The sequence below is a fragment of the Leptosomus discolor genome, chromosome 17, assembly GCF_034619465.1.
Source record: "Leptosomus discolor isolate bLepDis1 chromosome 17, bLepDis1.hap2, whole genome shotgun sequence".
Taxonomy (NCBI): Eukaryota; Metazoa; Chordata; class Aves; order Leptosomiformes; family Leptosomidae; genus Leptosomus; species Leptosomus discolor.
The window spans coordinates 12,853,522-12,925,442 of record NC_141407.1 but is presented as its reverse complement, the minus strand read 5'-3'; the positions used below and the strand labels follow the sequence as shown (position 1 = coordinate 12,925,442).

The window sequence follows — 71,921 nt, the reverse complement described above, 5'->3', positions numbered from 1 at the left end:
AAGCTTTAAAAATATTCATTGGTAATTTGTGGTGATCCCTCCAACAAAGTTATGTTACTGCAGTCCTTGTTATGGCCATGTAACTTTGGTATCAGAAGGTTTTTTGTTCTATTATTATCTTAGTGCAGAACTAATTTGTTTTACAAGCTTCCTCTCCTGTATTTTTATTTATTTTACTATTTTTTTTCTGGTTTTATACTGAAAGTAAAAAGATCAATGTCTGTTCAGTCTCCAGTAACCTAATAAAATATCTATTGATGCAAACAAAGAAGTAAGTTTATGATTTTTTTCATCTTTGCAGTAGGGAGTTTTGTTGGTTTTTTGATTGTTCTGTGTTTTTTTTCATTTAAACCAGCCAACACAAAAGTCATTCTTAGGTAATACTTAAGGAGATATTTCACTCAAGTTCTGAATACTCTTGGAATGTTTTCAAAGGAGAAAATGAAGGAAAGTCCACCATTAACAGGCAGTTAGAGAAATTTTCAGATTACTTTCAGTTTCTTACTTATCTTGGCACTCCATTAAAATAATTACATTTGCTGCAGTAACAGAGAGATTGATTAGACTGAAAACTTTATTGTTAGCATGTTTAACGTTATATTTACCCCACTTAGCAGCTTTTGATTCACAGTGAGGCACAAACAATAAAAAATGGAAGTGATTTCTATGAGGACACTTCAATTTTAGTAGCTTTAGTCTAATCACTATAAAGGGGAACTCTGGTTTAATCTAATTTTTCTTGGGATTAGAAGACTTAATTATTGCTTGGAATCAAGCTTTCTAGACTTGCATGAAGCAACACATTAAAGATGGGATTTTAAAAGAGCCTAAGGAATACATCTATCATTAAAATTCAATGACACTGGCAGCTTAGCTCCCTTCTTCCTTTGAACATCTCAGGGTTTCCTATTAATAAAACAACATCTGTGAAATTTAGAAAAAAACATTAATTTTGACCCCCTCTGGATTTTAAATGGGCATATTGACCCGATGCAAACCACTTTCCACTCCGGCAAGCCCTTCCTGCACATTTCACTTTCCTGTGAGCAGTTTAATCCTAGGGGGGTTTTATTGCAATCCAATGTTTCTTCAAAGTAGGAAACTTTCAGGATCACAGTGGCTGGATTCTCTAATCATTTCCAGAGACAGAGAGAAATGAGCATCAGCTTTGGTCATGGACCACATGACTGAGTGGCTGCAGAACATCACCGAAATGTTTGGTCCAGAACGTGGCCAAGATGGCAGCACCAAGTGTGTGTGCGCGTGCATGTGTGTGTGTGTGAGAGAGAGTGAGTGAGTCTGGAGGACCTGAACTTACGTTTGTGCTGAAGTCTTAACTGATAATGACAATTTTACACACTGGCTGTGTCACCCTTGTACTCTGGCAGACACTCCCAAAAGCAAACCAGCACACTCCTTAGGCAATACTACTGATCTGAGACCAGTCCCTAAGACTGTGCTCTGCTAGCCCCTGCGAAATTTGCTTAGACAAAGCTTCTGGGCTAAAAGTGGCATTTATCTTTAATTCTTTCTCCCCCAGAGTTTCCACTGGATTCCCATTACAGACAGAAAACTGGCAACTGTTCAGATTAAACACCAGAGTGAATTTGCTTGGCTCCAAGGAAGACATTTCTGTGTCAAAAGCTAAATTATGTTGCTGTTTTTCCACCTGTTAATGTGTAGACTATATAATAGAGACATTTTTCAATTTATTTTTTTTCTTCTTGTGATCGCAATGATGTGATCTTCACAGCTCCTTCTTTGCTTCATAGAATAATGCCAATGCTTTTGTCAAAAAGATCAAAAAGTAGTATTTGGAACTGTGAGGATTTTGCTTGGTGCTTACAGAGATGTTTTTAGTGGTAAATCTTACAAAAAATTTTAGTCCAAAGCCATTTTTTAGGTTTAAATCTTTGGCAATATAAGAGCTTGATCCTAAAATTTGGATGGTTGTGGGTAGCGCTGTTGGAAATCCAGATGTGTGGGTTGCAATTTGCGTGTGTTTTGGGACGCCTTGATTTCAGGGTAGCCAGCCTGTAACAACTTTTGAAACTCCCAGCTTCCTGGGATGGTGTAGTCAGAACATTTGAAGACCAGTTCCAATCCATAATGAAAGGGCAAGTACAAGTGGTGAGAGCCCTAAATCAATGGTCTTGACTTGCAAGTTGATGATAGTCTGTGCTATACCCAGTGTCTGATTATTCCCTCAATGGACTCCAGCTACACACACTGCAGCAGCATGGATGTCACATACGAGTCCACTAATGTAGCTGGGCTTTATATTTTCAGACTGCTCTTGAATATGCAACGGCAATTTCTTGTTGCTTTTAAATCTCTCCTTAAACAAAGTCATAGTTCTTACACAGTCACCTCTGAGACAGGGAGAGAAATATTTTCCTAACAATTACTGCAGTCAGCTTAGCTGGGCATTTGAAAGGAACAGACATTAAAAAATATACAATAACAGTAATCTTTAAAAATACTTTATTTTAAAAATATTATTTGGGAAAAAAAGTCCTCGCTCCCTTTATTCAGCAGGAAATGCCAAACAATTATCTTTGTTTTCTTACTGTTTGTGGGATGAATTGAAAATTGCTGTTTTAGATGAATTTACCTAGCAGCAATTAACATTTAATTTCCTTTAAAAATACAGAAACAAGATTAAAATGCCCATTGGGGGATCATTTCTCCTTGATTAAACTTTAGAAGTGACCAAAAAAGTTGGTATTCAATACATTAATCAAGAAATAAAAGAATGAAAACTTATGTTTGATATTCCAGAAGCGAACTCAGGAGTGGCTCAGAAACTGTTTTAGTTTATTTTTATTATCCGAGAAATAAGTGTCTTGCAGGCGAACAGGAGCCCACTGAAGCAAGCAGCAGACTTTCCACTGAACTCAGTGGGCCTTGGATGAGGCACAGTCAGAAAGATGGACTAATATTTGTACATTCAGCATTTTGTGTTTCTTTAGATGTTAAAGAAAGAATTCAAATCTGAGACTCAAATTCTAATATTACTTATGATGATCTGTATTAATATATTAGTTATTACTACGATTATCTGACGCTAACCTCCTTGTGACCCTGCAAGTCCTCGTCCTGGAGTTGCCTAGAAAAGGTAAATATTTCTGTGCATACTAGAAACCTTTTATCTCAGAGGCTCAGTGGGGAGATTTATGAAGGCCATTATATTCTGTTGTCCTTTATTTAGAAGCCTTACAAAGACAAATAATAAGAAACAATCCTGTAAAAATTCCAGAAGGAAATACATCACTACTGAGCATAATTATGCATTAAGTAAGGTGGCACTGCCAGGGTAAAGGATGGTATTTTTCGAGGGAGTGTATGGCTACATACCCAGCAATGTTTATTTATTTAATGAGAAATATGAATTTTACACCTTCCTGGTGACCTAGCTAAAAGGATTAAGCAGCATTTACATTCTCCAAGCTTAAAAAGTTCTGAAAGGGTAGCTATGTCCTTACAGTTGCATTGTGCGTGGCACAAATGCTAATCTCTGCGCCTACTTATTACCAATAACCGTGTTTGGCTGATCGGGGTATTTTGAGTCAATCTGGGTCAAGCCCACCCATGAACACTCATTGCTGGCAGCAGGCGGTTTGCTGGGGCCAGTCCTCCCCAAGTGTAGTTGCAGGGACAAAAGCCAGAGCTCAGGCTCAGAGGCCATGCAGAGAAGATTCCTCTCACCTAAGAGAGCTGGGATCAGCTCACAGAGACAGCCAAACACTCCGTGGTACTGTCCCCATCTTGATGCATTTTCGACTGAATGTGACCCCAGTTTAGACCAAGGAGGACCAGCTTTCACTTTCAGGCCATGCCTTTAGATCATACACTGTAAGGCACTGAGATTTTTACTAACTGAAGCAGAAAAAGAGCTTTTTCCATCACCCCTGTTCTTGCACTGTCTTTCATAAACAAAGATGCTTCTGCTGATCATATTATACCTTGGACATACGGACAGAAAGCACTGTGGTCGAACCCTGGTCTTTTCTGTACTGGTAGCACACTGGTATGCAGTAAACACACGCAGGCCATTCTGATTTCTTTACTGAACAGTGACTGGATCTATCTTTTAGACCTGCCCATCTCCTCAGAAACCTAGAGGTACGCAAATAGTCTCTGTTTCTCCTCTGTAGGGATCCTGTGCAGCTCTCTGCATGTAGGACTGGGACCTCTGTGTACACAGCGATTATGGAGTGGACACATAAACACGCAGGAGAATAAAGATGGAGACAGAATCATGACGTTTTTATTGTATTTTGACTCTTTGCAGATTGTCTGAATAATCTGGAGTCTGGTCCATAAAAAATAATGTTCCAGATTGTTCAAAATGCACACGCAGTTGAATAATCAGTTCATATGTCCAATTATTTGACTTGTGAGTAGATTGGGTAAAACTTGGCATATTTTTTCCAGCATATGGTTGTACTACTAACTTGTTTGAAAGAAAAAAATGACCCAAAATTCACATAAATAACTATCCCACAGTTTTTCCTATCTGCCTAATTTTATCTTTTTTCCCCACTAGCAACCAGAGATCCAATAAACTTTTGAAGGCTAAAGGCTGATGTAACTCCTTTTTTAAGGCAGTGATTTCAACAACAGCGACTGTGTATGAAGAGCTTTTTTTAAACTCGGGAAGAAGAGCAAACAGCTAGAAAAACAAAAATGTAAAGTGCTTATGCAAAAATCTGTCATGGACATCTGGACCACCCTTGTCCAGCTCAGGAAACGTAACACCAGGCGTGCTTCTAAGTGAAAAGAATCAATTGCACTTTCTGTTTTCAGAGGCTCAAAGGTCTCCCTGTCAGCTTTGCATTTCAGGCTGGGCAGCTACTCGCAGACCTGGGGTCTTGGTGCAGGTCTCTGTCTCCCCTCTGTCCTGCAGCACATCTGCGGCTGCAGGCTCCTGCCGCCAGCATCGCGAGGTGGTTCCGGTATTTGTGTAGCTGGGACTTCGTAGCACCCATGCGACCGGGCAGCTGCGTGCCACGATGCTGCAGTGGTGATGCAGAAAAAAGGAAAGGATGGCACTGGAAGTCACAGAAGTCAGCACTTTCTGTGAAAGCTTGACTCTTGAGGATGACCATGTCATTCTTTACAGCACACATGCAACTCACCGAGATACTAAGGTTTAAATCTTGCTTCTGTAAATGCAGAGTAACTCTGCTTTATCCCTAAGATTTTGGGACATACAGGTACGGAGTTCAGATTCATAATCATCTTATTTTTGGAATACTTAAAACTGTCGCTGATGTGATACACCGTATTGGTTCCAATGGACTGGTATAACTCAACAGAGACACAGTTTGATTTAAGATTAGGTACTTTTGTGAAAACAAGGCTTTACAAAATATGAGTGGAAATTTGCCATATTTATAGTTCAAATACCAAAGAAATCTCTCTCCCCGACACTACTGGGTCTAGACATCTGTTTTTCATGCTTAAAATACAAATGCTGTAACAGCAAACTAGCTCACAACTGCAGGAATTGAAGCTGTCTAAAAACAAGAATAAAAATGACTTGTCCTCCACAGTGAGCAAAAAGCAGGGGGAAAAAGCCTCTTGCAATTAGTGGTGGAAAACAAAATTAGGTTTTCAAAACTATTACAGCCATATGTAAGATGGACTCCGTCACTGCTGAAGCCACAGGCAAAGCACATACACTGATCCCTAAATACCTGGGAGTGATTGGGACTTTTTGAGTCATAAGGCTCACAGCTACCCCATACAACCACATCAGAAACTACCAAGAGAGGTTTTGTTCCCCCCACACCTCATTCCCCCAGTAGAAGGCTGTACATCCAGTCAAAAAGCAGTCACAATCCATCATCACCTGTCTGAGGCTACATCCATCTTCTCTCAGGTCTATGCTTTTTATAATGAAATATGCTCTCTGCTAACTTAATCCTCATGAGAGTCATTGATTCACGGTTTCAAATGTAACACGGATAACATGAAAAGAATCATCTATAAAAAAATACATATGGCCAAATTCGCTGGCTAACCTCAACAACGTTCCTTTAAGTTTAAAGCCTCTTTTGTGCTAAATACCCAGATGTTAACAATCTCTTCTAGAGGCTATTGAATGCAGGAAGGACATGTTTTTAGCAATTAGAAAAATAGTAGTACATTTACACATGGCAATATTTAGCAGAGTTTGTTTGGTTAATAGGTCAGCAGTTTGGGACAGTTGGTGGTTGTTACGGGGCAGCAAGGAGCGTTTGTGCAACGAGACGTACTGGAAGCATGCTGAACAGCCAGGTACCCACGGGGCACTCACAGATGAAAGTGGGCTATATAATCCAAGGCACTCAAAAGACATCCCTTATTCCAACGTTTCCTTCTACCTTCAAAAAAGAAGCTTTGAAAACGTCCTGCAATAGGTTCCAACAGTGTCAGGGAAAGCGTACATATATAAACCAGAAAAAAATGCACACGGTGGAATAATGTTTTGGACATATAAGGACACTACTCATGTAAGGCTTGAACTAAAGTTCATATCTGAACTAAAGTTCATAACCTTAAATACTTTTTGGGCAGAGCAAGAATTAAATAAGTGATTAAGTGCTTTCCTGAATAGGGCACCAGTCTTGGCTGCCACTTGCAGACTCCTGTAAAGATTATTCTCAGCTTCGCAGAAATATAACATGCAAGGGGCTGGTCTCAAGCCGTGAGCAGGTGCATACTAACACTGCTTTTAGACTAGACGTGTCTGCTGCCACGATTTATGATGCGTTCCTCACAGTAGCATGAATTTGGCTGGTGGCCTTTGTAATTTATCTTTGCTGATATCATTATGTGCCTTGAGAACATTTATCTTCCTAAACGTAAAAAGTAAATGATTGTTTTAACGAGGAGAAAACAAGCCTTATTATAACAGCCCTGGACTAGGGACCACAGAAAGGCTTGGATTTTTAACACACTCCAATCTGTTTTAACAGCTGCTTATGGTTACTATAGTCATTGAACAAAGATACGGTTATTTTACCTTTCTTTATGGATGGCCCAAGTTCCCTCTTATTTTCTGTCTTTGCAGAATGGCAGAGGCCATACTTGGAGCACAGACCTTTGGAGTCAGCCAGATCTGTGCATTTTTCTGCATGCAGTGATGCAACTGGCACTTCTTAAACTGAAACCTTACACTGAAAATTGGATAACATACAAGGATGCAAAAAAGGGGCCGTATCCAATCTAAATAATCCATCCATTCATCTCAGTGGTGGTTTCCAGTCTTTTAAGCTTCGTGGACCCCCATGGAGCCACTGACAATAGACCTGATTTTCTTGGTTATTTTTTGCAGAATGTTAGAATTAGTTCACAGTCACCACAAGGTCCACGGAAAACATACATAAAATCACACATCTAAGGTATTTATAAGATGTTAGCACCTAAATTCCTACAATCCTAATGGATGAACACTAAGAAACCTTCAAGAAGTTTTATTACTTGCCCAGCAATCAGACTAGGTGTATGATTGTGATTGCTTGTTGTTTCTAAGCCACATGCTGCCCTAAAGAATCCAGTCTCAGTACAGACGAGGTCTGCATCTATAGTAGCTTCTCCTCTAGCGGAAGTCAGAGCTAGTGGTGATTTTGCAATTCATAAGAATAAAAGCAATTTCTTTCCAGAATGTTATTTTTCTTCCTTTCTGGGTATGGGCAGAAACAGAAGAGAACAGGACCTCCCACTAATCTGAAAAAGCTAAACCCTAAAGAGGAGTAAAATGAAATTTTAATGAGGAATCAGGGCTTTGGAGGTGTCAAGTGTTGGAGTATGACAGTCCCAGCCCTCACGCCACTAGAAGGGAGAATGAAAATTAATGCTGGGCTGCAGAGATTGTGAAGGAAGCTGCATAACCACAGAATCAGCACCTATTTTTTTGAATACAGGCCCAGTTTTTGCTTTGGAACAAGAACTTGGACTCACATGAGTTGTGCGAGGGCTTGGCCTTGAAAAATCAATGGGTGCTCAGTATCTGGCAGGATCAAGTCCATGGTGAACAAGAAACTTGGCCCAGATGTGAAACTGCACTTCTTCTGCTTTCCAACCCCATGGTATAACCACCAGACCACAAACGTCTTTCCCACTTCTTGCTGTTAAGAAGGAAGCGTCAGTTTTCAGGCTTGGAGAAATGTGGTGGACTAAGGGCAGGAAGGATCTGTCATTCATAAGAAAATGTGGGCTTGAGTTTCAAGATCTATTTAAATTTTAAATTTCCTTAATGCCGATAGAGTCCGGGGGCAGAAGAAGGTTCCGTCGCCTGTGGCTCTCACTGCAGCATGCAGCAGGAGCTCTCCTCTAGCTGCCTTTTAAAGTCTCTGTAAAAACTATCGATACGCTTAATTCCTTCACACTTTGGAAAGCAGCGGCACCTTGCATGAGATAGAAAGCTGGCTCATTTTTGATTCTTTCTTCTTCCCTTAGCCCCAAAAGGGACCTCGAATTAATATGCATTCCTGATTAGCATGATGATGATATAAATCACAGCAAGCCGCTTTCATGTTGAGATGAGAAACCAGCGCTCCACAGTGCCCTACAGTCCACATATTCTCAACAACTTGTGGTGCAATGAAACCAAAGTTGCTTCTGGTGTAATGTGCTACACAAACTGTTGCAATTATCTCCAAGGATGCGGGAGCTTTATCTGCTTCAAACCTTTGCTCTCAGACGTTATAAAGTTAATGATAAAATGTGCCAAGGGGGAGGCAAGGAGAAACCTTGTTAACCTTCTCTTTCTGTGGTTTTCCCCCCTCAGTGCATTTACATTGGCCTTGAAGAACTGGGACATTTTGCAGATGGTTTAGGGTCTATAAATTCTTATTTAAATCATCACGAGCCAAGTACAACAGGTAGCAGTCCAGACTTCTCTAGAAAGGACAAACCCCAGCTAAGCATGTAAATAATACTCCAGTGCTTTTTAGCATATAAATACACACACTGAGCCAGGTACCCTGGAAGGTTTATTCACATTTTCCTATTGTTACTCTGTAAAGTGCACTGGGTATGCACCGTATGACTCTGCAATATTTTTTTTAAATGCTACTTCTCAGTGAATAGTGCAAAGTAACAGGCTAAAGGAAGGTGGTATTTCCTTCTCTGCTCCACTGTCAGAAGGTGATCATCTGAGGTGGCTGATAAAGACAAGCAAAGCGCCAGCGATCTGTCCATATCCACCAGCAGCTGCAAATGGCAGAGTCCACACAGGCTGTTGCCAACCACGAAAAAGCAAGAGGAAATGACCTGCCTGAGATCAGGTTGGCGTAAGCAACGAGAGGTGATCGAGGAGAACAACGTTACATTTTCTTTACTAACAGTGAAGTGTGGCAATAATACAGTACGTGGCACAGGAGGGAAGCATTTTTCTGTGCCCAGTGGAGGGAAACGGGGTACTCACTACTGCACATCATAGCTGGGAGGTGGCCTGAGACACGCACTGATGACCCCATTTACTTGTTTGAGCAAAAGGTACCATCCCCGGCCCCAGTGTCCCTGTGGGGAAGATAGCGCTATCTTCCTTTGGCCATGTTATGAGAGTTAATGAATAAAGGATCTGTACATTGCATTTTTGATGAAGAATCCTCTGCATATATTAACTGATTTTATTTAAGAGTGAAAGAAACAGAATCTGTACCTTATTTTTTTTTTTTTTTCCTCAGAAATTCAATAATCCTTTTCAGGTTTATTTTTTATAGCTTTTTTGTATCTTTTTTCTGTCCCCACCTGCCAACTCTGCATCATGGTCCATCTGTTGGTGAGTCAAAGAGTGTTAAATGTATATAGCTCCCTCCAGAGTTTCCCAGTGAGATTCAATGAAGTTCTTGCCATGAGGGATGCCTAACTCTTCTCCCACAAGCACCCCAAAACAGGGATTTACTGTTAATTCCATCTATTCTTGGCTGAGACTTAACAAAAGAAGCTGCAAATTGGAAGTCATTCACAGGCACTGAGAAAGGTGTTGGCTGTGCCTTTATCCTGATACAGAACAACATTTTACAGGTGACCATCCATAGCAGTTGAAATTATCCGGGTGAAAACAGAGTCTCAATGTTAAGAAAGATCTTTTTTAATATTGTATTTTCACCAATGTTTTTGCAGTAGTCTTGTGCCTAAACATATAGGCTATCCTAGAAAGCTGTTAGGGCATACTAAAACCCATAGCCCCATAAAATACACCCCTGAAACTGAAATACGGTGCAAGTGCTTCCACAGGGTAAATGTTAGTTTTAAATGCACATCCTCAGCACTTTCAGGTCCCCCAGTATTTTCAGCTCTGCAAACATTATATCCCTTGGTGTTACCTCTTAGAGACCAAACTTCAGAAGAAAAGTTGCTATGGCTGATGGCTTTCTGGGGACCCAAGTACCTACTCAGAGGATCCCTTTCTTCAGACAAACAGTATTTTCAGAGCTGTTGGGTTATTAATCTTCGCTTTCCTGGCCTGCTGCCTTCATGTGTGGTTGCCTACCCTTGCTAGTCTGGCAAGGCGAAGAGAAAATATTTGGCCTTTGGGGGCTAGGCAACTCATTGCCCTGTATTGCTGACAAGAGCGCATGATTCCGAGTTCAAATATTCTGTACCTGTTTTGCACAGGAATGAATATTACACAAGGTGCCAGGCAAGTGAAGCATAGCTAATGTGAAAACACCTTGGTCTGGTTCCCAGTTCCCCCGCAGCTGTGTTAGTATTTACAGCACCGTGAGTAAACTGCTCCCGAATCAGAACAGGAACAACTTATATTCACTTTGAATGTGTAAATCAGGCCACATAGTTCTGCTGGAATTACAGGCTATTTGCAATCATTTGTCTCCCTCCACGTGCTTTGCCCAGCAGTAGTCTGTAATTAGTTGATAAAAAAATAATAAAAATTATAGGCATTTTTACATTGCTGGTCCTCTGCAGGAGCTGAAGATTACCCAGCAATTTTTACACGAGTTGAGAATTTAAGCCTGATGTCCTGGCAGACTTCCAGGTTGGATGACTCGATCGCCTGTCTAAATCCCCCCGGTATTTCTAACAGGCTGTGGCACTCTTCTCATCCTCCCGGGGCGGCGCACTGCGAAACAGCTGCATTGCTGTGCTCAGACAGCTCTGCACCACAATGGTGGCAGGGGGAATTCTTCCAAAGAAAAAGTGCTTATGACTTGGTTACTTTGATAAGGTCCCTTGGGAGCTGCAGGGATGAAAGAGGCCATATGAATGAAATCTGTTGCTATGCCCTGTTAGTTCGATATATGGCAAAAGCTCGTGCTAGTTTACACACAATTACTAAAATTTTCAAACACCTGTGTAAAAACTACTCAGCTTTGGGTTTATTCCCTCCCTCAAACCAATGCTCTTAAAATACTCCAGAAGAAATGAAGGAAATTAGCATTAGAGGTTGGAAGTGTCATATGAGAGGTGCAGAGCCAAAATCAAAGTTTGTTACCGGTAGATTACCTGTACCGTCATTTTTCTGGGTGTCAGTTGACTATGTCTGAAAAGAATATGTCCTGCTTTGTAAAGGCAACTTCTTACAAAATTATTTCTTTCTCTCTAGCATCATTATAAAAGACAACTTCTTTGACTATGCATTTGATAATTTATGTATTTGTAAATGCAATAAAACCACAGTGGTTTGGACATTTACCGAGAATGACTAGTTTGGGGAATTTGAGAAACAAAAAGAGACAAAAACATCAGCTAGAAAAAGGAGTGCCTGCATTACAAATGGACTTTGTTATTTTTATCTTGGCAAGTATCATTAAACTTTAATTTTTTATGCACCCATAACAGACAAGTTTGTCCCACTTCGCATTAAAGATCTTACACGTTATTTTTTACAAATAAACTCACTGCACTGAGACCTTACCCCAGCGTTCTGAAGCCTCTGCCCAGCAAACATGTGACTGCAGAATCAGGCCTCGACTTCTCCTCATTGCAACCAACGGGATGACTGCTGTGAACTTGGAGATTAGCTTTTTTCTCCCTAAAGTTTCCCTTTATGCAGTGAAACAGTCAGTGTCACTAGGAAAAGTAGGTTTGCAGGGTCTTGGGGTTCTGCTGGGGACGTAGTTGTATTTTGATCTTTTTGCCTCATTTGCAAAAACCGAACCCAGTTTTTCAGTCTGGAAAAGTGCATCTAACTTCAACTTTTAGTGCCAGCACAGGCGTGAGTGTTAGACTATCAGAGTCATCATCCCCTCGTCGCTTCCAAAGACAACTGAGCCCGCACAGGATCGCACCCGTGTCATTTCACTGTGTCTGAAGGGCAGTGAACTGACTGGTTCATTGCTGATCATCAATATAGACAAGGAGAGGCAGCGTTGTTTTGTCCTAGACACATCTTGGTTCAGATTTGTGCTTAGCTTCGTGCCAAGGGCTGGTTGTAAGCCCTTTATCAGTCATGGCTCTGTCCTGCAGGTCTCGTCTGGGTGATGGAAAGGGAATTGGCTGCCATGAGTGGAAGGGTGCTGGGCAAGCGCTGCCTGAGGTAGGAACTTCAGTCACTGTCAGAGGCCCCTGATCTTTTTTCAACATCCCTCTCTGGGATGTTGAGAGAATTTTTAAGGGCTTTAGGCTCTTCATGGGACACACTGGTGTCTCCCGATGGCCCCAGCAGCCAAGGGTGAAGATAACGGAGGGATGATGGGTCTGAGGGAGCCATGGCCCACAGCAGGCAGGAGGGCCAGGCCGTGGGGACGTGGAGATGATCCCCTCGCAGCACCCCACTGAGGAGAGCTGGCCTGAGCCCCCAAAGCGGCCTCCAAGTCCTCGGGGGAGCTGGGGGAGCTCCACCGCCCCGGGTGGGGGTGAGGCGGGGTTGACACCCGACTTGAGGCACAGAGCAGCCCGCCACAGCCATGGCGGCCCATGGCCAGGGCGGCCGTCGGGGCCGGTTCCTGAGGGAGAAGTGCCGGTCCCTGAGGGGAAAGTGCCGGTCCCCGAGGCGGCGGTGCCAGTCCCGTGGCTGGGGGGGGGGGGGGCCGGTCCCGGTCGGGGGTGCCGGTCCCGGTCGGCCGGCGGCGGCGCGGCGGGGCAGCCCTCCTCCTCCCCCGCGTGTGCGATGCGCGGCCGCATGTGGGGCGCAGGCGGCGGAGTCTCCACCTCTTCTGGCAACTTGAACCTGTGGCTGCCAAGCTCCATTAAAGCTATCAGCAGTCGGGGGGGGGGGGGGACGCGCTCCACAGCGAAGGCGGGGTGGGTTGTGGTGTTTTATTTTAAAGTATATATTTTATTTTATTTTTTCTTCTCCCTTCGCAAGGCGTGGGGCTGAGCAGGACGACTGCTCCGCAGCCTGCCCCGCCGCGGTCAGCCTCCCCCCGGAGGGCTGTAGCCGGGGTCCCGCCGCCGCGGGCACCGGAGCGCCGGAGGCGGCCCATGGCTGCACCGCCGGGCGCCGCGCCCCGCTGAGCTCCGCGGGCACCGGCGGCGATCGCGACTCTCCTGCCGCCAGCTCGGCGAGGAAACAGAGCGGCCACCATGGTCCGGTGCTGGTGGCTCGCCGGGCTGCTCGTAGGTAGGTGGCACCGGCGGTCGCGGGTGGAGGGGAGGGGGTGCCGGAGTCGGGGTCGTGCCTGCCACCTCTCTCTCCGCCCGGGCGCTGTGAAGGGGCAGGAGGGGGCAGGGGATTGCTAGGACGGTGCAAGGAATTAGGGTGCAAGGGGATTGTAGGGGGAGTGCAAAGAAATTGCAAGGAGAGCGCAACGAAACGGCAAGGAGGATGCAGGAAAGCTGTGAGGGGAGCGCAAGGAGTTTGCAAAGAAGGTGCAAGAGGTCTGCAAGGAGTGCGGGCAGAGGGGGCGAGAAGGTGGCAAGGAGGGCGCAAGGAAGTCGCAAGGCGGGTCTCCGCGGGGCCGGCTCTGGGACGGGGGTCTCCCGCGGTGTCCCTGCCGTCCCGGGCCGTGCTGCCGGCGGGGCAGGAGGCACCTGGCGCCCGCAGCTCCGCTCGCTCGCTCCCCGCCCGGCTCTCCCCGCAGGGGCCGCCCGGGCCGGGGCGGGTGTCCGGACGGAGCGTCCCCGGAGGAGCCCGGCCAACGTGCTCCGCGCTGCCCTGCCCCGTCTGCCGCCGTGTCTCTGGGGAGGGGGCGGGCGGGGAGAGCCCCGGAGGGAGCCCGGAGCCCCGGGGATGCTGCCGAGCTGTGGGGCCGGGGAGGGGGGCCAGCACCTCCAGCCGAGGGGCTTCCCTGAAGCCTTTCCCGTTCCCCGCTCGGAGCGGCGTGTGGAGATGCCCAGAAGGGCTGGAGGTCCGGTGCTGAGCTGCTCAGGGCGGTGCTGGGCTGGGGCTCAGCCTCTGACTCCCAGCCGAGGCTCTCAGAGTGGTGGGGGTCGCTGTCCGGCCCCCGCAACCCTGTCGGGCTTCCCTCTGTGCCATTGCAGCTTGCTCCTGTCCGGAGCGCAGAGCACGGTGAGCGCTGGAGCTGAGTTTAGATCCAGGCAGGGCTCAGAGGTGATTCTCAGTGGTGTTTCACTGGGAATTGGGAATTATCCCTGGGAGGATCCAGCACCTGCCCCAGCAAGGGTCAATTAACAAGTAGTCTCCTGCTCCAGGGACGTGCCACCGAGCCCCAGCTGTGCAGAGCAGCACAGGCTGCATCTTTGTGGCTCCCTTTCAGAAAGGCATCTTTCAACCCCACAGTTCTTGGAGCAGTTTCAGAAGAAAAGGTTCTGGCGTAAGAGACCATATGGGAGAACAAAGGCAACTGTGCTGTGAAAAAAAGGCAAAATAATTTCTGTTTACAACAACGAGCAGTGCCCGAGGGAGGCTGCTTCATCCTTGGACAGAGTATTTTCCTAGGAATGCAAGGGAGACCCTTAGTTGAGACTCAGCACCCCTGAACAGAAGGGGTAGGTGAAAGGAGGGGTGGGAGGGTGCCCCTGAGGCCCCTGTGCAGTCTGGACACTGGAAATCCAGACACCTGGGTTTCCTGCTGCTGGCTTCCTTTTTACCACTCAGTTTACTTATCTGAGGTTTTGGGCAGCAAAGTATCACACTGCCTGCCTCTCCAGCTCAGGGCTTAGTTTAGTGATCATTGCAAAAGAATCGTGTAGTGACAGCTATTGGACATTATTTGCATTAAGTGTAAAGGACCAGACTACAGAAAGAAATCTCTCAGCAAGATACTTCTAGGATTACTTTTCTGTTCTCCTTGTGTGGGGTCTTTGTCCTATGTTGTTCCCCAAAGATAAGGATTAAAGGTTAAGAAATATGTATTTTCCTTCCCCATATATTTTATTAGCTCAAATTGCTCTGTTTGGAAATCTGTTATACTGCATTATGTAAGATGACTCATTTAAGTCTAATTAGAATACTTCTTTCTTAAATGTTCATACAGTTTATTTTAGTCCAATCCTGTGGTTCTTCCATCTGATGTCAGTGAGAGAATTTCCATTGGTTTCAGTAAGAACAGAACCTGGACCTTAAAACATGTCTCTAAATATCTAAGTCTGGTCCAGGACTCACTAAAGTCAAAGCAAAGTTTGCCAGTGGCTTCACTGTCAGCAAGACGGGCATTCTGTGTTTTGCATAAAACTGACCATCAGCATGAGCATGACACCAGTGCATAATTAGCTGAAGAAGCACTTTAGTTAGGTAACTGAATCTGATTTAGGAGTCTCCTCCAGCAAGGAATAACTCATTCCTGGAAATGTCCCCAGAGACTTGCTGAGTTTTACCTAAGCTTTCGTTAAAGTCTTTACATTCCAGTAACACCATGCTGATATTTTTCATGTGTAGCTTCTCCTACATGCCTTTAACTTAAAAGATCTATTGCTTTAATGTGTATTTCTAAGTTGGAAAAGTACAATGTTGGGGTTAAGATAAGATCAGCAGTTGCATTCAATTGTGAGATGAGGAAGAGAATCCCATAAATGATAGCAGTACATTCAGTATAGAGATGTGTCTGTGTATTTACTCATGCATATATAACTTACTGTTAAATTAACATTATTGTCTTTGGTTCAAATATGTGTTTGGGCAATGTTTACTTAGCTAATTTATTTTTACTGAGTTGGTGATGTTTATTCTTCATTTCTCAAGCTGGCCAAAAAATCAACAACTAATGTATTATGCCGGATCGTGTGATATGACTCTGTTTGTTCTTTCCATAATTATAGGTTAGGCATGTTTCAAAGTATATGGATATAGATAAAAACAGGGCTGAGATGTAAAAAAAAGCACAAGTGAAAAAAATATCGTGTGGTTTCTATATTTTCCCCACAAGCACAAATTGTTGAGTAAGGAGATTTTCAAAAGCCAGAAATTGCTATGAAGAAAACCAAGGCTGGAATTCAATGCTAGGGGAGGCTGCATCTGGCAGAACAAAGTTTGGAAAGAGATTTTGCTTTCAATGGGATCCTGTGTTTCCCCACAACATAGCATATGTCATCTATAAAGACAACGCTTTCATGGGTGAGATACAATCACTGCTAAAATCAACCTCGAAATTAGGAAGCACCTATGCAATGCTGTTATGCAATTCTTTTGGTTTTCTTATTTATTTGCCAAGGAAGACAAAGGTATGAAAAAAGAGAATTCCTAACTTCATGATTTTAAGATGGTGCATCTCAGGTAAAATAATACCAAGTGAGAACGTGAGAATTTTAATGTGTAACCCTTCTTGTGTAGGCTGAGTGCTTCCAGAAACTGAAAATATGATTCATAGAACAGCTCCTTCTTTACCTAGTTTAAATTGTGTAAGATCTGTGGGGTTAGTAATCTGCAATCTGTGGGTTTTTTTTCTGTAAGGAGATAAAAGGTCTCATGCAATTGCAAAATTAGGAAAGTTCTGTGTATTAGGAAAGAAACTGATGTCTATTTGAAATGCTAAAGCTCCAGAGTGTTAAGTGATGAGAGGGCTGAAATCCATCATTATTTTTGAGTTTTAGCAGGGTGATGGTGTGATAATCATGTCTTTCATACTGATGTTTTCTCATTTTCAGTGAATAGCTTATTAAATCATCACAGTTTGAATTCAGCTGAAACTGAGAATGCTGCAATGAAGCTTAGCTTCTGTGGCACTGTTAGATAGACATTTGGATCAGTGCAACAACAGCTCTCAACTTACAATGGGTGTGATGGTACATAAATCAACAGGAGAAGTCTCACCACTGAGTGTTTGAAGAGATTTGCTTGAGTTTAGTTTTTAAAATAATGTTTTAAGCTTGAGCGTATCCCTTTGGTCGATCACTGAAAAAGTCCCCTATGGTTTCTACTGGGTTAATAAGAAACACTGACAAATGTGTGACATTTTGGCCTTGTCTAAGTTGAAGACAGAGATCCTTGGAAGTAGGCTTTCACCTCATCCTCTGAGATCAATGTATACACCAAGCTCCCCACTGAGACAATTGGATTCACCTTGTTCACACTCTGACCAAATCCACGAGTGCTGGACACTGGCAGGTTATGGCTTTTAAGTGTCTCTCCTCCCCTGCTGATACAAAAACACAATGACATGTTATTTTTAAAGCTTTTCAGAGAAGCTTTTTCAGAGAAAATACCGTTTTTCCCAGTTAGACTCCCTGGAAGAGAAGAATGAAAATATGGATGACAGCAAAGTTTTGCTACAGAAAAGCGCCTAAGTTTTGTTAGTTTTGAGTAGCACGAGTCCCGTTATTAGATTACGCAGTGCATAGGTTGAATGTCAACTTTGATTTTAGCATCTGTCGGCAGTGTTTAAGAGAACTGGAACACATCAAAACTTGGCTAATGTTGACAGGCAAAACAGTAGACTGAAATTTCAGGCTATCTAGAAACCACACCCAGACCCTAAAACACATGTTAGAAGTAACTTTAATTCTGTGCTTCAGCTGAACAAGTAACCTTTTTCTGCGGTCACTTGTGATTCTAAGTTAAACACGTGTGCGTATTTCTAGTGTGGGCTGTGTATCAGTTTTCCACCTTTCTGTGGAGCTTTTTTCCTGAGGATACCTTCCGCTATGACTGCTTTTGAATGCCCTTCTCATCCGTGGCTTTGCGGGAGCCAAGTAGCCTTAGACTATTAGATCCTATTAGATCCTATTTTTATTACTATAAACAGTGTCTTTGCAGCAGCTCCAAGAAACCTGTTGTGTTAGGTGCTAAATAAGGAGAGAACAAAAGGATCGTTCTTGCTTTAGTGGGTTTATAATCTAATTTCCCGGACTTACATTTTCAACAGGGAGTACTTGACATTGCAGGGACCTGCTGGGTTCCCAGCTGTGTCCCGCCGGTTAGTACCTACTGCAGTCGCCTGCGTCTTCACGCACCTAAACGCCTTTGTGCAGCCGGCCCATCCTTCTAGTCCCATGGAGGCCAGGCAGGGATTTCGATGAGCAGGGCAGTGAACAATGTGCTTACACAGGAAAGCAGCTGTCCCTCGTGGGAGCAGGGAGCTGGGACAGCCCCATGGCAGTGGGAGACTGAAAGGCCACTCAGAGTATCCCACCACTCCCTGCCAAGAGCGGGTTATTCCCTGCTGTACTAATGCTTTGTTCAGTCCCTCAAAATCCTGCCAAGCAAGTGGACTTGCGCTGCCTACTAGATTGTGCCTCAAGAAGTTCACGCTGATATACAAGCCACATTTTTTCCTCTCTTCATTCACTCCCAACAGAACCTCTTTATTCACTGCAAGGAATTCCTTCCCTTCCTTGGTGTTTATGCTTTGTGAATATTTATAGGCTGTTATCATGTCCATCTTGCCCCAGCCATCACTCAGCCAGGCTACATGTACTCCGCTCTCTTAATCTTGCTTCGTAACTCAATCCCTCCCACCCTCTAATCATTTTTCGTTGTTCTGCTCTCAACTCCCACCAGTTCCAGGTGCTCATTTTGCTTTGGGTAAACTCTGTATTTATGTTAATATGTGGTGGGTGGTCCTCTCTCTGCTCATGGTCCACGTGAGTGATTTAGATGTTTGAAATGAGGTTGGCATGTTAAAGCCAAGCCATGGTCTGATTACTGGTTCTGCTCTTCAAAGCACTCCAGGAAAAAATATGCTTAGCCATCACTATTAAAAATGGCCACAACAGCTACTAATAAAGTGTCTGGGCAGGGATTTGAGGGAGTGGCCCAAAACGGCAGGGGTGCTCTACACGTTTGAAATGACAGTGCGGCATTAATTCCAAAACCATGTGTTGTATTTTCTAATGAGTTTCCAGCTCATCTAAATTAAGGAAGATAGGTATAGTATTTCCCATTTGGTAGGAATGTGAATTCCAGTTACGATTTCACTGAGTCACGATAGTACCCCTGGGGTATTGTTCAGCCTTGGACTGAGTTGATTTGCTTTCACTTTTGAGAAAAAAAATGCTTTCCCCCTTGTGTTCTCACCAATCTCTCAGCGTCTAGCTACCCAGGGGATTAGAGGTCATCTCACTATGGTCTCACTTATCTCACCAAATTAAAATTTGAACTTTCACTAGTGTTCAAGGAAAAAAGCTCGAGCATTGCCCTTCTTTCCTTCAGTTTCTTTTAATTTTTTAGTTATATATTTCTCTGTGCCAAACTTATGTGGCAATACCAATCAGTTTAACACAAGTCAGGATGTGTTAGCCTGAACCCGTTTGCTTTTGTCAGTGCTTGCTGATGCCAAAAGAGATGGCACCTAGCAATTATCCCGTTAGTTCTTACCTCTCCTGATTAACCATCCCTCTCCCTCCAGACTCTGTCCTGTAGGTTCGTGTGGAGGTAGTGAATTGTTGCAGGGGAGCCCTGTGGTTTCTCTGCTTTTGGCTCGCAGCAGGACCCCATTCTCAGCACTCTTGGCCACTCTCCTGGACCCCCTGGCTGGGCTGCCTGGCGCACGCCAGGGCTCTGCGCTAAGGGCCGGTTACTGCTGAGCTGACCACAATGGCTGGGCCAACTGGGGCCGCTGGGCCATACGGAATTGCTCAGCTGTTCTCCAGTAAATCTTTTGACGTTGACCAAGTTAGCTGTGGAAAAAGTATACAAGTCCTCTTTCTGAGTCTGCGCAGTATCTTCTGGGGGGTGGGAGTGAGAAGCATAATGTGAAATGGCTCCTGTGGCTGTCAGGACAGCAAGTATGTGGTGAGTAAAGCTCTGTGGTGTAACTGGAAAGCGTGGCGTTTTGATTAACGTTAACTGTAGGACATCTCTTGGGAAGATGTACTCACACCCGCCTCTAGTGCTTTTATTTGTCATCGCAAGTCCTCTATGCCAACTCGTACGTGCCTTGCTTAGTTCACTCCATTTGAGAGTGTCCCATATCCCGTTTCTCCTTTGTGTCCCTTCGTTCTCCTGATGGAGTGTTTACTGTCAGTTTATGGGGATGGGTGTTCTCTGAAGAAGGTGCTGATGCTGTGTTGGTGCATTCATGGGACCTTTCCTGTTTATGGACTTCAGTGAAACTGAGATCGAGCCCTGCAATCCTGTTTACAGTGTTAGGCCCGGGTTTCTTCTTTGCAGTAAACAGCCAGAGAGGGCATTTTATTTAAATGTAGTTTGTACTGAAGAAGATCTTTGAGGTGCAGGAGAGAATACCTTCTCCCTTTCCCTACCACAAATCCCATCTGTCTTGTCATCTATCATTGGACATGACACTTAGAGGAGAAATAAATGATTCCATGATTCCAAGAGCAAAATATTTACTTCTCTAGTGCCTCAAAAACCTGCAGTCATCTCACCACAAGTGCTTCACCATTTTAATTGTGGACATGAGACAAATTGGACAACGATCACAGCCTCAGAATAAAGCTAGGCTAAAGCCATAGCATGCAGTCTCTGAACCTGTTTGCCAGTGTGTTGAAAGTATGTGGCTTAAGTATGCTTTGAAATTTTTTTCTAAAATCCGGAGCTGCTTGGGAATTTTGAGTCAGCCACGTTCCCTCTTAGGATCTCCAGCATTTCATATATGGTTGTGTTATGTGCAGGAAGCTCAGGATGATGCTCTGCAATGATGATGGCCACCATGTAATACATTTATTGTGCCATTCTTAAAAGAGTAACTGAGAAGCATCTAGTGAATTTGAAGCATTTTACAAATAGCATGAACTGAGCATCAGACTGGTGAAACAGCTATATGTAATTATACCCATTTTACAGACAAATAAGAGAAGGGATGAATAATAGAAATACTTCTCCAGAAGCCAAACAGTACTCCAGTGGAAGTGCTGGCATCCTCCCTCAACCACTTGACCACATTCTCGCTTCAGTTCAGGGAGGCATTACTAATCAGGAAAAATGCTCATGCGCTGGCTTAATTTCAAGCACATGCTTAAGTTTCACTGAAACCAATTAGACTTAAGCATGTGCTTAAGTCCTGTCATGAACTAGGTTTAGTTTGCAGATAGGCAAAATACAAAGTTCTGCTGTGATACAGTTTTCCACCCCCAGTGGGTTATATTTAAGTTTTATAATTTTATAATATTATAATATAAAATGTATCTCTTCCCACAGAATTGTTCTCTTGGGAATGCCTTATTCTGAGTGAATTAAAAGCACCACTAACTTAATCTCCACACAAATGCAAGAAAAATTGATTTGCTAAATACAACCTTCTTCTTTGATTCTAAAAGAATGCTTATTCCTTTAGTGGCTAACCCAAAATCCATTCTGCGTGCTCTCAGGAGAGAAAAGTGCTAAAGAAAAACTGTTTTGCTCTGTTAATGAAGTGTGTGGATAAGTATAATTCACTTATGCAGAATATATTGATATGCTTCTTAGCATCCATTTCATTCCAGTCTGAACATTCCTCAGAAAATATCAAAGGTTTTATGTCATCTCTAAATGAAGAAATGTGTAATGCTCCATGACTTCAGGCACTGATCTTATCCGTGTGAATGGGTGACTAACTGAAACATTAGAATTATAAATGGGAACAATAAATTCTGGCCATAGGAGGCAACAACATGTAACAAATTAAGCAACCTAGCTCTGGAGAAGAGTTGATCTACAGTAACTAATTTGGTGCAAACTGTAATGTGTGCGTTTTCTCCTCCTTTTGTAAAGAAGCAGATGTGTGACTCAACTTTGGTTTTTTCCAAAGTCAGTTGGCTTGGAGGGACACAAACAAGATTTGTTTCCAACAAGGAATATTATGGTATTTCTCTCCTGGTTGGTATTTTTTTCCTTTAAAAGTGAGAAGTGGGTCTGAATCTGGAGCATACAGCTGCTGTGTGTTACGTAGCACAGCGCCACTGGAAGGCTCTCACTTGCAGGCTTGGCCATTGCTTAGGAATCTTTTGTCTTAATTTTACCAACAATTTACTTTGCAGAGGATTTCCAGTTCTGCCTTTCTATCATTTGATGCCGTGGGTCTGATTTTTCTGGAAGTCTCTTACGCAAACGAGCGTAGGGAATGGTTGGTCAGTATTCGCTCCTGCTGTAGTCTCAAGGCTTGACCCAGTTTCTGCTGATTGCAGTGACCAGCCGCCATTGGCATTCCTGATTGCCCGAGTGCTTGTGTAGCCCCGTGGCTCGGCGACTTTGGGCCAGTACTTTGGATGCAGCACGCCCCAGAAAGCTGGAAAAAAATCCTGTTTTGTCTCGCTGCTTTACTGAGGAGCTCTCTGGAAACGCTTGTGGTTGATCAATATAGACAGACGGGATAACGAGTGAGTGGAAGAGATCACAGTTAGGGATTTTTTTAGATTTTCCTATGAATGAGTATTTTTGTCTTGAAGATGAATTGTGAATAATTCCTTCCTCCTGCCCAAGAGCTCTATAAGTAGTTAGTTTGTGTCTCTCAAGACGGAGAGAGGAGCTGCTCTGATGTGCTTCACCAGGGGCTAAGTAACAGAGTGACATATGAGTGACAGCCATTTTACGCTGCTCTTGGAATAGAGGTGTGCCCTAACTACAAATTTTACGTCTGGAACGGAACTTTTCCATCTTGAAAGGGTGTTTGGATCTGGTGGGGCTGGGCTGGAGCATTTGAGAAAGAAAAGCAGCCACAAAATTTGGACACAAGCCAATAGCTTTTGGTTTGAGGATGCATCCAGCTTGGAGTCTTGTGTACACTTAAGTAAGACAAAATCCCTAGGAATTCCCATCATGTCAAATATTTACATTTTGGAGGCTTTTTATTTTTTTTTTTCCCATGGAGTTTGGTCCTGATTATAAAAATTCCCTTTTCTATTGAATGTGTCAAAATACAGCGATTGCGTTGCCAAAGTGTCTGTGCTCTCAAACAATGTAGACTTGTCGTGTTTCTGCCAAAAGTATCACTAAGGATTCAGTCAAATTTTGAAGCTTCTGCTGCAATAAACACACAGCGCAGTTAGCGAGCTGAGAATGGGGCTATGTTCTGTGCTCGTTATTTTGGTATAGCTATAGACGGCACCGGTACTTCTGGAGTCTTTCTGTGGTTATGAGCAAGAGCAAATCTGACCCTTAGAATCCGTTTCCTCTAATACAAATACAATTATTTTTTAGTTTAACATATTCTCTACGATAATGACTTCATGTTTGTTTTAAGTGTAATTCGGTTGAGGCTGTCCTTGTACTGATGCCTCTCCGAAAGCTTTGCCAGTAATTACTTGGTAGCGCAGTTGGATGAAAGTTGCCACGCTCTGCAGGTGAGTAAACAAAGACCCGGGAGTAAGGAGCACACAGGAGTAAACTTGCCCAGGGCCACAGAGCAGCAGAGTCATGGCAGAACTGGGATGAGGACATGCAGCCCCAACTCCTAATGGGCTCTGCTAAGTGGGCACCCCTGGGGCAGCCTGCATGCGTGCTGCAGCTGCCGAACGAAAGGTTTAACTAACAGCAACGGGTTTGTCATCCAGGAGTTTCCCGTTTTCATACGAAGACTGGCAGGAACGGCTTTTTAGGAAGCACTGGTGCAAGCCATTGTGAAGGAGTGGGCTGTGCCTGCTTGCCACGTCCAGGCCTTAAAGATAATAAAACCAGTGCAGTTGTGGGCCTGCTCCAGAAAGAGCCCTTGACTCTAATAATGCGTCTTTCCAGCTCTTTCATGCACCCCAGTGCATAGTGAGGTAACAGAAAATCCAAGGCTGGTTTCACTGGCCTTTGGGTAAGCAGGCTGCTTCTGTTACTGCTCTCCTGCTTCGGTGGGGGCTGCACTTTCCATGTGTTTATTCCCTTTGTGGTAGTTTCAGGGTTTCTGTGCTTAATTCTACACAAATACATTTCAAGGACCTTGTTACTGTGAGGTGTAAAACGTTTGCAAATGGCAGCGCCATAGCTAAGCAACTGCATTTGTCCATCAGGCGTAAGTTTTACGTTATCCATTACTAGATTAGTAATAAAGTACTATTTGAGTGGAAATCTCTCTGCTTTGCCATGTGTCCAGGAGCCTCTGACTTGCACAGCAGACGTTTAATTACCGAGTTCCCATTTGACTTGGTCTAGGGCTTATATTTGCGGCAACCTTGGATGTGGAAGATTTGTAACAGGGATTTAACCCTGTGTGTGTGAGTAGGATGTGTGATGCCAGGGTTGAGAGGCTCCTGTCTTGGAATAAATTGGTTGTGGGAATCGGGGGAGCCCCCCGGTAGATCCCAGCTGTGAATCTCCCCCCCGAGTTCTGTGTTGTATCCGGAGCTTGTGAGCGGAGAGTTTTGCTGACGTTGCTGAGCAGCTCGTAGTCTTGCCCGTGGTTTGCAGCAGATCCGTACGCGCTTGCTTCATCTGCAAACACCTCTTGTCGGGAGGGGGGTGGCACTCCTCGGGCTGGGCTCGGGCCCTTCACGATCTCACCGTCACTGCTCTCAGTGCAGCCAGCTGGTTTGGGTTCCTCTGCTCAGCGAAGGCTCTGCTTTAGGCAGATCTCCCCGTAAAGATCACAGGATGGTGCGGGATATATAGAAGTACGTATGTGGCACCCAGGGACTAAGATGAGCAGATGTGACTCTGTATCTTGATCTCCTTGGCTGTGTTCAGGTGTGCAAGTGTTCAGCATCCTCACGCTGTGGGAAGGTAGTACATATACGTTAGCTCCTTGTTTCCAGCTGATAGGCTGCAAAGCAACCTGTGTCCTAACCGTTGGTATGAATAAAAGTTGGCTTGAAAATTTCCGGCACGCGACTAGGTAAATTGCAAAGTACAGCTAGAGCGAGCGAATGCCGGCGGGGCTCCTAACCACCCCAGGCAGCCCTGGCCCGGGCTGAACACCACCAGGCCGAGGGACTGGGGCTCTGCCAGACGGGACAGTTGTACGATAGCAGGCAAGTGGTGGGGTTTCAGGAGGAGCTCCACTGAGAGCTCATTTCGTGCTGTGATAAAGAGGTAAATCCCAAGTTTCTTACTGACGCAAACTCACGATGACCGCAACAGAAGTTTGCTTAAGTAAAGAGTGAATAATATATGAGAATATATGTACATATATATGTGTGCATGCAAAGGTCTTCAGGATTTAGCTGAGTGTTCACACATTCCCTAAGCCAATAACATCCGTTGTTATGGGAAATGAGGTAAGTGACAGAATTACTGTCCTTATGGCGGGCGACAGGCGAGTCTAATGTTCCCATGCTGTAATTCCCTGTTTCATTTACTGCTTCAACAATAGCTTGAGAGAGAGAGAACATGAACAAAGAGCGCTCAGTTTTATTTGAAGATTTCATCTAAAAAATAGTTGGATTCGGATGAAACCCGAGTTGGAGAGCAGTAAAATAAAAACCCCTGCATCCTTAACGAAGAGCTTGCTGCTCAGCGAACCCGTTTGGGGGTTCCCGCTCTAGCTCGCTCTGCTGGTTAACGCAGCCCAAGGAGATTTTCGAGGCAATGGTGGCGTTTGCGATGTTTTCTGTGGCAGCGGAGCCGGCAAGAAGCGCAAGTGCGGAGCCCTCGGCAGGACCGCGCTGTACCTGTCGGTCCCCGGCAGGCTCCGCGCTCCTGCCAGCCTGGGGCCGCGGCTCTCCGCAGCCCCGCGGATCTGTTGGGGCGCGTAACCCCCGCGCAGGCGGTGCCGGCCGCGGGAGGAGCCGCCAGCGGGACGCCCCGGCCCCCCCCCCCCCCGCGGGGCCGCCGTGCCCCAGAGCCGCGCCGGGAGGAGCCGCGCCCCGCGGAGCGCCCCGCTGCTTTGGGGGGGCGGGGTGGAGCGGGCGCACCCTCCGCGCTGCCCCGCGGTGCTGACGGCCTCTCTCTCCCCCCTCCCCCGCTTTCTTCCCCCCCCCCCGCGCAGCCTGCGCGGCCGCGGAGCCGCCGCTGCGCTGGGAGCCGCGGTGCCGGCAGCAGCTCCGCCACCTGCAGGACGGCGCTGGGATCGCGGCGCGGCTGCCGCCCCGCCTGGAGGGGCGCTGGGTCTCCACCGGGTAAGGACACCCCCCCCCCCCCCCAATCCCCTGGGAATCTCCCCCCCCCAAACCCCCGGGCCGCCCCCGCTCCCGGCCCAGCGCAGCCCCTCTTGCACTGATCCTGCCCCCCCTCCGCCCGGTGCTGCCGGGCTGGGCTTGGCGGCACGGAGAGAGCAGATAGCCGAGCGGCAGAAGGCGAGCCTGCTCCCTGCCCCCCTCCCCAGGCACCCACCCCGGCTGCAGGCCCCCCTACCCCCCGGTGCCCTTAAAGCTTTTCTTCCCCTTTAGGGTGCAGCTGATGCGCACACCCGGCTCAAATGCGCAGAGCAGCCTTGATCCCCCTCGCCCCGGCACTCCTCCCCGGGCATGTGGCACAGAGCGTAACATCCTCTGGCTGGCACTGTCACCTTTTGGTAGCCGGTTCCCAGACCTTCAGGTTACCCAAGGGTGGCCACCGGCTGCGGGAGGCTCTTGCCCACGATGCTGCTCCCACTCGTGCTCGCCCCTCTCCTCCCGCACCCCGGGTGCCCCTGGGGAGGGATCCCGCCCTGCGCGCCCCTGGCTGCGCCTGGTGGGTGGCTCAGGACTGCCTTCCTCCCCAGGTGCGAGGTGCGGCCGGGACCTGAGTTCCTCACCCGATCCTACCTCTTCTACGCCAACCGCCTCTTCAAGGCTTACCAGTTCTACTACTGGGACCCCTCCTGCCGCGACCCCTCCTACTCGCTGGTCATCAAGGGCAAGCTCCGGCTGCGCCAGGCCTCCTGGATCACCCGTGGCGCCACCGAGGCCGACTACCACCTCCACAAAGTCGGCATCGTTTTCCACAGCCAGAAAGCCATGCGGGAGGTGGCCTCCTGGATCAACCAGACCTCTGGCGAGGGCTGCAGGGGGTTCGTGCCCCCGGGGCGCACCTGGGCGCCTGGAGCCCTCTACGAACTGCTGAGCGCCAAGACCGAGCGCGACTGCACGGCTGCCTTGGGCTTCGCCATGCACGAGCTCAGCCTGGTGCGGGTGGAGAAGCATTACCAGCCCCTGCTGCAGCCGCAGCAGAGCGGGAGCCGGCTGGTGGAGGAGCTGTACCTGGGGGACATTCACACGGAGTGGGTGGAGAGGCTCCACTACCGACCGACCGGTTATCAGCGACCCATGCAGAGCGCCATGGTAAGGAGGATGCCTTTCCGTGTTCCCTTCATGGGCTTTGCCAAGCGTGTGCGATTTCCTCACTGTTAAAATGCCGTGTGCCTCCACTTAGCCCCCTCCTGCCCTAAGGACGCGTGGATGAGGAGGTGCGGGGGTGTACGTGTGGGTCCCCGGGGTGCTGCCTGGGTGCTCTGCAGCAGGCGGCGTTCACCCCCTCCCTTGCCAAGACAGCGGGATGGGGGTGGGTGAAAGCTCAGCAAAGCCAACAGCAGAAACAAGCCTGCATTGGCCTGGGCCTGGAGTTCACGGCTTTTCTGTGGCTCTGTGTTTTCCTAGGAAATGCTGTTTCCTAGTTTCCCCCACCAAAGTCAGTGAAAGCTTCAGGCTGCACATCACCAGAGCCTGCCTGCTCTGTCGTTTGTCTTCCTCACCCTCGCTTTTGCTCTTTGTCGTGTCCTCCAGGTTGAGAGAGGAGCAAGGAAGCAACATCTGCCATTAAATCGTTAGTCCTTGGCGTAACGCCATTAGCAGAGGAAGTTGCCCTGAATACAACTATGTTATTACACAGAAATCAAACTTTGACATAAATAAAACTGAGCAGGAGACTTGGTTGCCTTTTATTTTATTTTATATTTTATTTTCTATTGCAGCAGGTTAGTTTATTTCCAGGAAAGCACAATTCTATCTGAATCCTAGCTAATCAATTCAGAAATGACTGAGTTGTGAGGTAGGGTGAAAAATCTTCTCTGAACTTTACCAGGTAGAACTGAATTAACTGAAAAAAGAATTCTTTTGGGGCAACATTGCCCCACACCCCAAACTACACCAACTGAACTCCAAAAAACACAGAGCAACACCCCTCTCCCCCTTGAAAGTGACATTCTCAAACTGGTTAAACTTGTGTTATATTGGGCCAAAACCATACATATGAGCAAAACCAGATGGTAAACATAAACACTTCGAAGTTAATTTAAACCCCAACCTAAAGATACTGAAATTCACTCTCTGAATATAGCACTGTAATTAATCAGCTAACAGCTCTCCAGTGGACCAGCACATGATGTCACCACTTGGCGGTAATTAGAAGCTGCCACACATCAGAAATAACTTCACACGGCTGGTCTAGGCAAGTAAGATTTTTGGCTTCGTGTCTATAGTGATAATTTCATTTGGCACAGGAATTTTTTTTTTTTTTTTTCCTTTCATCTGAACTGAAATCCATTTGCCTGTGCTGGTGAGTTACACAGCTATGTTAGGAATTATTTTTTAACCTTCTTTATGAAAATGCCACGCTTTCCCCCTTAAATTTATATCTGTTTTAAAGAAACCCATTCTCCCCAAATTACCTTTCATTATCAAAGAATTTCCTGTCTAAGGAGAGCATTTATATTTGCCAACTTCTGGGATTATTTAGCCATAATGTACTGTGTACTGTCAGCACTCATTAAGGTGACAGTAGCAGTAAAGCAAGCTGAAAATGACTAAATTACTGTAGACTCCAATCAACTTGCATGTAAATTACGCAGCCTACAGTTAACTACCGAGTTATTTAACCTCGTTGCATACAACAGTTCAGTAAAGATTAGCTCGTGTTCTAGAAACGATATAATGGTCAAACCCTGGTTACTGCAAAATAAATCAGTTGTGATGTATGAAGTATAACAGAAAGTTCCAAGCTACACAAAAACCCCTCCTGGCCCCGGGTCAGCTCAGGACTGGTCTGACTCCGAGCTCTGCACGAAGCGCAGGCGGAGAAGCAAAGGTCAGGTCCTGGTTTTGCAGCAGGTCCTTTTCTTCTCCCTCTCCGGTGCGGTGCCTGTTCCGGCTGCTCGGCAAAGCCCCTGCCTGCCCCCGACCCCCCTCACCTGCCGCCCGGCCGGGGGCCTGCGAAGGCAGCTGCGGATGCGGGGCGCGGGCAGGGGTTCTGTGCGGCGGCGGGAGGAAGGGGGCAAGGGGGAAGCAGAAGGCGCCGAGCTTTTGGCTGCCCAGGAGAGGCTGCCATCGGCGTGGTGCAGCACAGCCACCCACGGCTCCCCACGGTGAGGTTTCACGGCCTTTTCGTTGTTTCTTCTGAATTGGTGCAGAAACGCGGGGCTGTAGCTGACACCTCCCAGCACCCTCGTCCTCCCCCCTGGGCAAGCGCAGCAGCTTGCAGTGGAGAACTCGTGGGTGAAGAACCTGGCTGGCCCGAGGCAGCGTTCCCTGCCCTTACAGCAGCTCTGCCCTTGCCGGCCCTCCTCTGCAGCCTGTCCTGAGCGGCCCTGGCAGAGGGCAGAGCGCAGCCTCAGGGCACAGACCTCTCTGTCCTTCCCGGCGGGTACCAGAATAGCAAAGAGCCAGGGCAGCGCTTTATCTCACTTAATCTGCTTGCATGTCTTGGGCCAAGTTCATGACAGTTGAACACCCTGGTGCAGCAGAGGGGAGTTTGAGCTTTCTAAATATTCTAAAAGGGTTTTTTTGCTTAACCAGTTTACAAAAACGTTATGTTTTGCCTTCTGCAGCACCATGTGCATCCTTGCCCAGCCTGTGGGATTATATACAGAGCCGATGAGCACCACCCGCCCATACTGCCCGTCAGAGCTCAGCTCCCGATGCAGCTCAGCGGCAGCTGGGTCAGCACCCACTGCGAGGTCCGACCTGCCGTGCTTTTCCTCACCAGGTACTTCATATTCCACGGTAACAACCACACCTGGGAAGGTTATTACTACCACTACTCCGACCCACTCTGCAAACAGCCGACTTTCACCATCTACGCATCCGGGCATTACACCCAAGGCATCCCCTCCTCCAAAGTGAGAGGTGGCACAGAGCTGGCTTTTAAAGTCACCCAGGCTCGGGTGACGCCAATGGACCAGGTGACGGTGATGATGCTGAACTCCTCAGAACCTGGAAGCTGTGGGCTGACGAGCTCCTGGAGTGCTGGGGTGGAGCAGGATATAACACCCACAAATGGATGTTTGGCTTTGGGCATCAAGCTGCCCCACACGGAGTACGAACTTTTCAAAACGGAGCAAGACACGGAAGACCGCAGCCTGCTGTACATTGGCGAAAGGCCCACGGACGGATCTAGTCCCGACAGCCCAGACAAGCGGCCCACGTCGTATCAGGCACCTCTGATTCAGTGTGCCGGAGCGTCAGAGGAATTGTCTAACTATGTTAGTCTAAAATACTTGGGAAAAAAGGAAGCTAATGGGAGCGAGGCACTAAAACCTTTGCCTGGGGCCTTTGTCTTGTTTATAGCACTTCTGTTTCTAAGATGGGACTAGTTATCTCTTCAGCTACAGCACAGAATCCAGGCTTGGTGCTAGCGTGATTCTTATATCCTTCAAAGGAGCACATCTGGAATCAGTTTTGCTCAGCTTTGGGAACACTTTTTAAGAACACCCAACAACGGAGAACGAAGCCAAGAAGATACGCCTGACTACATGCTGTTTGTCCTGGGGCTTTATTGCCTGATCTCCCCTCCTTGCGTACAAATTTAACGTAGTGACATGGATGTGCTGCACATTGCAATAGGTAATTTAGCAATACGAGGGGGGAAAGAGCGACATCCATTACAGCTGCTGCTTTGAGCTTTTGACATTGCTAAGGTTTCATCAAGAGCTTGATACAGATGTAATTCAAACATCCAGAGTGTCAGCTGCTGAGTTTCTTTAAGTTCCTTCCCGTCACACTCCTTTGCTGTTCTTGCAAATTTAACCTGCAGTCAGTCAGCAGTAGATAGCCAGCAGGGTTCTCGGTAAGGGCACGGTTACTCGCGCCTCTCTCAGTTTACAGACATTTTCTGCCGTTTTTGTGCGTGGTTACGCACGCAGACGCAACGCACAACCTTCCCCTTACCCACGCACAAACAGCCGCCCTCACAGAGCGTTACCTCGACAGACCGTCACGCCTGACCCCGCTCACAGAAGGAGATACAGTAACTGGGCCACGTTTCCATGCACGACCACTGCAGCCTCCAGCACTACCGAGCTGCAGAACGGCATCCTCCCTGCCGCCTTCTGGCTCTTCCCGGGCAGCCCTGCCCTGCCCTGCCCTGCCCTGCCGGACGTCACCAGCTGCCCCACGCTGCTGCCCGCCTCGTCCGGCACTGCCGGGCAGCCGCGACGCCCGCTCACCACGCACCCAGCGAAGCAAAAGATCTCTTACAAGCCTTCTCAGGCCGTGTGTTTCCAGCCTCCTTTTCACCAAGCGTACTGGCACACCAGTTGTTAATCCAGCTCTCCTCTCAATCACACGTTGCTTTCAGCCCCATTCCTGTAAGGATGTTTTATAAATCTGCCTCTAGTGAACAATGGGCTGCGGAGATACTCGCATCAGACAGCACAGTCAGGTCGAACTGATTTCTGCTGACAAGAAGGACAAACTAAGAAATTATGTTCCCTGTCTGCGGCAGCTAAGAAGCCTATACTTCACTTGGAGAAGCCCTCCTCCCAGTAGCTAAATCCTCTCCAAATAAGCCTATGTATCTTACTCACAGAGGATGTTTTGTTAAACGAGCTATACAATAGCTACCTTCTTCATGCTGTATTTACAAACTTGCAGTTGTAGTTCGATAAATTATGGGGTTTATAACATAAAAATACTTTTGAGGGATCTGTATATTAACTAATAATTCAAATGAGGTGCTTATTAAATGCATACAATTGTGACATAAATGTTGTCAGCATGTTCCGGGCATGATCAAATACGGATCGTGTACATAAACAGTTACACTTTTAAGATGATGCACAAAAAGGCCAAGCTTGGCTTCCTCGCCTTCGGTTCCCTCTGCAATCAGTGGAGAAGGAGACTTCTCCAGGGGTTAGTGCAGCAGGGAAAATACCTCCCCGTTTCTAAGGGCTGTTGTGTTTTGTTGCCTGCTGCTGCGTGGAGATCCATGGGCAAACGTTTGAAGAACTGGAAGCGCGTCTTGGAGAACATGGTGTCTCCTTTGGGATGTCCCCGTTGGGATGCTACGAATCAGGGCAAGTCTGGAGTAGCACAGCTGCGTCTCACGTAAACCGTACACGTGGCACCCCTTTTCTCCAGCAGACCAGCTTCCCCTCACCATGGGTTCCCCTGACTCAAGTCAGCAAAGCTACGTCTTTCTGCAGGACCCAAAGATGTCCACAGCGAGAACAGGGAACAGCCTTGTGCTATCCTTGGAGGGTGGGTGGAAGATGGGAAAGGCAATTCCTGCCCTACATTTACCCCCAAGAATGAGGTTTATGTGCAGATGCTTTTTTTTTCTCATTTACAGAGTATGGAAGTGTATTAAACTTAGCAAGTGTTCAGATACCGCACGCTGTAAATCTCCCCCAAGACCACAGATCCTTTCAGGCTGGCGATGGCATTAACGTGATGTAAGAAGCTACGAGACAACATCACATACTTATGCAACGAGCACTTGAGAAAGCTCCCACCTCCTCCCGTAGCAGGCCAGCCACCAGTCGCCGGATGGGCTCTGCTGGCCGAACTTCCCTATGAAAGCCTCATCAGGAGCCTCTTTGTCCTCTGTTTCCCCCCCTTTAAGTATACTTCTGAAAGGAAAAAAAGCCATGAAAAAGCTATTTGCATAAATATCATAACTTTTATTGTTCTGTTCACAGTTTTTGCAGAAACATTCCTAAATTACAGTTATTCTCTCTTAAGAATTTGTGCCTTTTTCCAATTTGAATTTGCCTGGCTTCGACTGCCAGTCAGCGATTCTTGTTGTGTTGCTATTTTTAAGATCAGAGAGCTGCAGCGTTCAGAATTTTCTCCCCATGAAGGTACTTGTGCACTGTAATCAAGACATTCCCAATTTTGGTAGATAAACTCAGCCAACTGAGTTTTCTCTCTCACCCTCTCTAAGGCAAGTAATTTTTGTGCATCCACTCCAATTACTCAGCTTCTCTTTTAAAATGTAAATACCCGAATGGCATCCAAAATTCCCAACTCGCACAGCCGAGATGTACAGAAGCGTAATCACTGACTGCTAACAGCAATTAAAAACAAGATCACATTCTTATTCATTAGTCTTTTACCCTGGGACTGCACTGGGAACCCCTGTGGAGCTCTTGCTCGCTCTGGTCCTGGGTATTTCTGTCACCTTAACATTTTCTCAGTAGTGACTTTGTATGTCTGCACCAGTGATCCAGAACCACTGAGCCGTACCGGGTCCCAGCAGAACCTTTCTCGGAGCACCCCCATTTCATTACGGCTCTCTCTGAACAACCACTTCTGAAACGTGCCGTTGTCAGCACACACCAAGCTTTGCCGGGGCTCAGATACACCCGGTTCACTCTAATCCCGAAGAAAACTCCAAAAGACGGAATGAACTGACTTACGTTACTAACATTCATCTTTTTCGTCCCTTCCCGAGGGTGCCAAGCCCTGCACCCGCCGCCTGGCCCTGTCTGCCCTCCTCCTCCCCAGCAGGTCAGATTGCTCCAGCTGCCTCCCTCAGCAATACCAATACAAGGCTTCTAGACCTACTGAATTAAAAATGTTAAATATCAAGCATGACTCATGAATCACATCACTTGGCCAGTTCTCTTCCATCATCACTAGCACTTTCACCACCTGCATCTAGTAACGGTCCGTATCCTGCTGCAGATTGCCTCTGAGCTTCTGCTCTTTATCAGCCTCTCCAAGCACTCCAGCCCACACGTTCTTCTTTTCCTTTAGCCATTGCTTTCCTTATTTTCCACACTTCATAACTCTCATTTTGGGTTGAATGCTGGCTGCTTCCTTTTTTCTTATGTGTTTTATATTACTTTACATCTAATTTTTCCCTTCATTTCATCACTGAAACAGGATGGGCGGTTAGCCAAAGTTGTCCCCCTTCTCGATTGCAAAATTATTGGGGTTTTGGCCATTTAATAACTTTCACTTAGAAAACTGCCAATTCTAATTCAGTTTTCCATCCAATTTCTTCTTCACTACCAGATTTTACACGAAATTTGCTCAGCTATGCCCTTTTGAAGCACCAATTACATTTATTAGCGGTTTGCATGGCTGTATGCCTGGCTCAAATGTAATCAGGATTCTAACTTCTAGTTCTGCGATTCATTTATCTTTATCTGACCTAAACACGACAAAACCAAATAACTTCATGTTTCATGTCTACCACTGCATTAGAAAAATGGGTCTAGGACACAGATGATGAACATTAGTCCTAACCTTAGCTGGATTCCTTTCAACTGTAAAATAAATACGTACCTTTTTATTGTACCTATGAAGGAAAAACAAGCACGGGCAGCTTTGCACCAGCCGGAAGTCATGGTAACAGGCACATGTCTCTCAAAACTCTTCCCCATTCACTTCTTATATAATACTTCCCAAAAGTTTAATCATTTTTAACCACTCCAAAATGCAGAGAAACAAATAGTTTCCAAACACTCTGAATACATTTACTAGTTTCCTGCACTGAGTCTGGGCATGAAAGTCTTTCCTACCTTCTTTAATATCATAAGCTACTCAGAAGTCGCCTTTGCAATTTTCTGCTTCTCTAGCAGGCACAAAAATTTCAAGCACGAGCTGAGCTTGCTGGACAGAGTCATGGGTCTGATCTGCTCTTCACAGCTCAACTAACAGTAACTTGTTTTTCCAATCAGCCATCTTCACGCTCCCCTGTTTAAAACACCTCAGAAGGTATTTTCTATTCTAGATTTCCCAAACAACTCTTAAACTGAAATAAAACATACAAAAATAGTTTTAAAACGCTTGGATATTTTAACAGCACTGAGCTAGTGCTTCATTTGATAGGCAATCCGCACTGACGGTCAAGGCCTGACATTTACTACAAATACGCTGCATTGGAACAGCAGAAAACAGCTGGAGACAGAAAGGAGAGGGTTGACAAGACCCACTGCCCAAACTGCACCAACAGTGAGGAAGGAACCAATCTGATGGAAGAGGGAGCAGAAGGTGAGTGGCTGCCTGGGACGGGAAAAGGCACCCGGGACCAGGGTCAGACAGGCTGCCTCGGGCAGCCCGGGCGCAGCCGCAGAGCGCTCCCGGGGGCCCAAAGTCTGGGTCAGGCCGTCAGGGAATGGCAAGACTGGAAGGGTGATGGGAAAGAAGAGACTGAGATGGAAAATAAACAGGCAGCAGAGAAGAAAGGCCACTGAAAGACGCTCGGCTGAACGCCGGTTTCTTTGCCAAGGAGCAGTGAGGGAACAAGGATGACTTGGATTGAGCCAAGGGCTGAGAGAGGGAATGGAGTGAGATCTGGCAGCTCAGGCAGAACAGATCAGGCAAGAAACTGGGCAGGAGAGTCTGCAGCCTTCACAGAAACGCTCTTTCGGGCTCAGAACTGAAGCAAAAGTTCCTGACTCCAGTCACTCGGTGCGGCCTCCCAGTGAAACGTGAAAACAAAAGCTGCTGCTTGAGCTCAGAGCCGCTCCCCACCACGTCAGGGGCTCAGGTCAAGGCGGCAGCACGTGAGGGATTCCATCCTGACACACACGTGGGCCACACCTAATGCCGCGATGCCGTTTTTGAAGTTCAGCTTTTAAAAACCTCATTATACGTAGCTTAAGCAAACGTCAGATGACATCAGGTCAGGCAGACAAAGCTGGGCAGTTTCAGGCAACTCCTGGGCAGCCGTAGCTCGCTTTTTGACCCGGTACTGAAGGCTCGGCCAGATACTGCAACGTACTCGCAAAAAGTGGGCAAACTCACAGTGCACAAACTTGGTTTTGCCACTTCCTAACTTTTGAGTGCTTGACTTCGTACAGCCTTAATAAAGGTCTTTTAAAAGTAGTCGTGTGGAGAATTGGGTGTGGGAATTTTGCCAACTCAAACATGAGGGAGTTCAAGAGGCTTTTCTAATCTTGTGAGTTTATCCACTGAAGAAAAAGATTTGATTAAAAAAAAAAAAAAAAAAAGTACAGCTAAACTGGAAACAATACTTTACTACAGGCTGTTCTTCATTTCTTCATAGGCACTTCCAAATCTTGGGGAAAAAAAAAAAATCACGAAATTAGGAACTTATTAAATAAGAATGAAATATACTGACGCAGAAACATAAACAGAAATGCCAGATGTATCATGTCAACTTGTAATATGCAGCTTCAATTAATTCTTCTTAATTCATTTGTTTTCTTAACTTCTTTTGTTTTGCCATCTGGAAAGGGCCATTTTCTAATGACAGATCATAGAAGGAAAGATCCAAAGTTCAACTCTGCTTCAAGAAAAAGCAGCCTCGTTTCTGTGCTCGTACTCTGCATTCCTTTTTGTGGTTTTCACTCACGCAGAAGCTTCAGGACAAACTCAGGCCTGGACTGGGAGGCAAAAAGATCTACATGGAAGTTCAGTAAAGTTTTACTCTTCAAAGTACAAGGTTCTGTAAAGGGAAACGAAGCCACAGGAAAGGGCGGAATAAGCGACAGGCGGGTAGTCGTTCTGGAAGTGTGCAAGTGTGTTCTCACTGGAGCATGACATGGAAGAGATTTCTGGCTGGCTCTTAGTTATTTTAAAAAATAATCTACGTTTATCCAGTAAAAAAAAAATCAACCCGTTAACAAAACAAACACATTTTATAGTTAAGTGGATTGGAGTAGTGAAAACACACAATTACTTTGTCCTCTGAAGCTCATCAAAATAAAAATTAATAACGGCACAGTGAGTCATGTCGCTTTTGCACTGACACCCATTAGACAAAGTGATTCAGAACACATGAAGCTGTTGGCGTAATATAAAGAAACCTTAATTGGATGTGGTCACAGGATCAGCACTGCCCTGCTTGAACAATAAATCCCACTATTTATTTAACTGTAACAGATGATTTATACTAGCGTTGCATCCTATTGTCACCTCTTCATGAAGTGTAGCTAGAGAACTGCTAGGTATCACTGTACGAGCAAGCAGCCTTGCTCAGTAGGGTTTTTTCCTAAAATGCCTAAACATTGGTTTATACAACTACTTTCTACTCAGTAAACTCAATTTGTAGACATGTATCTGATTACAAAGAATAGTAACTTCCACATACGGTACTGAACTAGTCTCACTCCTGTACAGATTCCTTTCTTCTTTTTATATTAGTGTTTCTGACTCAAAAATATCTCAAATATGTACACTGAAATTCACTCACCACCTGTCCCTTCTCAACTTGCTCACTTGAGGATTTGGGTAACGGATGCTAACCCATTTTCAAACAAGGAAAAAGCAGCTCTCCAACCCCAAGCTGCTCTAGTGCTGCCGTGAAGTACTATGGCAGCTGTAACACAGCCACAACAAACATGAAGTTCAGAGTGCTTGTTTTACAGGTTCTTTCATTTCAAACAGAGGGATTTTTGGTTGTGTGTTTTTCTCATTTACTTTACATAGAAAACAGAACTCAGGATACGGCGTTTCAGGACATCACTAGAGCAAGAGAAGTATAGTTTCAAAAACTCAGAATACTACAGTCAAGTCGCTATCGTGCCTGAGAATTAAGGACGCGTTCCAATTAAAAGATGAAAGTGTCACACACATTTCCTGAAGAAAAGAGATGACGTGGTTTTCCTCCATTAGGTAACTGCAACATCAAGTACGTTAAGACAGTAACAATCCATTTGTGTGTGCACCCCACTACGTAAGCAGGCTGACTGCCAAGTCAAGATTACAATAGTAATTGCAAGTTTGCACGTGCAGCAAAGAGAAACCCTTGGTAGTTTATTGGTGAGAAGAAACTGGAGTGATTTGCAAAGTGAGGTTCCAACTTTATCCCAACAACGGCATTTCAGGACAAAAAAGTAACACAGAATACCACCACCAGGCTCTTACAATCCTCTATTTTTAGAAAGTTACAGTATGGTACATCAATCCCCCATCCCTCTCAACATGACACACATGGTATTAACTTGCTCTTCAGTCCCTACGGCTACCCCACAGTAACCCGAACCCGGGTGCCTGGCCTGCACGTGCGATTGTTCCGGTTGTGCGTTCACAGCTGACAACTGTCAGTGCAGAGCAACAGTTATGATTGTTCATGCACGGAACGTTTGTGTTAAGATGGGGACAACGACATGAAAATAGTAGAAGCCATTTTCCATCATTTCCCAGTATGAGGCTTCAAGACACTTTAGATATCTGTTTACACCAAATTTGCCCAAAGAGCGCAGACAGGAGTGTAAAGCTCCACAAAACGAAGACTACCTACAGAGCCTCTACTGGCTCTTACAAAAATTAACAATAAATGTATATGCAAGTGGGCATCTTAAAATAAGGACAATAATTAGATTAAGTGATAACTTGATTTCTACTATCATGTATCAATTACAGTTTTCTAGTATCTGGAGTTGTGTGAGGACACCAGACAATAATCTTATGTAGAAACACTTATGTTTCATGCATAACTTCCTAAGATATACAGTGCCCTCCAGGATAATTCTCTTTCTATGATTACTTCATGAAAACATTTGCTCTGGTGTCATCAAGTAAGGAAGAACTTACAAAAGATCCACGTGGCTTAAGAACATCCATCCAATGTATTTTTGCAATGTATCTACAGACTGACCTTTCGGGAGCCTTGGAAAAAAACCATCCTTAGATTTCTTTCCAGTGCATATGAAAGAATGGCCTGGCCAAACAGCCAGGTAATAAGGATTCCACTGATCAGTCCCTGTATTTTAAGCTCGGCAAAAGCAAAGCATTACCCAGACAATTCAGTGCTATTGTCTGTTCAGGCTGTTGTCAGAAATAGTTAGGAAAGACTTCAGAATTTTGTGAAGTTCCAAAACATAAGGAAGCAGTTAATTTAATATCTTGTTCAGGACTGACAGTGTGGGTCAGCCACAACTGCGGGCTACAGTTGTTACCAACAGATCCTTAACAGAGGTCCTCTGTGGGTCTCCTCGATCACGCATTTGTAAGGCTCCAGCAAAGCATGAGAATGTTTTCTGGGATCTCTTTATAATCCTGGAGTGCAAACAACAGGAACAACTTTGCTCACAAATGACTTAAAATTCCAAGTTGTCAGAGATCACTAGTAGTGGCTACTGAACACTGCAAGGGCAGATATTCTGCGGGCTCTCCCCTTCATCTGGGAGCTGCCTGTGCCAGCAGCGTGTGTAAAATTTGCCTGGAACATTATTACAGGTATACTCACAAGAGACCAGCTTAAAGCTTCTATCCTCCCCCGTTACCCTGAAAAGAGCAATTTTTTTTTTTTTTTGAACTTTTTTGAGGATGTTTTTCAGCAGAACAAAGAGCTCTCAAAAAAAGTTAATGTCTTTTTTTTTTTTGAAAAGCAAATTATAAATTCGGCCTTTCTGATGACACATTTTTTTAGTGAGATCAAGATATTTACAGTCTCTTAAAAAAATACTGCCATAGCTCAGTCTCCCTTCAGTAACGGTTTTCTCTATATTCAAAGCCATGAAAACTAATTTTGCAACATCACTTACAACTTTGTCTTTCTGAAAAGGTTCTTTTAAAATGTTTCACGTAAAAGTTTTCATTAGCTTCTACTGCTCGGAAGGTATCTTTTTCTTTATCAGTTCTGCCCAATTTGTCAGACTGAACTCACTGTTTCGTTCTTTCCAGCTCATCTCCCATCTTCTCTGCCCTTTACACGCAGACATTAATAGCTGTGCCACTTCCATCCTGAGCAGACAAGGCACTAGCGTTCTGAAATGCTAAAGACACACCTCTCCTTTCTGCTGAATCTTCTAGAGGTACTTCCAGAGTTGTGTTCATAAGCTGAACACACCAGTTAAGATTTTTTTTTTCCTCCTATTTTCTTATTAAACTTCACATAAATTTCACTTATTTGCACTTGCAAAGCAGGAAACCTTTGAGACACAAGTGGAACAAATACAAAGGTCAACGAGCGTAGTAGACAGGCTGCAGCCCGAACAGCTTTCTCAAGAAATCACAGGAATAATAAAGGAATGAAAGACGTCACTCAAAGACGTATCTTAATCCTGAAAGGTGTTATAAAAAATTTTGTCACCGATGTTTTTTGGACTTACCACCTAAGAATACACAGGAATTTACTTGCTCAAAAGCTATTTCAACTACTGAAGTTCAACATGTTAAAACACACTGAGGTTATTATGCATTTTGTACTAAAGTATGGTTAGAGACAAAATTACCTGAACCTTACTTTCAACAGCTATCAAGCGTCTTTAACTACAGAACCCAACTAAACTGAAAAATGGGAAGTTACCTTGTACCTCAGCAGTCAGCACAGTTACTTTGAACAACATTTATGTGTATCAGGCTCATGATCAGGGTGTTTGGATTGATTTTAAAATCAGGCTGGAAAAAAAAAAAATCATCCTGAAACAAGGCTGTAAGTTTCCTTATGCCATAAACAAACTAAGGTGACAGAATACTGTTTCCTCCCCCCCTCTAAAACTGCGAGAGCATGACAAAAGTAACAAAGGAAACGTTAATTTGGGGGCTTTATTTAATTTTTCTTTTCTTTTTTTTTTTTTTTTTTTTTTTTTTTTTTTTTTTAAGATGCTACATAGTCAAACAGGATTGGTCTTTTACGGCATAGGACTAGTTTACTACTAATATTTTTTCCCCTAGATAGACTTATTTACATACAAAAACAGTTTCCTGACCACTGTTTCTCCAATGCTCAGATGATCAAAACTCCCAACAATTGTGTAGTGCCCAAAACACCAGGAGGCAGAAGAATCTTGCATCACTACAGCAGCAAATTTTTAGTTCTAGTCACTGGCTTTAAACAGGTGCCTTTTCATACCATATAGTATTAGTCAATTTTGTGACAATAAGGAAACATGAGATGAAATACATTAAATAAGTTAAATATGCATTAAACATCTCTGAATAACATTTTAATTCAACTAAATGAACCAACAGCAATGTAGCTTGGTCCCTTTATGAGAACAAGGCATTGACCTTTATTCCGAATGAGCGTCATACCAGTCAGTATATGCCTCTTCATGATGCCTAGCACATTCAGCATTGCCACATACAATTCTTTTCAGCTTCTCACTATTCATTTAAGTGCCAAGAAATTGGTAACTTGCACAGAGTTGAAGACACTGACAGAAACTGTTAAATTTATGAGCAGAATGGTGGATTAACGTATTCTACAGAAGTTATCAACACCTCCTGCCTAACCCAGCTCCAAACATCCAATAGGGCCAGCTCCAGCAGTGGAGGAGTAGTTTTTTCTATTTTTCCTTTTTTTTTTTTCTTTTTTTTTCTTAAAAAGAGGTAATCCAGCAACATGTACCAGGGTCTAAGAATGTTTAAAATGACATATACAATATTCCATTGTAGTGTTAAATCATTATTTTCTCCCCCCTTTCATCACTGAAGCATATTCTCTTTCGTTCATTCACTCATGGTACATTTTGAACTTTCTAGATTATGTTACATAGTATTTGTGCAGGGGTAATTTAAAGGCAAGACCTGTGAGATGTCATACATTAAATTTTTTTTTAAACATTGTTATGAATAAATTCAATCCACTGATATGGCAGAACCATCAAACCAATTTACAATTTCCAGCATGCTGCCTCTACAAGGCTATTTTTCCTATAATTACACCAAAGACAAAGAACAAAACCACCAAAGCAAGTAGTCTGGAGCTGAGCCCTTCATCCTTGACAGCAGCTGCAGAAGCAGATATTGGGTTGTTTGTCTGGGGTGCCTTCCTCATCCGCAGTCCATCTTCTTCCTAAAGGAAGAGGTATGGATTATTTCTACTGAAAAAAAAAGCTATAAATATTCACCCTTATCATATTTATTTTAGGTAGGCATAATAAAATCGGGAAAAGCTAATTTATATCTAATTTAGAGCTCTATTTCCTAGATAATCCTGAGAAGGAAAGGGTAGCGAGGTAGGAGAGAAATTCTGTATCTACTTGACCAGCAGAGCAAAAACCACACACTCTTGGAAGTTTTCACCTGCTGACTAAGGGGAAGCAATGAGGAAGTCTGCAAGAACACTTGGTCTAAAGTCTGGAGAAAGCTCCAGAACTTCAAAAACAATGACAAAGGGAACAGCATGAAGATGCTTCTCTTGCTCTGTAAGCAAATATAGCGCTGCTGGGGAAAATGCTTTTCAATAGAACTACGACACGTTGTGAAAAATATGCAACTTTAAGGCAATTACATTAATCACTCCCCTAGTTAGATGTCACAAGCAAACCACCGTTTGAAGGGAGATCTATTTCCCCTATCATATTAATACTGACATTTTGACATGAAACTAATGGCAATAATTAGGATATTTTCTTGGTATGAATTTGACAGCTCTCTTGATTTAAAGATGTAGGAGACAACAGACAGAACAACATCAGAACACCAGATACTAGCATTTCAAGTGCAGACAATGTTTCCCACGTCTTGATCTGAACTGTTGTGCAGCACTCCACTCCACACACACAGAGAGCACTTCAGGAGATGGTAAAATGAGCCTTTTGTGACCTAACCTGCACACAGCTGAAGCAACAGGTTAGACTTTTTGATGTGATATAGTATTATAGTGCGAAAGTACAACATACTGAAGCAAAAGCCTCCAGTCTATACATAAAAAAATTACTCAAGAAATAAAATAGTAGTGGAAGTTACTGCAGCCTTAAAAATTGTCAAAGAAGTGACATTCAAAAGGCTCGGTGTACGTCAGTGCTTCTCACTTTTGAATTCAAAGGGGCACCTAACATTCTGGAGGAAAACATGCTTTAAAAATAATTATTTTTTTAATAAAAGTCACAGACTACCTGATACCTCACTACTGCTATAAGTCCGGATGGGGACAACTAACTTTCATAAACAATAAAATGTTGTTTACCTATATAGTATTTTCACTGCTAGAAACAACATATTTTCATTTTAAGTATTTTAACTTCCTCTAGCCTGACACTGACAGCACATTGTTTTCTGATGTGTTACAGATGTCTCCAACACTCCACAAAGGGAACAAAGAGCTCATCGTTTTAAGACATCAGCTCAATTCTACACATCTCCTGTAGAGCGTTTATTCAAGACTGATTTGCAATAAAATCAAATCAAATCACAGAGTACTTATAGTATTGTGAGATGCTGGCAAAACAAGAACACAAGGAAAAGTTAAGGTCTGTCTCAGCTCTATACATGTTATTTCTACGTGCAAAACAAAACTCGTTTGCAAATGTTTAAAGACTTTCTTCATGCATCAGTCAGCCAAGCAGCATCAGAGCTGACAGAACAGAGTTCCTTTCACTGGGCTCCAATAGTCACAAATTCCAAATTTTCATTGGTGCTGTTATCTGTGAAACTAGACGTTTACAACAAATGAAACTACAGAGCAGAGTTTTTCAGCATAGTGATAAAGCCTTCTCAATCACTTGATTTCGCAGCACTGTGCTGGATATGGCAGGAAGCACATTCCCTATTAATCTGTCTTACTTTGGTCACTCCAACCGAGTATTATAGGTGCAATTACTAAAACACTCAGTATTTGCACAACACTGCCCTCAAGCTCCCATCAGTTTGAGAGAAAGGGCCAGATCCAACAATGAACACTTAATTCAGACTGAGAAAATTAGGTGGGAAAAGAAAAAAAAAGAAGAGAGGGAATTCATTACTTTGGGTTGCTAGCCAATCAGTTTCTTTGACTGCATGACTTGTACACTCCTTTCAAAGTCAGCACTGATTTCAACACTTTTTCTCAGTTTATGAAGAGAGAAACCTAAATTATCTTTTAATTTATAGACAATATTAAAATATTGCGCCAAGGTCAAGTAACCAAACCTTTAAGTCGAAAGCTTCTTTTTCAGGAAAGGGGTAAATCTGAAAAAAAGAAAATGTATCTTTACCTTAAACTGTTTATTCTCCTCCCGTAACCTCTGAACTTCTACTTGAAGCCTCTTATAATCTTCCATTACTTTCTTAACTTCAGTGTCATCCAAAGAAGAACTTATTGATTTAGACATTACAGAGGAATCTGTCTTTGTTGCAGTTGTGGATACAATTTTATTTATTTCTATGTCATGCTGTTAAAAAAGGGATAGAGTGATTTTTGGTTAGTTATTAGCACCACACCACACACCTGATATTTAGGAGGAGAATCAGGTACAATTGTCTGTGCACACCTGAAACGTGCCTGTATCAAAAGAAATAAACAACATTTTTCTTTCTGCAACCTTTACTTCCCCTTTCTGTTTCACAGAAAACACCAGATCAGCAGCAGTACGTGCAGACAGAACGACCTCAGCTTTTCAGTCCCTGCATATATGGAAAAGGAAATAGCCTTAGACCATGTCCCACAATACAAATGGGAACTTACTTGCTCATGGTCTGCTTATGGAATATTAATGCTCTCCCCACCTTTCCCTTCCCAAGCACAATACAAGCAGCAATGGCCGCTAACTGCATTTATGTCTTTCTTACTAGCTTTCTACCAATTTACATGCTCAAATCAGTGTTGTATCAAGGAAACAAAGGGGAGTGTTGGACAGGCAAATGTACATTGCTGATGGTCATAACCACTTCAGTAAAAACTCTGAGCTTTATGACCATCACTCAGCATCTTTCAAATTTTTTTTAACTATTCTTTATGCCCTGATCTTTTGCTAAATGAAAACAGATCAACTCAAAGATTTCTTTGTGCTTGTGTTGCACTTATGTTGTTCAAATTAGCTGCTAGTTACATTAAGCATCACTAAGATTTAAAATAGTTTATATTGTGTTTTCAAAGGGTGATGCCATGAAGGCAGTGAAACAGAGGGTTCTGTCTTTTACTTATATAGCTGTCTGTATAAACATGCCATTTTACATGATTTACTGTGGTATTAAGTTAAAACACTCAATATGCATCAGAAAATACTCACAGGCTTATCATTTTCCGCTGGTAGCTCAAACACACACCTAAGTTTCGAATCCATGAGTTCTTCTGGTTTTGCTTCTTTCCACTGGAATAATTTAATATTAACTTAATATTAAACATATTAGTATAATAAGGCAGATGGAAAATGTAGTGTATTATGTAAACAAAGCACATCATCTTACTCAGGAAAAACCCCACGGGTGTTTATCATGTTACCATAAACCACATACGCGATGAAAAGTGAAACCAATTACATAACCAAGTGGTACTGTAAAGAAAGACCAGACACTATGAAGGAAATAATTCTAAATAGTCTGAAGCTTACACAGGTAATTTATGAGAGAACTGGGAATTGTGTAAGAGTAATTAGCATAGACAGGGGGAGCTATGGTGCTGATTTAAAAAAAAAAAAGGCAGGTGCATTCAAAGGAAGGAAAAGATAAACCCCCAAATCATAACAACGTTAGTTCTGAAGTCTTTGTTCAGCAGAGTTCCCAAAATTTCACATGAGGTTTTCTTCCTGACTGATAAGAACTACAGGACTGTTCTTCCCTCTCCTTGTTTTCCACCTCCTTATTTTTCAGTATCAATATCTAAACAACAACAGATGTGCTACATGTAGAAAGGGATAGCTTCCCCTCTCATCCTTCTCTCCCCTTCGACTAGGGGATCCACCATAAAAAAATTTCCTTCCAAAATTTTAATAGGGATTAACAGTTACGAGTCTTTGCTCATTATCATCTGTAACCCTGACTAAAAAGACTGATTCATAGTAGTGATATACAGCAAGAAGTGTCCACGTTGTGCCGGAGTTCTCACATGCCTCACTTTGACCGTACTTCTGGCAGCATGGTATTGCTCAGTGTATCTCCAGTAGGTGTCAAATTATGTCTAACCCCTGTACAACCAGAAGTATTTGACTCATCCTAAATAGCTGAATCGTACTTCAGCTCTTCTGTGGCTGAAGTCAGAATTCTATTTCGAGCTCGTTGGCTGCCTGTGAAGTGTTGAAAGCTTTATAGTACTCCAGCAATTTGTCTCACCTGTTTATCCAGAATAGGAAGAGATTTGGAGAGTGGTAACAAAACTGAGAACTGATCAAGTGATATAGGAAAAGAAATCGCATTGGTCTGGATAGGTCTGGAAAACTGAAAGGGCCATCTAGGTCCTAAAAAACATTCTTTGCTAACAGAATAACATTTTTCATCGTATAAAGTTACTCATAAAAATTAAAGAGTTAGAAAGAAAAGCAGACTGCCTTATTTTTCTTGTGATGCAGATATTTTATTTCTATTGCTGTTTCTCCCTCTGGCTCTTACTTTGAGGCCATTAAACAAATATAGTTCCATAAATCTCTTTCAGAAGGGAAATTCTTAACCCTGCAGAGTGCCACAGCTTTAAAAAGTTATTCAGAAGATGCGTATTGTAAGTAGTACCGTAAAAAAGCCATGACACGCACTCTGAGGTTTTCTGCACTTGGCTTTTCTAAGCAATACACGCACATACAAACACACACAAGCCCCACACTTTAAAGTAATGGCTTTTTTTGTTTTATTATCATTTCCTCAATAGCTACTGAGTATTCTGTCATGCTAACAAAAGCTATTCTAGAGAAAGTCTCCTTGTGCCTTCCTGCAGTAGCAAATCTTGCTGTTATAGGAAAGCTACCAGTTGACATACTGGTTTGTTCCTTTCCAAGTTGGCTTAATGTAGCCTGACATCTTATTTCTACATCTTTTGTCCTTCTTTGCTTCAGCACCTACATAATTCTGCTACTCTCATTTGTAATCCACAGGACAAAATACATGAGGGCCTTTCATTTACCTAAGCCGCAACAGACATTGGCAGGGATAAAGAAAAATACCACACTTATAAATCACCCTCCTGGTTCTTGCTGGGAAAAGGCACCACTCAAGGGAAGACTCAAGACTGAGAGTAGAAGCATAAAATATAAAAGATGCCACAGACTTAGAATATATTCTATTCCTTAGAATATGTAAGTTTGCCTTTCTAAAAACGATATATTGAAAAAAATTACTACTTAACACTTGTTTCATGGCTTGGTATACCATTACTGATAGCAGCACCCTAAAGAAGCGCAGACACCAACAGTGTCTTTCGGTGCAAAATTCCTGGGGCCTGGAATAAACAGAAAACACCTTGCCATGCACAGAGGTGGAAATACAGCAAAGCTTTCAAGGATCGTTCCAGTGCGGTTTGACAACAGCCCGTAAGCAACGCAGTAAAAGGTCTTATAAAATTATACAATCTGAAAGAAATCCGTTTTAATTCATTTCAATACTTACTACTGCTTCCATATCTGAAGTATCAGCTGGAGCAAACATAGACTGAACCATAAACTTGTGTTTACTTTTCTCATTAGGGTCATAGTCAAAAGGCTGTAGCATCACTGCAAGAAAAATCCGAAAACACATTATGTTAACACTGCTCTGATGCATAGTCATGCACTGATTAAATAGTTACCAGATTTAAGAAATACAAACATTAAAATGACTTCAAGTTGTGTATCTGTTACGACCAAAGCAGCAGCTGAGATCAGGAACCTCGCTTTAAAACAAAATTTTAGAAGAAGGTAAGAGAAACAGGCTTCTTCAGTTCATCTAGATTTTTGTCTGAGAATTTTGGAAGTGCTGATCGCTGTACAATATTCCATACACAACTATAGCAAGATAGTAATAGTAATTTATAGTAAATAGGATAATTTACATATCTTCTGGGACAGAGGGAAAAATTCTCAAAGAAAGCACCTTTTTTTTCTTCCTTCATCCTTGAGGCAGAAGTAACAAGCTGGCATTTTGATTAGCTGTACACACAGCATTGCTGATTGTTTCTGAGAAAAGCTATGGAGGCAAAGTCAAACATCTTAAACCTTGGGGCTCAAGTCTCAGGATAGAAGTTTCCTCTACAAAGTCTAAGGGTCTCATGGTATTTGTTTTATCAAGCACAGGTATTTCTCTTCCAAAATCAAGTTGCTGAAAGTTTGTTACCAATTTATGGCTGGAATTTTATGGTTAAATGCGATATAAACTTTGCCTCTGAAAGGTAAACAAGAAATGTATTTCTCTCCCTTCAAAAAAAAACAAACCAAAACAAAAAAACACAAACATTTCAGAATTTACTTACACAGAAAACAACTGTGTTCAGGGGACAGAGAGCAAGGAACAGCATGTTTTGGGCTGTGTGTGTGCTTTTTTATATTTTATTAAATTTATTTAATATTAGGAATTTTCGTATCTTTTCTTTTTGGTTAAAGAACTAACATATTAAAGTAACTTGAAGAGGGGCAGTTATGTATGTCACTTACACGGAATATTCTTTAATCGTGGTGGTCACTTAGAACCCCTACGTTTTACAAATGACACCTGGATATTCAGTTACTGTGACATGAACAAACACAGGTTTGGCTTTAACATGAGACAGAACGTAAGTGAAAACAAGCAAAGCAGTTTACACAAACATGTTATTAGAGACTGCAAAAAACTACCACCCCCTCAAGTCTAAAATGAAGCTTACATATACTGCAATTACTACAAACATTAAAAATGGTGTAAGGTTTAAAAATTCACATTTTACAACCCATGAAGCTACTTTAGTCCCTCAACTCAATCACTATGAAGAGAAGCAGTTCAAGAATTAGGATTACTTTCAAGTTCTAGTGCTATTAAAAATCATGTGCCCAAATTCACATGCACTAATTGCAGGGATTTGTCATATAAAAGCAACATCCAAAGATCCCATTTATTGCAAATGAAGGCAAGTCAAACCAGTTTGTCTCCTTCAATGAGCAGAATGTGTTATGGCTGTGCCATCTTTACTATGAACACAATCTGTGACTATCAACAACCACATGCCTCTTAAAGCCAGTAGACAGACAGCAAATTCTCTCAGATGAGGTGCTTTAAAAATTATTACACATTTTTAACTCACCTTGCAGCAATCAAATACTAGTCCAAAATATATGTTTGCAAATTAACAGGTTACTTTAAAAACTATTTTTCCAAACAGAAGTGGCAGCACTGTGAAAGCACATGTATTTCAACATTGCACAATACATCACTGAAAAGCAGCAGCACAATTTTTCTCTCCTCCGCAGAAGACCCCTAACTTATTTCAAATCCACGTAGTATGTAAGATCCAACCGGGTAGTCAAAACCATCCACTGTTTATGGAACTTCTCCAGATCTTCAGTTTTACCAGTTTGCTTTGCCGAGTGTAACTGTAAGCTCATCTGAAAACCATTATTTCCCAAGCGATAGTGCTGAAGCCATTCTCAAATGCCAAACGATTGCTGCTCTGAATTCCTTTCACTGAATCATAAGAGCAAGCAGCTAGAGAGGGCTTGACAGTACAAACGTTGTTAGCACTTGTATTTTTAGATCAATACATGAAAGCCACATTGACACAAATTCAGCAAATGTCTTGTAAGCCAGATGGGAAGCTCAGAAACACATACTTTGTTCAAGAGGAAACCAAACCATTTCAACGTTTATTCACGTATTATTGGGGGTTTCTGTGAAAGATCAGTTCCATATAACTGCCCTAATTGCTGGAGAATTTGCTACTGTGAATGTGGCTCCTTTGTTTTAACTGGAAATGCCATACCTTATGCAAGAACTATGTGAAAAGCCTATGTTCCTACCCAATGCCTTATCTCATCTGGTCAAAAGTTTCTGACCAGCTTTTATCAGAACCTGGAGTTCTAAGAAACAAAATCATTAACATGAACTTCACATTTACTAGCACCAGCATCCATTAAGCAGAGATACGTATTTCAACCACTTTTTAAACTGATCACCCTACAGCTAAAGCACCAGAAGCATTCTACCTCAAGTCAAACTGCAAAGTCATTGAGGGATCACCAGGATGAGAAGTAACGCAAGTTGTATTTGTTAGCCCACTTGTCTCTCTCAAAATTCAAACACGAAGGACCACCCTTACATACATCCTGTTCTGAAGTGTTTCCAAAGAAATGGATACCAGTTTTCTCACACATTCCTGCTACACTTCCTGTATTTCATGCAAGGCCCTCTGTAGATAGTGAAGGAAAGGTGGTGACCACCTAATATGCTCTTTCCTTCTCCTAGAACATGGAAGCAAGGGACATGGAAGGAGGCAAATCTCTACCCGTAATGCCTGCTAGGATATAGCAGTCCCTTCCAAGAGCAGACGGAACAGAAATGTCTCCCTGCTCAGATAGTCAACAACATCTAGTTTCCATCTAAATTTATTAATGGCCTGTTTACTTGGTCCTGGACCAATACTGTCCTTATGCTTAAATATCAAAGAAGGGGAAGAGTCATTTACCTCTGGTGCTCTCCAAGACATCAATTACAGTAACTCTTGGCCTTCTGGTAAACTAAATAAGCTGGACTCGGTGTGTCCTCTTCAGGCCAGGCTCCCCATTCACTCTCTGCACCTGTTCTGGCTTGAACTCCTCTATACGAGCTACTCTAATTATACATCCAGGAAATTTTACTAGTGTTTTGGACAACAGCGTTTATACCCTCTTATCTCTTCCATTATCCAGCCTGTTTATACATACCACATTTGCCTTATTCACAGCCACATCATGTCAGCATCTTAGTCACCCTTGCCAGCCCCCTTTGTTTAACAAGCTTGCAATTATAGCACGACTATTTTATTCTCCAAGTACATGATTTTGCAGTTTTTCTGATGAAACTCATCATCTGTTTCTCTTACGGTAGCCTTCAAGACACCCATTTTTGCTGAGTATCTTCAGCCTCCCAACTTTACATCATCATCAGTTTTTAGTGTACTCTTTGTGCCAGAATTGCTTATAAAAGCATTAAACAAGATTAGTACCAATAATCATTCTCAAGAAATGTCACTAGTAACTTCCTGCTATTACATTTCCACCCACCACATCACTGTTTACTCTCAAGTAGCCCATTCAATTGTCTCTGAATCTATTTTTCTTTTCTAGCTTTATTGATAATTTTCCCAAAAGGCACTGCATGAAAATTCTTTATAAAAGATCAAATCTACCACACTTATGGCACCTTTAGATAAAGTACCCCAACCAGCGACAGGGACAAGCCTCAAGATCATGGTGCAATTTGATCAGCTCTGCTGGAGGTGAGTAAAGGACGCTCGCATCTACAGGAATAGGCAGAATCCACTGCACCACTTCGCACTTGTTCCAGGTTTACAGAGTTCTTGCTGTAAATATTTCAATAGTACTAAAAGACGTTGAATCTGTAAAGATCAAAACAGATTCTTCTAAAGCAAGCGGACAAACCGAATCTCGGCAGTCACTACATAGTCCTGGGACGCTGGGAGGAACAGTGTGCAGCAGCAACGTTGTCTTGTGAGAGCTGGGGGCTACAGCAGTGGATGGGACACGATTGGTGTCTTGGCGAAAGGGGCAGACCCACTGTGACTGAAAAGAAGAGCAGCTGCAGAAGCACCTTCCTGAAGGCAAGGCAAACTGCCTCTTCAAAGCCAGGCCAGTTTACAAAAGACTAAAAATCCCCCCAAAGGATATTCGACAGCAACCTAAGGATAACGTCAGCTTCTCCCATTTTTAGGAAGCATGTTCAGACTGCTCTCTTCAGCGGGACACCGTGCAAGATGGTACCATCTGTACTTCCTCTCTCCCCCCGTTATACACCTATCTGCAGACTCATCAGCATCTGCTTATATTTTTTCATTTTTCCTTTGTAATCCATTCATGCCTTTATTTAGATTTCAACCTCTCGGAAGCCACAAAAAATCAGGTATCTTTGTTGAAATAAGACAGGTTTAACAAAAATGGGATGTGTGCAAAATACTCTTCTTTTCAAAGCATTTCAGACCAAATGCAATGAAATCAGATGACAGCGCGCACACATACACTTCCCAACAGTTACATAAACTCAGCTGTTAAAATTACATGCCATTATATAACAGGTGAAAACACGGGCTACAAATCTGACACCGCAGCAAGCGGCGCATGCTGACAGGGCCTTAAATGCTGGTATTTAGGAGAAGCTGCGATATGGCATAAGCAGCCAGTATTTGAGACTCCACTAGAATAAAGCAAGCTTTAGTCTTCTAGCACCTTATGTATTTTAAATGAGCCACCATACTAACATGACATAAAGTGGAATAATATTCTGACTGCTGCCTCTATCTTAGGGCAGAATATCTTCTCAAATACTTACATCGAAATAGTACAGATACAGTTTCACAGGAGTGTAACAAAGGCATTCAGTTACTGCAGTGCAAGGAAGATAAGGTTGCCCCAAACAGCTTCAGTCAGTAACTAATAAATTGTTCCAGAACTTCGTGCCACTATACTTAGGCTCTCATTTTTTAGAGGGATGAGGTGCGGTACCAATGCAGTGCTACCAAGTGGCTGTGTTAAAGCCAGTCAGCAGTTCTCAAGAGGAGAGACTGCATATAGTAACACAGCCCCATTAGTTTAAGCATCCGGAAGTTATTACTGAATTAACTATATTTAGTAATTTATCATCAGTATTATTTTCACTAGGTTCGGAGGAATTCAAGTCCTATTTATTCAAGTCCTATTTTTATGCCCAATGCAAGACTTGAATTACGTGACTGAAACATAACTGATTCAGAGGTAAAGAAACTAACCCTAGTTATTTTTCGCTTCATTAGCTCCAAAATCAGCCCCCTGTTCTTAAGCAACATTACTCCAAAGTAAAGGTTAAACACATCTCCCCCCTTTCTGTGGATTTGAAAACAATTCTGCTAAGTTAATGAAAGTCCCCTCTTTGATCTCCCCCCCCTCCAAAAGATCCCTTCTCCTAATCAGAACCAAAGACACTGCCATCTTTAACTCCAAAATTAGGTCCCATGCATGGTTTAAAGGAGCTACCAGGAGTGCAATATATACAGCTCCATTAAAGAGAAAGTCAACCACAGTACAAGACGAAGACAGTTTCAGTTTAGAATGTTTTAGGAAATAAAGAATTAACATTTATAACCTCAGAATTCTGTAACACATCTACTTAAACATTGTCCTTAATATATTACTTAAAGAACAATGAATACATACTGCGTGCTTTTCAAAATATAATGTTAATGCAGGGACCTGCAATTTCGGATTATTATTTATTACTATTAAGTTATTATCAGCACGAAAATACATAGAACACAAATGTGAGCTTGTGATTAAATATACCATAGCCATTTGCAAAACTAACTGAACCATAAATCACTATAAATAACGTTATCAGAAAAGGGAAATTTTTCAAAGCTATGTAAGCAAGAGCAAAGCATAGCTTAGGGTTAGCACAGCCAAGTATCCCATGATGAGAGATCAAGTCAAGTCTTGGACTAGATCCATATTCTATCTGGTATGCCGCTGGGAAGAGTTGGGCTGGAAAAGCAAGAAAGACATGGGCATGCTGGTAGCATAACAAAAGAGAGTTCACACAATACTCGCCTATACTATATTCTGCTCAAGGTAGAGCGAAGGGTCATTGTAAGCAGAAGTTTAAGAAAACACTCAATGTTGAGATCAAGATGACATTTAAAAAACCATGGTATGTGCCTGCAAAGGAAGCAGGCTTTTAATTTTTAAAGTTCATCTGAAAGATGAAAAGAATCCACATCTTTATAGCAGGAAGATAATTTGTAGCTAGAAACCATGCTAATTTTCATTATCACATCATTGATTTCTATGCATTTAATATGCTTGCCTGCAGCTAGTATAGATGACAGACAGCTTTACTTGGGAATTGTCACGAGTTTCAAAAATCTCAATTTCTCTCTAGAGAGCTTTTCATTTGCATATTAGTCATTTCAGCGCTCACTGAATACGTGCTAGCCTTCTCCTGAAGAAGTGCTTTGCCTGCCCCACCTGTAGCTACCACACTCCCCAGCGATTAACTGCCAGCCAGGCACAATTCTGCAATCACGCACACTCAATTTGACACAATAGAAATCCCAAAGGCAACAGATCAATGAGTGTGCAAATGTAGACATGCACAAGAACACTTACAGGATTAGCGTCTCTTAATGGTACAGTGCAAAGTATTTTTGGGATCAATTTTTATTTTGTTGAAGCAAGCTCTCCAAGGGTGAGGTGTAAAAATACTTCACATTTTATTAAGTAAAAAAGTGAAGTCTTGATTTTTACATTTTGATTCTTTTTTTTTTTGCAAGTAAAAAGCAGTAGTTTTAGCTTCCAAATTTTTTTATTGAAGGCTAGAAAACTTTGGTAACAGACTAACAGCAAACCATATAACCTATCAGTAAGTAATTTTTTTTATCACGCCAATACCGAAATTTTCTAAAAACAGTAAAACAAATCTGCACATTTACAGAAATAGTTTTCTTAACTAAAAAGTCAGAATTCATTCATGCAGTATGCCACTACTACATGCTTTGATAGAATCCTTTATTAAAAACATGGAACGGAGAAGTCATTGAGAAAATACATTGCTTTCAAACACATATCATCGGCAAGTTAATAACACAGAGACATTCTGCTTTGGGAAATACTCAGCTCTTCATGCTTTCAAAGTAAGCCACTCCTTCGCTTTTCCATTACCAAACTTCAGCAAGTCAAGAGCTACTGACTCAGAGAAAATTATTAACATTTCCTATGGAAGAGCAAAGATTTAGTCACTTGACTTTTTTAACACCAAAGCATACTTCATCCTCAAGGAACACAAAACAAGCATGTTTTGAAAATAAATGTTTTTGTTATTGGTTACATTAGGCAGCTTGGCAACAGCCAACACCAGTCTAAGCTGGTGTGGCTGCAGGCCACTCAGTTTTATTCTTCCTGCGACGTGCCAGTCCAAGCACTTGTGTGACCCTGCGGTGGCTGGTTCAGGAAGTTACGCTGGCAAAAAACTAACTGTACAAAAATAATCCCCCAGGGAGGGCAGGGCTGCAGCAGTACTGGTTTGAATAGGCGGGCTAAGGCTGTTAATGAACTACATAAATTATTTATGCATTTCTCCCTTTTTTTCCCCTCGAAAACAAGATGTAAAACCAAACCTATTACTGCTAGATCAGGAATACGGGGAGTAAGGATATATGAAATGGCTCCTTCTCCATGAAATCACAATCTCTTGCTTTTACAAACATTCAACAAAATACTTCCAGATTGCAAAGCATTCCAAGAAATCATTCATTAGAAGACGCTATTGTCAATCACTGGAAAACTGCTTGAATAGCTTACCAGAAACATTAATTGATGTTCCTGCATCGATAATTCCACTGTTAGGCCTTACACAGTATCTACGTGGTGCTGTGGTCTTAACTTTGAAGCACACATTTCTGTCTGTAGGATTGCCAAGTTTCAGGTTTGTAGTGACAACATCTGTGAAAGGACCTGAGGAGGAGAGCAAGAGAAGACTTGAAATCATACAGAAAGCACTTTTCAAGCAAAGGCTAAGCAGGCTCTAAATCTCTGTTCACAAATCTTATAAAGTAATTAGATGTTCAATGTCCATCTACGGCACATACAGATAATCGTGCACGCAAAGCTGAGGATGCAGTGAGGCCTCTGAGCATTCTGACGGGCAGCAGGCTCCAACTGATGTATGATGATACATACAGGAGTACAGTATCGTACGTTAACTACAAAGGGATGATAACAAAGTGGCTACTACAAATTCGTCTGCATACGCAAGCTGTACCTCCACAGAAGCAGGATTCCACCAGGTATTCAGAAATGCCACACCATAACCAGCAAGACAAGCATTCAGTGTGCATCCCCTTTTCCTAACAAGTTGTTTTTGTTTTTTTTTAAAAAATAATTCTCTTGGCTATTAGAGGTGATAAACCAGAAGAAATCCTTGTAAAATAGCCCACCTCACCCAAGAGAGGAAATAACTATATGGAAACAGGAAAATCCATAGACAGACACTGAGAGCAGTGACAAAGATTTCTATATTAGCAAAGCCTGAAACCAAACCGTCGTCAAGTTCTGCAACACCAAGTGCAGGCAAATCAATTTCTCCCAGGCTCACTACCTAGCTGCAACTGCCAAAATCCCTCAGGTTATTGGAAAGGCTAGTTACCAATTTTCTACAAGACACTGATAAATCAGACAGGCAGCATGCAACTGCAGTGCTTGCTCAGATGGTAAAGAAGTAAAATTAAAAGAAATATAACCACACTTTGATCAACTGTCTTCTGCATAAAAGTAATTAATTTGAACCCTGAATAAAATATCTTCATCTATCCTCAGGAGTAAAAGCAAATTGGTCAAAAACCTCATTGAATCTTTCCTTGCAGAAATGACAGCCCTAAAATTTAAATAGGGTGAATGATGATGATAATGATGATGATAATAACAACAAAAATACAACAAAAATTCCACCGTCCTCCTCCTGCAGCTTAGTTGGCTTAAAATAATTTAAGTTTGCTTCCTTTTCTACAGATTTTTCACACAAATTTGTCTCCTAATATGATATTTAATACAGTTGTAAAAGCATTACAGTCCTGTAACTTTTATCCTTGATCCAATTTAAGTAATTAGAAGAGGAAAAAAGTCAAATCACACATACACAAAAACCCAACCAGACAACAGGGTTGTAGAAAAACTGAAGCAGTAAAATTTTCAGATCCCCTAACAAAGATTTTAAACTGAAAGAGGGGAGATTTAGATTAGATATTAGGAAGTTTTTCTCTGTGAGGGTGCTGAGACACTGGCACAGGCTGCCCAGAGAAGCTGTGGCTGCCCCTCCCTGGCAGCGCTCAAGGCCAGGCTGGATGGCGCTTGGAGCAACCTGGTCTGGTGGAAGGTGTCCTTGCCCACGGCATGGGGTGCTGGAATGAGATGATCTTTAAGGTCCCTTCCAACCCAAACCATTCTGTGATTTCACTAAACCTGTGCCTGGTGAAACACTGAGACGTGGAAGAGAATGAAACACAGCTGTCAAGTTCTCTCTGTGTTCTGCATGCAGAGACAAGTCTTTAAGTCTAATGGAAAATAACTGGGCAGAGGAAGCCATGAGCTATTAAAGAAGTTAAATCAAACTATTAGAAAAATCCAGCCAACATTCAGGTGTGTAAAGACAGTAGGAGATCTTCAAGATAGCTGTAACTGGGAGAAATGTAACATTTCAGAAGAAATTACTTGATGCCAAGCATTAAGGATGTGCCTTTACTAAAATGTTACAGCTTGAGTTATTCTAGCACAGAGGGAGGGTCGTCTGTACAAAGCCCTACATATGCAGCTGCATCCTCGATAGTGCTTTACTAGCCTGCATGCTGGGATAGATTTCCTGTGGGAAATACCATGTTTTTACTTGGCTGATCCATGAATGCGGAATTTGTGTGTCCTAGCACAGAGCTGCTGTTTGTAATAGTAATACAACAATCCTGTGCGTAAAATAATTTCCAAATGGAGTTACTTATTGCTAACATAATCATACCAAAATGTCTGGCAGCAAAACCTTTCAGCAGACCTAATTCATTGCTTCTTGTCTGCTTGATGCTTCCTCTTCTCTTCTGTCCGCTAAACTTTAAACAGTTTCTTTAGATATGTTTTCCCCAAATTATAGATTTTACAGATCAGCCATCACAGCTCTACTAGAAGGCTGATGTCTGCTTTCAGCAAACTTGCGTGCAGGCATACTCCTTATGGCATTGCTGTTCAAATACTGCAGCAAAGCAAAACAGAGCACACAAATGCAGGATTAAAGCACCACTACAGGTGTTTTGAAGCATGTAAAAAAAAAAGAAATAGACAGAGTATTGCAACATTTTCAGCTTGGCTGGCCTGCCTTTTAAGAGCAAGGCCCACGGACTGCCAGTTCAGGCTGAAATGAAACCTTGATTGCCTGCTGTTAGATTGCTATAGCCAAGGTTAGCCATTTTTCTGGCAGGTTGGGGTATCTGGGGGAATCGATCCCAGGACAAACACATGCTAATTCTGTACTGGAGATACGCCTTTGCTTTCTAATGTCTGGATTTGAGCATCGCAGGCAAGGTCAGCTTGGGTATTAACAGTCGTACGAGACACACATTTACCCTGGAGCTTCATTTTTCAATGCAAGGCATCAGGACTTCTGGAATCATACCCACAGATACAGCAAGATAAAATGCTCTACACGTCTTTCCAACACCTTTGTCCTCACTGCACATGGATGGACTATTCAAACAAGCATATGCAACATTTGGATAACGCCTATACCCCTAAGGTGGGCTGTAACCACAATTACAGCCAGTCAGATTGGTGCAGCTGGACGATACTTGGGTTAAAAGCAACAAGTTGACTCTGCAGTGAAGACTCTTACTGTGTGCCTGAACAGAAGCCACACTCTTAAAAAAACCCCATAACCTTTATTTCACAACATTCAAAACAAAATAATGTATTTTTGATTGCTCTTAATATTTCTAGATAAGTGAGACTTCTATTAAGGCAGGGTGCTTTCCAAATGACAATTCACACAAGAAAAAAACAACCAACTATTTTTCTCCTGTGTTTTTAAACATCATGAGAAAAATGCCACTAGTGTCACCCCGGGGACAAAGTTATGCAAAACTCAGGGTCTACACATGCATCATCTGACATGGGGTTGTCATAGGAGCATGCTGTCTAGAAGGAAGAATGTAGTAAATTGAATTTGGAGGTGAAAGTTTGGAATATTCCACCAGGGCTCAGTGACTTTTTCTTGCCAGTTAGAATAAAGTCAACCCATGTTAATGCAAACTGGGCACCCAGTGACATGTAAACTAGCAGAACTACTAAAAGGAAACAAAACATCACCTCATATACTCCTACAACAACCAACAGTAAGAGGTATCATGGGTTTTCATAAGGTCACTTTTCAGCAGGGCTGGTTTCAAACTACAGCTGTGGCTTTCGACCCAGGAGCCACGCATACAATCCTTCACATTTGAAGATCACAGCATTATCTCAGAATTTGCCACGCTCCATTTCCTATTCAAACACCAGTGCTGTATCAATCTTTCCTAACAGTGCTATTCTGCAGTGTACTGCATTATAATATCCCAGATCATTTTAGTAATAATACAAAAGCCTGAGAATTAGGTCAAAAGAACATGATGTCAACTCTATTTAAATTTTAAATAACTCTCATTGCAATAAAAATTGCCCATAATTGTACCAGCAAATCCAGGCTGATGACTTTTTGATCAGCACAGTAGTTGCTCTAAGTTTCTTGCCACCTGCTACTCACAGCAATCACGTTACACAGCTGCATCATTTGTACCAAATCTTAACACAGTTATTCTCACCTTAACCAAAACCCCATGTTTTAGCGTGGCAAATAAACAGTCCTCATACACATGCACTTTCAGTGCAGCAAGAACACTGCTGTACCACTGTTTGGTGTGTGAAAGAAGCTGGCACAAGTACCAGCAGAGGTAAAGCTTTGATGATACAGGCTTGGGCAGGAACACTCAAACCAGACAAAGTCCTCTGCAGATTTGTACGTGCAAATACTACTACATCTTTATAGTTAACTATACACATTAGGTGGGCTGCAGTCCCCAGGTTGCTTTATTCCTGCAACAGTCTGTCTCACTGCTGAAAAGGGAGGTGGTCTGACCTCTCATCTCCATCAACTGCTTGCGCTAGCTGCACAGTGTTCATCTGCTTGAGCTGAGCCAGGGAGCTGCTTGGGCTGGAAATTAGTCCACTTACAACACAGGGAGTGAGGGAGGGGGCAGTGGAGTAGAGAAAAAGGGGAATCTGTTTTCAGCCAGATCAAGCAGCACTCAAAACAGTGGAGTCAGGGAAACTGCATCTTTCTGCACAGCATTCTGCCAAATTAAGACAACAAGGTCTCATATTTAGTAGGTTAAAGCTCACACATCTAGGCATACGTGCTGCAGTCACACTTGTAGTGTTGGTATAGCTGTTGAAAGTAATTAAGGCACACACCCAATGTTTCCATGCTTAAACCTAATGCAAATTCTCATCTCTCTAAAGCCAGGCATCCCCCCCAAAAATTTAGTGAACTGGTGCTTTTCAGAGCAAAAGCACTGCAGGAGCACTTGGTACAACTGTAGTCATATCAAACTGGCAATTGTTGATCAACAAGACTAAGAATAAACTCTCATCAACCTGCCCATGTTATTTCCAAAATGTTTTAGGCATTTGCATGATCTTTCCCTAAGCAGCTTCTGCCACTCCAACCTGGCACCACAGACACATATCCAAACGCAAGGTAACTGGAAACAGGCAGAAATACAAGCAGAGCTTCCAGTAAAACAATCCCTCTTGTAATTCCTTTGTGGAAAGCAGCAGAATGCAACAATCGCAGAGGAAGGACATATTTCACTATGGTTTAATCCCATCAATGTGTCAGATGAAAGTCATTAATCACCTGACATATTAATCAGCCACAGAACTGTAACCAAGGAATCTTTAATAAGAGAGATGGTGGAAAGCAGCAGAGAGGAAACTTAAATTGTTTTGTGGCTATTCTCAAGAGCCCAAATCCTACACGTCGATGTGCCCTGACTAGATGTCCACAGGGAACAACAATATTTCATCTAGTGAAAGAGCCCCATTGACCCTGCATGTGAGTGGAGAGGGTGGGGGTTGAACATGATACTTCAGGCTCCCTTCCCCATCACGCACACCATACCGGCTCCTGCTCCTATGGTGTGAGGTGCCTCCCCACCAGCTCAGTCAGCCCCTCAAACTGGGGATGCACCTCACCCTGCTCTAGCACGCATCGCCAACAAAACAACGACCACCCGAGAACACCATTATCTCACCATCTGAGTATTTCAGCCTTTCTACTTCGAACTTTTGCTTTTATTTTTGTGGGTGTCTATCAGCAACAGAGAGACGGTCAAAATACAAACACTAGTGATGAGCAATAAGGCTCAGTAACAGGTGTAGAACTTGGCTTACTGTATACTTCTTTTCAAAGTTACATATAAGTTGATGACCTTTGAAGATAAACGCTAACATGAAAAGAGCTGAAATGTCAAGCAAGACATCTTGAGCTACCAGCCAGGTGCCTGTGAATCAACAACACCCAAGATCCAATCAAACTACCCCACCATCTTACTTGTCTTTAGACAAATCACTTAAGGGCTTGATCTTCTGCTGTTAAGAGCCTTAAGAGTTGTTAGCAACTCTAAAACAGAAGCAGGTTTGGACCCTTACAGTTTTCCTCTCTGTGAAGTCAGGAGAATACTTATCTAATTACAGAGAATCTTATGAAGATTAGCGTTTTAAAAAGTACTGTATGCCAAGTTTAATCATCATCATCATCTGGCTCTGGAGACATTCATAATTAAGTGAGCATCTGCAACTTTTGAAATCAAAGAAGTCGAAGAATGCGAAACAAGAAGTGCCTGTGTTGCATAAACATCTGATTTCACAAGTAACTCCCTGAGAGGACCCAACAACCCCAAATTTGGTAACTATTTTTAAGAAAAACGTAGGCCTCTTAGTCCTCATGTAAACCACTCATAAACCTTTCAATCTCAGCTCAGATTTTAAATGGAAGTAGCTAGAAAACCCCACCCCTGTGGAATCAATTTCTTTTCTCTTACTGTGACTATCCTCACCTGAAAGAGCCCTTGAAGCAAAGTGACAGGAGGGAAGTGGTCATTTCCACTTCTGCTGCGTCAAGCAGTAGAAGCCTTGATGAAAAACCGGTTACAAAAATAGCAGTGCCGTCCAAACCACTGCCCAGGCAATAGCTGACGCAGTGGAGTAATTTTTTTAAAAAATATATAATCAATAAAGAGATCTAAGAGAAAAAAAAAAGCTGTAGAAAACCAACAAAATTACATGATCCAGATGCCAAAGTTGGAGCAAGGTTGGCAGTAAATTATTCCATTTGCATGGATTAATCAGTGTCCTCTGGCCTATTTTGGCACAAATTATTTTCGCCAGAGCATGCCTCATGCTTAATGGGGGGAAAAAAATGAGGAAAAAAACCCCAAACAAATATGAGACCAAAGACTATTTTCAGGCCACCTATCAGTATGTAATTTTTGTCACCTTTTATTCCTCAGAGGATCACTAACAGTTTGACTTACAGTAAGCACGGAGAGGCCACATATAAGCTTGCCAAGAGAAACGGAAGAATATGCCCTTCAAGTAATTTTGGTACCCATACCATTTGTTTTTTCCAACTGATCTCTTCAGAGTTTTATTACATCTAAACATTACAGCAATCTTCAGAAACAAAATCACACAACATGAAATATTTTCTCTATGTCCTAAACTTACAGCAGTCTTCTGCACACAACTGCATAAACAAAAGACTGACAGCAGAGCTGGCTAGCTTCTAGAGGTATATCTCTGTTTCAACTGTGCTTTCATACCCTTTTAGAACTGAATGCCAAAAATATCATATTACTTTGTCCATTCCACTCACAAATATCACATGTATCAACTTTCTGCAGGTATGAAAACAACTCAGAAAATAGTGGCATACTCTTTTTGATGGTGGAATAGCAGCTACATCTCTTTCAATAAGCATGACACAGTAAGACCTACTTATAAGGACACCTGCTCATTCTGCGCGGCTGGAAGGCTCATTCATGGGGGTTGCTGGCTGGTTACTGAAAGGCTACGGAAACAAAGCACAGGCCCCCAGGGAGAGGTGGGGATGCAGCAGCAGAGGGCAGCATGATGACGGCCTGTTGTGCAAGACCCCCTGGCAAAAACGATGCTGAAGACTGAAGTCAATGTAAAGTACCTCCCTGGAAGAAGCACCGTGATTTTAATCACCATCCCAAACCACGCTTTTTCTTGTATTCTTGAGAAGTAATTTTTCCTGGTCTAATTTCATCACTAATTTCCATTTCAGATGCACATTAAAATGGTAGGGAAGGAGCAACTTAACTGCTCTAATTTTATGCTCGTGTATACTCCTCCAACAGCCAAATTTGATGTGCAACTTAAAACACTTGCTCAGTTGCTATTTAAGGACAAAACTATGCATAACTTGCAAGTACCAGAAGAAACGAGCAAAATTAAGAGATTTTGGAATGCACAAAGAGTAGCTGCTTTTCTAGTAAGTCAGAAAAAATAAAATTAAATAGGCAGTAAGAAACTAATTATAGCTACCAATAAGGAAGGAAACCTGAATTTAGCAAGATACATTTCTGGGGAACCACTTGACAACTAGCCTATTTACTGTGCTTTCAGAACTGAAGGAAAAAAACCACCAGACCAAAACCAAATCAGAAATTTAGTCAGAAGAGTACAAAAACTTAATAAGGAAAAAATACTTGACAGCTTCTACTGACTGCCATAGAGCAAGACACAAGTGTGAAGTTGCATTCTCCAAACCTACACTTCCGTAAGCATTATGTGCACCACTGTATGATGCCAGTAAGCACAGTGCAAAAGCAGCTATAGAAAAAAAAAAGGAAAAAAAAAAAAAAAAAGAAGAAAGACATCTTACTGCCATTAACCTTTGCTCCTAGTCTGGTAAAAATGCAGGAAGGCCAGAAGAGGAGCCACTGCAAACACCACATGAATATATGCATGCAAATACATTGAGAAGATGAAAAATATATTGTTAATTCAGGTATCACAAGAAGTAGCAGTTGCAAATATAAACAGCAACAGTGGCAGTCCAAACACGACACTGCATAAGGGAGGGCTGGACTCCTGCTTGTGAGAAACATTAGAAGCACCAGCGAGGACAAAGTAACTGGTTAGATGAAAAGGAACAGTCAGGGGAAAACCAAAAAAGAGCTTTTTTTTTTTTTCCTTAAAGAATTACAGTCATTTGACATGCCTTCTACAAGAACAATTAACTTGAATTAGGCCTTTAAAAGTGTTTGCAAAAACATAAGATTTGGCTCCACAGTGAGTCCCACACATACGTGATTTTATCATTTCCATCGTAAGTAACTGGATCACCAGGCAAACCTCCTCCTTCTCTTTTTTTTTCCCACCCTCATAGAAACCAACCAAGAAAACAGGATTAAATTTAGAACGATAAAATCTTTAATCTGTAGCACCATGGTACGAGGGACTTCGTTTACAGCTCAGAACTATACACTACAGCAGTTCAGTAAAGAGATTATTTTCATGAAGCATTTATAATGATGCGGGATAAAGTACTGCAGGCAGCAGCAGTACCCAATTTGTGCAAATGTTTCTGAGGCCAGAAGAATTACGATTGAAGTAAGCAATTTTCAGAACAGCTATAATACAGATAGGATAGACTCAGTCAACTCTCAGTCTGGCTTGTCTTGCTAGTGTAAACACTCAATCACTCCAATCCATGTGCATTTTAATCCTGCACTGAATTAAACATGGCAATGGCGATTCACTTTGCATACATTTTCAATGACAGCAAGATTGTGACAGCTGTTCCAGACTGATGGCACAAATCCCTCCTTTTGAAAGGCTGCCTAGCAGGCCAAGTTTTAAATTCAACAACATTCTAGGCATATCAGAAAATATCCTCTATGTGTCTACAGTCATCTCAGTCTACAAAGCAGGTATGAAAGGATTTACATACTGAATAAATATTGGGTCAAACGCCAGAGGAAGAGACTTGGCATGAGTCTGGCCCCTAGTTTAGATAAACTTGGTATTTAAATATTCATGTATGCATGTAAAATGGGCTTCCTTGCTGCATCTGGTCATCACAGGAAGACAATGAAAGGAGGCTTCAACATGACTTGTGGTAGGAACTGTCACACCAGTGTCAAGAGTCCCTTCTTCAGAGAAGAGAGAGGTCTAACGGGGAAAGAGTTCCTCACCAAACCAGATTCTTGCTTAAATCAGTGAGGATTTACTTGGAGGAAAAAAAAACCAGCTTGCAGCAGCACGATGATAATGTTAAAGATCACATTCCCTACAAACACAAAGATGAAATTTAAGTCCGAAACAACAGCTGTTACCACAAACAAAACTGTCGCAAACATCGTCAAAAAAGCTTTCAAAGCCAACCAACTACACTGACAGCAAAAGTAAAAAGGCTGTTATTGTACCAACTATGAAATGCATTCAGTAGTTATTAGTTGTTCCCAGCAGGGAGCAAACATAAGACCAATATGGTAACAAGATTGTAGGAAATGAGCGTGACTGCAAGATGTGGGCAGAATTAGTAAGGGTCATTTGATTCCTGCATTGTCTCCAGCTAGGCAGAAAGCTGTGTTTAGAGGCACTCTAAAAGCAAGAAACAAGACAAAAACCCTCTGCCACCCAGTTTTCTACAAAAATTGCATAACAACATATGTAGAAGTTGCTCATTTGATTCAAAACTCAGTTGATGCAATCAATACCGTCCAGAGCTGGGTGCATACAACAAATAAAGCTTCTTCTAAAATTGGGTATTTGTTCATAGATGTAAGCTGACCTGAGCTCCTAAAGTTGGATCATTCACTATGGTGACGATGCCTTTTTTCCAGTTGAGTTTCAAAGAGATCTGACAATCTACGTAAAGGTTTCTACTCTAATGTTTACAATCCTAATTCCGAATTAGAGTGCAATTAATCAAAATTCAGCCTTGTATTCAAACTTAGCTAACGCATTTTAAAAGAAATAAAGCACTGCATGACTACTGATAAGTTTTTAACTTATAACACCTGTGAAGTGAGGAAAAAAAGGCAGTAATTTCATTTCCAATGAGAAGAAACTATCAGAAACTCCTATGCAAATTTCTACTCCATATTCCTCTTTCACAGGTGATGAGACATTGCACATGGCGTGCAGGGTAGCAGCTGGTAAATGCAAATTACTGCTAAGCATCTGTGTGAACCTGCACCTGCTACAATACATTACCTGTGTCTTTAATTTGACACGATAGCCATGCTCCTAGGACTTAAGACAGCCACCCCTTACACTATGTTTACATATGTATTTTCAAAATAATTTGTTATCAGATATATTTTTCTGAAGTGATGAATAGGACACAACCCATCAACCAAATCAGACTGGTAGTCCACCACCCTGATGGCTTTAAATAACGAACTTGACAAACTTTTTCATGTATCATTGCAATGGTTCTATAGCTCAAAGTGAGCTGAAAATTGATGCACAAACATGAGATTCCCAAGGAATGGGAAATTATGAATGTATGTGTCCTGTCCCTTACAACAAAGGCAAGCTCCTGGTCACATTAAAAACAAACCCCCACAAAACTAGGAGAACTAACAGCCAGATAACAGCTGCTCATGCTGATTTTATCACTGCATTAGGACTTTCCTTGAAATAGTAACACTTTGATCCCATTAATGCTCATTACTTCAACCGCAATTCTTAAAATCTATGCAGTACAAAATTATTCAAAAGCCCTTAACCCATAAATCCCATTGGCCAAAGCCTTCAAGCAGATTGTGAGATTTTTGGAAATAGTCTTGGGAGACCTAAATACATTAATTAAATTTAACAGAAAATGCAGCTAAACCTCTTTGACAGCTTCACACAACTCAAATAATTGGTATTTGGCTCTCTAACCACCCTATTCAAAGTTTCAATCTCTGTTAGCCGTCCTACGTACAACTCCTCCCCCCTTTCCCAGTGGAGCTGGTAGTGTCATGTCTCCACTGTACAGGACACCAGCACATTAAGGAAGCACCTTTCAAAAAGTGAGATGTGTCATGAGACACTCACAATGCATCACTACCTTGCTTTTATCTCCAGTTCTTTTCCTCCACACACTGTGATTTTAAAATGAAGTTAAGAGTCTGTGCAAAGTGATGAATTAATTATAAAACTAATGATGCACGTGAAATTAGAATAATTCAGTGAGATGCAGCAAGTCTGCACAACTATAACAAACAAGAATAAACTACTGATTTCAGCTAAGTTGCAAGAATAGTGAGCACAACATGAACTGCAAATATTTAAGTGTCATCAAAAAATGACTTATTTTGTTTGATAATTAGGCTACATGCTTAGATTTAAGAAGCATGCCTGATATTTAAATATTATGTCATTTTTTTAAGTGTGTAACTTGATAATCAAATTCAAATACATAGAGAGATATAAAGGTTTACTCGTATTTAGTGCAGAAAGAATGATTTTACCCTAGTAATCAAACTAGGCAAAGGGAAGCATGGACTGGTACATTTTCCAGCAGAGAAGTAGATAGCCACTGACACAGCAGCCTTCAAAGAATGAAGAAATTCTAGTACTGACTGTCATTATGCTGTGAATTCCAGAAGGGCTCCAATAGTTTAAAAGAAAACAGCATGTAAATTTTCAGCTTAAAAGATGCACATTAATTACACTAAACAGGCAGCTTCTCACAAGACTGTCAGTATTTTGCATTCTTAAACACAGCCTGTTCCAGTGGCAGTGACTAGGAATCCCTATTTTACCCAAAACAGAACGAGCAGAGTCAAATCCCTCCGAATACCTTAGCGCAGGAGTGCTTCAATCATGACAGACAGATCATGACAGAGACAGAGATATATTATATAGTTTAGTCGCAATGTCTGACCTAGTCTTTAACCTCTCTTCCGAGACTCAACAACTGCAGGTTCAGCAAAGACTAATCTTACGTCCCAAACGATACTGAACTGCTGAAGAGCCTTAGCCTGGTATCTGGTAAGAACTGGATATTCACGTCAGATACAGGAGGTTTTGCACACCTACACTGCAATGCACAGATCTGGCTACAGTTTACACAGACTTACCTGAAGGAGCTCAAACCACGTTATTTGGGAGTGGCAGCCACCTAACCACGGTAATGCAGGTTACACAAGCTGCATGGGACTGTGGCTAAATCCTAAATACTTCACCCACAGCGCTGCAGATACGCTGTTGGACTGAGCACATCTATACGGGCCAAAGTCACACCTTTGGACCACAGCTCTGACGTACCCAGGGGATTCACTTGAGCCTGTGACAGGTGACAGCCTGGGAACAACACTGCGAGGCCTCAGGCCAGGTCTGACTCAGTACTATTAGGACGGAGAGTATTGGCTGTTCTGGTTTATTACTGTGCCCTTTGCAGAAAGCAAAGTTACACGGTGACATATTGCATACGGGCAGGTGCAAAATCACACACTGGGAATACGAAACAGCATTTCCAACTGGCAGCAACATACACAATTTTGCGAGGAATTAATCCTGCGTTTGGCAGTACTGCTATTTGCCACTTGGGGAGCGCTGCACAGAGTGCTGAGTCATAAGTCCAGCCTAACCTGTAGCAAACCTCTAAAAACGGTGCTGAAATGTACCTCAGCCTGTACCACCTCCGTTTTTGTGCGTGTCCCCTACTTAACACCACTGCCCTGACACTCTGCATCTGCAAAGAATGCACCAGCATTTCAAACGCCTAAAAAACCAGGCAAGTTCTAAGACAAACTACATTCTAACAAAATTTTACTCTATGATCTCTATTCCAGATGGGCACATTATGCTGAAATAACATATTGGCCTCACTGTGTAGCCGCCCTGTGAAACGCACGAGGCAGTGCCCTATAGCACAACCGCGGCACTGTAATTAACAGCTGTAGCAAAAAGCACCTAGCAAAAGGGGCCAGAATTACACATCCTTGTCTAACCTTAAAGCTAGTAATTCTTAAAGTCAGAGCCCTGAATATTGTAATCTAACTAATTCTTGGCAGATTGTTGGATGTTATCTCCTAGATTAAACCCCCCCCCACAAACAAGAATAAAGGAAACAAACGGAAATGTTATAATGTATAACAACAGCCTAATAAAGTCTAAGCAATAAACCTTCACTTCACTTTCTCATCCAGGCTGCAAGTCTACAACCACCAAGATGTGGAGGAGGTCACTGGCAAAACAGCAAAGCTCCTATTTCACACGGCATCTGAGACCAGGGCAAGGAAATGGGCACCTCCAGCCACGTAATGGTGTCCTGCCTCCCACTATTCGCAGCTGCATTTCAGCACAGCACACGCTGATGCTATTTTGAAGCATGTGTGTTATGGTGTAGGAGATGCGAGGCGGGGAGGAAAAGACAACCCCTGCTCATGTTCACATGCTGTGAAAAAAAATCGTAGCATGAACTCCTTTAGTGTTTTTGCCAACAATTCACAAACACAGTATTTTGAAACAGAGCGCCAAATGAATTTAGAAGATTCACTGCAAACCAAGGGGTTGCAAAAGCTTCTTAAGAAAGGCCTTCGATCCTTTACAAGGGAAAGTGCTGGCTAAGAGAGATGGTTGCAACCCCATAGCGACTGGGACACATTACAGAAGAAATCCTCACTTCAGTATCTTATTCCCCACATCATTTTGCAAACATCATACCTCCCTCTAGATTTTATATTTAAGAGCTATACAGAGCACTTAAAACACCAGAACTATTTTCTGGCTTTTCTAGCTGTCTGCGTTTTGACTAAGATCTTTATCCATTTCCAGCGTTGGTGAAACCTGGTTTACAGTCCTACCTCATTGACATTGCTGCCCTACACTAAGCATCAGCTCTTTCAGCACAACCGTAGCAGTCAGCAGCACTACTGACCTCTGCCAGGTTGTATGTACATGTACGGCGCAAAGCAACGCTCTGGAAATAAACGCAACTATTTACAAAGGTGAGAAAATCGTTACTGCCGTATTACCAGGCAATATGCCATCACAAACCCAGTAGGACAAAAAATGCTTAGAGCAGAATTTACTTCATGAATACTTCAAATTGGCCTTTCCTGAATGAAGGACAGCGGTCAGCATCGCTTGTTAGAAAGGACTGTAAGACGGAATTTATTGCCAAGGCATATGAATGCTATCCATAGCATTAAGTCTGGTTGAACATTAATATTTAAGCATACTTTTAAACTAAGTCACTTAATAGCTGCAGTTAGTCAAGCAGCATTTTACGTTACAAGGAGTGTATGTTGCTGGCTAAAGATCTGGCAAACAAAATCTATATGGTTAGTTGATTTCATGTCAACTGATACTGATTATTTAGTCCAGAACTTCAACTGAAAGACAGGAAGCCTGATGGTTCCACACAAACCAGAGTTTGGCTGGGTTTATACCTGCCTGTGGTGAAGTGAAAAAAAAAACAAAACCCAAGCCCTGAATCACAATTCTGGATCATTAGCAAGTCAGTGCCAATTAAGGCCCTAATTTTTGCCCACCTGAGTCTGGATTCACCTGCTTGTTGAAAGCAACACTGTTCAGAACAAGAGCTGATTTTCAACTAATCATACTTAACGTAAAGAATGTTAAACCAACAATAGTTTCCTTCTTCAGCATGTTTGATACTGCTGCCATAACAACATGCAAATACTTCAGTTTACAACAAGGATATAGTCATTCCACCCAGTGTTTATTACCATGCTTTTTGATAAGCCCACTTTATATTACTGCTTTTAATATATTTACTAATAAAACCAGGTAAAGACTTTCCCTACATTTGAAAAGGTACACGAAAGCTTTTTAAAGGAATAGTAATTTTACCAGAAACCAATAAAGAAATCACTATTTTTAAAAAAACCCACATATTTGCCAGATATTCAAATGAAGCTATAAAGCACCTCTGACTCTGGTAGCATAAATAAACTTGCTGAATGCTTATTTGTAATCCCAGAATATTGCATTACAGTAGTGCTGGCTGGCTACAAGAAAGGAATTTCAACGCTAGTGAAAATTCAACCCCATTGAAGATTTTTATTTAAAGAAAGGATGTTTTTTCGCACAGGCAGAGTACTCGCGATTAATTTGCCTAAACGGCTTTTCGAGTAATAACATGACAAAGGCCCGAAACGCTGCCCAGCACCTGCCGAGGCCCTGTGTGCTCTGTCAAAGCCCGCCCGATCGCACACCCGCGTTTCGGAAGCCCCACGCCCCGGCTGCGTGACAGCTCGGGGAGAACTCGCCTCCCCCCGCCTCAAGGCCGGGGGTCTCGGAGCCGCCGAACGCCTGCCTCGGCATCAGCTGAAAAACCACCCCCTTCTCCTGCCACTGCACCTCCGCGGAAGCCGAGCGCTGCTCCCACCACCTCAGATATTCCCCCGCTCCCGGGCAGCCCCGCGGGGCTCAGGCGCTGTCCGCCACCGCCCCCAGAGCCCCCGGCCCACGCCCGGCGGGCGCAGCGGCCCCTCCACCGCGGCGGGGGAAGGTCAGCCTGGGGGAGAAACGGCCTTTCCTGGGGCCAGCCGGGACGCGCTGCCCCGCTGCCGGCTGGGGAAGGCGTCGGCCGGGACCCCCCCGCCGGCTCTCCCCTCAGGGCCGCCCTCGGCCCTGCAGCAGCCGCCCGCGGCGCGGATGGGGGCGGGCGACGCAGCCGCGGCGGGGGGCAGACCCGGCGGGGACCCCCGCGCCCGGCTTCGGCCCCGCGGGGCCGGGGGGCTGCCTCCCCACCCCGCGGCGGGCGGGAGAGGCCCGGCAGGGCGGGGGGCGGCAGCGGCCGCGGCGCTGAAGGACATTTTAGCGGTTGGTGCCGAGCCCCGGCCCCCGGAAAATGGCTGCCGCTGGAGCGGGGCCTGAGAGCGGCCGCACCGCCAGCCCAGCGCGGGGAGGCGGCGGGGGATGGCGGCGACCGCCTCGTACCTTTGAATTTGAGCTCGTGCTGCGGTTCGAGGCTAAGGACCTGCTCCGCTTTCGCCATGTTCCTCCTCCTCGGCGGTGGCGGCACCAGGCGGAGAGAGGAAGGGACAGGGAGGGAGGGGAGGGAAGGAAGGGGGGAGGGAGGGGAGGAGGGAGGGAAGGCAGGCAGGCAGGCGGGGTGGGGGGGGCGCGCCCGTCCGGTTTATTCACCCCCCGCCAAGCGGCCCCGGAGCAGCGAAGGGAGAGGCGCTGCGGGTGGCGGAGCGGAGACAGGCCGGGGAGGGCGGGCGGCGGCTCGGCGGCTCCCGGCGCGCACGCTGCCCTGGCAGGGACGCGACGAGAGGGCGGGGGGCGGGACGGAGGCGGGATGATGCAGCACGGAGGGGCCCAGAGAGAGGCTGCGGCTGACGTCTGCCGCCGGCGCCGCCGCCCGCCTCCCGCCGCGGCTGAGGGGCC

The 71,921-nt window shown here is 43.4% G+C and overlaps 2 protein-coding genes across 2 annotated transcripts; one reads left to right on the top strand and one right to left on the bottom strand.

Annotated features, from left to right (window-relative positions):
- Positions 1-25,681: 25,681 nt before the first annotated feature.
- APCDD1L (APC down-regulated 1 like) lies at positions 25,682-30,599 on the top strand. The gene is made up of 4 exons (XM_086474962.1): positions 25,682-25,733; positions 26,082-26,211; positions 26,796-27,354; positions 29,835-30,599. Exons 1-4 carry the CDS (start codon positions 25,682-25,684, stop codon positions 30,597-30,599), a joined length of 1,506 nt encoding a protein of 501 aa, XP_086331088.1.
- A 10,479-nt stretch (positions 30,600-41,078) lies between these two features.
- VAPB (VAMP associated protein B and C) lies at positions 41,079-71,588 on the bottom strand. Its single transcript, XM_086474533.1, has 6 exons — positions 71,469-71,588; positions 55,260-55,412; positions 47,383-47,486; positions 45,081-45,161; positions 44,067-44,243; positions 41,079-41,944 (listed from the first exon to the last, which is right to left on the bottom strand). The coding sequence occupies exons 1-6, from the start codon at positions 71,524-71,526 to the stop codon at positions 41,786-41,788; spliced, it is 732 nt and encodes a 243-aa protein (XP_086330659.1). The 5' UTR covers positions 71,527-71,588; the 3' UTR covers positions 41,079-41,785.
- Positions 71,589-71,921: the final 333 nt, after the last annotated feature.

What these genes read in the sequence shown, in the direction of transcription:
- APCDD1L (XM_086474962.1), top strand. Translation starts at nt 25,682, where the DNA reads ATGGTGGCGTTTGCGATGTTTTCTGTGGCAGCGGAGCCGGCAAGAAGC. An exon ending in GGAGCCGGCAAGAAGCGCAA is followed by an intron (nt 25,734 to 26,081) that starts GTGCGGAGCCCT and finishes CCCCCCGCGCAG; the next exon opens with CCTGCGCGGCCGCGGAGCCG. An exon ending in GGGCGCTGGGTCTCCACCGG is followed by an intron (nt 26,212 to 26,795) that starts GTAAGGACACCC and finishes CTTCCTCCCCAG; the next exon opens with GTGCGAGGTGCGGCCGGGAC.
- VAPB (XM_086474533.1), bottom strand. Translation starts at nt 71,526, where the DNA reads ATGGCGAAAGCGGAGCAGGTCCTTAGCCTCGAACCGCAGCACGAGCTC. An exon ending in AACATCAATTAATGTTTCTG is followed by an intron (nt 47,487 to 55,259) that starts GTAAGCTATTCA and finishes TTTTTCTTGCAG; the next exon opens with TGATGCTACAGCCTTTTGAC. An exon ending in AGGAGAATAAACAGTTTAAG is followed by an intron (nt 41,945 to 44,066) that starts GTAAAGATACAT and finishes CTCTTCCTTTAG; the next exon opens with GAAGAAGATGGACTGCGGAT.